At 49.3% G+C, this 70,288-nt stretch overlaps 3 protein-coding genes across 13 annotated transcripts in view; 2 read left to right on the top strand and 1 right to left on the bottom strand.

Moving 5' to 3' along the window:
• The window catches only part of phb (prohibitin), a 13,286-nt gene extending 10,349 nt beyond the window's left edge, over positions 1–2,937 (bottom strand). Inside the window, exon 1 of one of the 2 annotated variants that reach the window (XM_028819436.2) lies at positions 2,872–2,937. The gene's annotated coding sequence lies outside the window, so the exon portion shown is untranslated. Of the gene's footprint in view, positions 1–2,777 lie in introns of both variants that reach the window. The other variant, XM_028819435.2, reaches the window with a different exon arrangement.
• A 4,390-nt stretch (positions 2,938–7,327) lies between these two features.
• LOC114665061 (protein DBF4 homolog B-like) lies at positions 7,328–33,202 on the top strand. Of its 2 annotated transcripts, none has more exons than XM_051919038.1 (12): positions 7,328–7,525; positions 8,235–8,429; positions 13,634–13,813; positions 15,886–15,936; positions 17,253–17,325; positions 23,178–23,242; positions 27,989–28,031; positions 28,520–28,565; positions 29,548–29,673; positions 30,514–30,667; positions 30,853–30,980; positions 31,900–33,202. In XM_051919038.1, the coding sequence occupies exons 2-12, from the start codon at positions 8,289–8,291 to the stop codon at positions 33,005–33,007; spliced, it is 2,115 nt and encodes a 704-aa protein (XP_051774998.1). In that variant the 5' UTR covers positions 7,328–7,525; positions 8,235–8,288; the 3' UTR covers positions 33,008–33,202. The 2 variants fall into 2 exon arrangements, with proteins under 2 accessions (XP_051774998.1, XP_051774997.1); XM_051919037.1 differs by having other exon boundaries at positions 7,329–7,531; positions 8,242–8,429.
• A 2,658-nt stretch (positions 33,203–35,860) lies between these two features.
• Positions 35,861–55,284, top strand: adam11 (ADAM metallopeptidase domain 11). Of its 9 annotated transcripts, none has more exons than XM_051919033.1 (27): positions 35,862–36,236; positions 36,442–36,617; positions 37,112–37,188; positions 37,999–38,062; positions 39,799–39,881; positions 40,298–40,361; positions 41,488–41,551; positions 42,286–42,374; positions 42,657–42,731; positions 42,805–42,876; positions 43,005–43,171; positions 43,255–43,339; positions 43,625–43,715; positions 43,796–43,847; positions 44,031–44,130; positions 44,421–44,492; positions 45,286–45,378; positions 45,455–45,535; positions 45,613–45,663; positions 45,748–45,811; positions 45,895–45,994; positions 46,071–46,190; positions 46,303–46,471; positions 46,583–46,697; positions 47,733–47,823; positions 50,245–50,262; positions 53,384–53,537. In XM_051919033.1, exons 1-27 carry the CDS (start codon positions 36,179–36,181, stop codon positions 53,400–53,402), a joined length of 2,310 nt encoding a protein of 769 aa, XP_051774993.1. In that variant the 5' UTR covers positions 35,862–36,178; the 3' UTR covers positions 53,403–53,537. The 9 variants fall into 9 exon arrangements, 8 of the variants coding, with proteins under 8 accessions (XP_051774989.1, XP_051774990.1, XP_051774993.1 ...); XM_051919034.1 differs by lacking the exon at positions 53,384–53,537 and adding an exon at positions 53,053–53,208 and having other exon boundaries at positions 35,863–36,236; XM_051919029.1 differs by lacking the exon at positions 47,733–47,823 and having other exon boundaries at positions 35,861–36,236; positions 53,053–53,525.
• The last annotated feature ends 15,004 nt before the right edge of the window (positions 55,285–70,288 follow it).

The raw sequence follows: 70,288 nt of genomic DNA, 5'->3' as shown, positions 1-70,288 counted from the left end.
GTAGGCATGGAGCTGGACAGTTTGACATCTGTGGCAGAGCGACGGGCGCTGAGCAGACTCCTGTCAATCATGGAGAATCCACTGAACAGGATCATCTCCAGACAGAGGAGCAGCTTCAGCGACAGACTGCTGTCACCATCCTGCTCCACTGACAGACTGAGGAGATCGTTCCTCCACTACACTATGCGACTCTTCAATTCCACCCGGGGGGTAAACGTTAACATTATCAAAGTTATGGACTGTTATACCTACATTGTTATCACTCTGTAATTTAATATTGTTCTTTATCAGTATGCTGCTGCTGGAGTATGAATTATTAATAAAGTATCTATCTATCCATCTATTTATCATGCACTATTTGGTTCAGTTCAATTAACAATTAGGCAACTGGGTTGGAACAAAAACCTGCAACCACTGCGGCCCTCCAGGACTGACTTTGCCCACCCTGGGTTAGAATGAAAACCTGCAGCCACCCCAGGACCAGAGTTGGGGACCCCTGCTACATAGACTCTGATTGGCCAGTCTGGTAAATACGCATTTGTTTGTCTTACACTATTCATAAGGAATCAGACTGTGCTGAAGAAGTCTGAAAATCTACAAGACTACGAAGACAATCAGATGGAGGCCCATTCATGATGTGAATTTTCCACCAACATACGCTTGCCCCGTGTTCAGGTACGTGCCAGCAGTGTGGTTTGACCCACAAGTATAAACTGCTTTCTATATTGTGGCCGAGATGATGAAGTGGAAATCTGCCTTTACACTCTCTGCCACTTTCCAGGCCGAGGAGACCACCTCTCTCTCGGTAGCCATATTCAAACAGGCCACGCTGCCTCCTTCTAACACTCAAACCAAACAACAAAGAGCCAACTGCTGGCCTGTTATCAGGTTGTACTCGGCTTCGAATTTGAGCACATTATCTAGAAAAGAGCATCAAAAAATGTGTGATTTGTCTCTCCTGCCTGCTTTGGTCCTCCATACACGTTAGTGTAACTTGGGAGGGCTATAGCAGGGATTTGGGGCATTCTGTTGTGCTCTACATACAGTAATAAAGAGTGTAAAAGGGAATAGGGGCACCCTTGGACCCCAGCACAATAAAACAAACCGTTAATGAAACCTGCCGTTTAATTTCTAAGGCTTGCTAATGTTCACATTCTGCCACACCAGTCATTTCCAAGACGGATTCTTTCTTTGGAGACCACCATGTGAAGGCTCTGCAGATCACAGCAGATCAACACTTCTAACAGCTTCACCTTTTTGCTTTTCAGACAGTTTAACGGAGTCAGACACCGTATGAAAGACACAGGTGCATTATGGGATCAAAGCTAGCCTGGGGACCCCATCTGGCTTGTTTTATAACTCATTAAAAAAAAAAAAAAAGTGAAACAAAGTGCACATCAATTGAAATTAAGGCAACAAACTCTTCTCCGTTAGCATTGGTTACTACTAGAGAAAGTAGTAACTAATCCCAAGGTTTCTTCCATTTTTCCCTACAAGGTTTTTTTTGGGAGTTTTCCTTGTCTTCTTAGAGAGTCAAGGCTGGGGGGCTGTCAAGAGGCAGGGCCTGTTAGAGCCCATTGCGACACTTCTTGTGTGATTTTGGGCTACACAAAAATAAATTGTATTGTATTAGAGAAAGTGATAAGGACAAAACCGGCTGCCACCACAACTATCCAGGAACGGGGTCTGCCACCCTGGTCTTAAGTGATTAACAGCTTAAATAACGATGACAATTGGAAAAGAAGACCAAATTAGGATGTCGAAAGCCTTCAAAACGGAACTAAAAAGCAGTAAATTATCTCCATGTATGTCCCTCATAAATTGCTATATTCCAATATAATATTATAACACGTTTCAGACATGCAGACTGACATCTACAAATACACATTGGTCATTTTTAATTACGATAGGCATTCAATTTGTCAGTACGCACTTTTAGATGACCCCCCCCCCCCCCCCCAAGAAGGCTCTCCCTACCCAAAGGGACCCCCGAGCAGGACAGACCCTGGTCCCCTGCCGTTTTCATCGTTCTAACCATCATATCACGACATTTAACCCCATTATGTTACCCTCACCTGCTCCGTTGGCATTGCCCCTAGTGGTCGATGGTGTTGGGACCCTTGTTCTGAGATTTTTCGGATAAGGAAGGCAGACGTTTCGAGTGTAGGTGGTTTTTTCACGTAAGGCGCTCAGGTAGCTGTAACTCAACAATATTGACGCCAGAAAAGGGCGACATGCTGCATGTTAATTGGCACCCCAAAGTACGAACTTCACTGTATTCTGTTCGCGTGATAATCTGGACCCTGTAAACCGATTAAAAGTAGAAACGGGGTGGGACGCAGCCTGGCAGCCACGAGGAGAGGGGGCTTATCAAAAGACTGAACTTGAAACCCACTGCTCTGAATGAAGGCGGGGCACTATTGTTATTTCTTTATATCTGGCAGACGCTTACGGGAGGCCGCTTACAAGATAACGAACGAGAAGTTAGAAAAATTCACAGTGTGAGTTCAGGCCGGTTTATCGACTTGCTCAGGGACACACCGATGGGCGGTACTCTGCACTGCTCGAGCTCTAAACGGTGATCCCCCCACGAGTTCGGAGGAAGACACAGTGTTCCCAGTTGCCTCGTTACACCTGAACGGTCCGATATTGAAGGAACCCAAACGAAATAACTCACTGGCGAAGGTGGGCGCACACGCGCTATCGCCAGTAGCTAATAAACGAGCGCAAACATGACGGAACTCAACCTAATATATGACACGTCTCAAAAGACTTACCTTTACCAAAACGTGCAGCTAAATATCGACAAATTTTCCAATTTTCGGCTTTATTTGCACAAGTCTTGTATCACCCCAACACAAAACTACTTACCAGTCTGACCTCCACTACACCACGTGAACCTTCGGATCGAGTACGCATGCTCCTCCTTTGAAATCTAATTGGACAGTTCAAAGTGCTCTGGGATTTAGAGTCTTTCGGATTATGCGTTGTATTGCTGAAGCGAGTGTAAGAACTTCAAATCCCGAGCATCTTTGCACGGGTTCATTCTCGCCGCTGGAAGAGGTTCAAGGTTGTGTTCCGTAAACTGGCTGACACTTGAAGCGAATCATTTTAGAGTGATGCGCCGCCAATACGGAGCTCTTGTCTGTTCGTTATTACTTGTTCGTTAAACTTACATACTCATGCAAATTAACAGATTTACGTGACAGTTCAAGTTGAAATTGAAGTTTACTGTCACATGTAGTGAAGTTGAAGTTTACTGTCACATGTATTCAGCTCAATAAAAATCTTACCTGCATTTCTCCTCAGAACGGTAACAATTATACATAACAACAAAAACACACACACAAAAGTATGTCCAGCATACACCATATATGTATTGTATATACATACTATATACATATTCACACGAAAATATATATATATAGTGTGGGGCGGCCAGGGCCCCTCACCTGGCTGGGACACCTTCATAAAGGAAGGACTGAGGGAGAGAACATGCACAGGACATTATCTCCCCCAGAGCACTAGATGGCAACCCCCTGGGTTGCATCAGTGCCTCAGAGTCCCACAGGACTTCATGGGAGTTGGAGTTCAGCACAGCCCTGTTGGGTTCTGTGGGTGCTACCAGGGAGTGAAACAGGGACTGTGAAGCCCTACTTTGTTTGGCTTCCACCTTACCCAGAAGTGCTTCTGGGCCACACTAATGGCCCACCAGAAGTACTCCTGAGTGCAAGATAAAAGAAGCCTGCTGACACTGCTCCAGGAGCCAGAATCTGGAGGTGGGAATTCTTGGGGAAGAGTCCTCCCCATAAAAAGACCTTTGTGCTGAGAAAGAACTTGTGTCTGTCTGTGTCAAGTTTGGGAGCTGGTACACCGAACCCCCCCCACCAAGACACACACACTCATATATAAAAAAATACAGGAACACTTTGAAAACCCATCAGATCGAAATGGGAAAAAAAATCCTGCTGCCTATCTCTACTGGTATGGACTGATATGGTGATGTGTGAGGAACAAAAGGATGGCAGCCACATCATCTGATGGAAATGAAAAGGATCAACCTACAGAGAGAGGCTGAATTCAAAGACAAAGGGAACAATTGATGCGGCAGGCAGGTGAGTCCATTTGGCCGAAATGTCATTGCAGCAACTCCAAATCATCCTCAGTAGTTTTTATGAACCCCAACCCCATGTTCTTGTATGCAGGCCTGACAATGTCCTAAAGAGAAGATGGATGGTGTCCTGGGGGATCTCCTCCCAGATATGGAACAGGCCATCACTGAGGCATCGGATGGACCGAAACATAATGTCTCACCCAAATTGGTCAGACAAGCGAGTGTGGGGGCCAGTCATTGGTATCAAGTCCTTCATCCTCTTGCCACATGAGGCCTGGCATTGTTGTGCACCAGGAGGAACTAGCATAGGGTCTGATGATGGGCCCAAAGATTTCATCCCGATACCTAATGGCAGTCAAGGTGCCCACCATTGTCTCGCCTGTAGAGGTCTGTGTGTCCCTCCATGGATATGCCCTCCCTCCCTTGACTGACCATCACTGACCCCCCATCAAAGCGGTAATGCTGAACGATGTGACAGGTAGCATAACGTTCCCCATGACTTCTCCAGACATCTGTCACATGTGCTCAGGGTGAACCTGCTCTCATCTGTAAAAAAGCACAGGGCGCCAATTCTGATATTCTATGGCAAATGCCAATTGATCTCCACGGTACCCACTAGAGGACGTCGGGCCCTCAGGCCCCGCTCATGAAGTCTGTTTTCTGATTGTTTGGTCAGAGGACATTCACACCAGTGGCCGGCCTGCCTGCTGGAAGTCATTTTGTAGGCTCTACCAGTGCTCATCCTGTTCCTCATTGCCCAAAGGAGCAGATACCGGTGGGTCCTGCTGATGTGTTAAGGACATTCTATGGCTCCCCTGTCCAGCTCTCCTAGAGTAACTGCCTGCCTGTCTCCTGGAATCTCCTCCATGCCCTTGAGACTGTGCTGGGAGACACAGCAGACCTTCTGACCATGGCACATGGTATTGATGTGCCATCCTGTAAAAGTTGGACTACCTGTGCCAGCTCTGTAGGGCCCAGGCATTGCCCACCTCATGCTACCAGTAGTGACACTGACCACAGCCAAATGCAAAACGAAAAATGTTATTGGCCTCCCTCCACCTGTTAAACCATTCATTCCTGTTTTGGGGGTCTTCTCATTGTTGCCCCCGCCCTCTAGGGCCCCAAAGCAGCTGAAACTGATGAACAAGCCCCTCTGCTACTCCACTGACCAGATCAATAGCCCACAAGTGTCATTGACTTGATGCTATACTCGGATTAACGTGTTCCTTTCATTTTCTTGAGCAGTATATATATACAGTATATGTAAATGTTGATATGATGGGCAGTCGGTGGACAGCAACTGTCCCTGAATCACAAAGAAAGAGCTGAGAAAAGCCTCTGTGGTGGATGGCTAAGGTCTTCAATAACACTTTTTGCATTTCCAGGTCAGTGTCAGTTGTGTATGTCCTCAACAGAAGGCAGCAGGGTGCCAGTCACATTCAGTGCCACTTTCACCTCCCAGTGCAGTGCTTTAGATAGATAGATAGATAGATAGATAGATAGATAGATAGATAGATAGATAGATAGATAGATAGATAGATAGATAGATACTTTATTAATCCCAATGGGAAATTCAATTTATGCTCTGAAGCTCAACGGGTGCCATCCTAGGGTGTTGCGTTGACAGTGAGGATGGACTCCACTGTGCCCCCTGCAGATGTTTGCTAGAGAGATGGAGGAGTGTGACCCGTCATTAGGTGTGTAAGAAAGCAGAGGTGACAAGAAGCTGGGGTCAGCTGCATCAGTGATGGTCACTCTTTTAACTGCACCCCCTTCAATGTAGATGAGCAGATGCTTCCTGAAGCCAATGGTCGGTTCATTAGCTTTGGTGACAGTAAGGGTCTGATTGTTGTCTTAATATCACTGAATCAGCAGGATAGCCTCTTCTTCTTCCTCTTTTTGGTGACAGTCCTGTCCACACAGATCACATGGTCAGGGGTACAGGGAATAGAAAAGGGCGCTCAGTGCACTCCTGTATAAGGTTAGAGTGGAGGGTGTGATGCTACTTTTAAAAGTTCACAGTGTCTTAATGTTATATACTATATATGATAAACAAGAGAGAGGAGAGGTTGGCAGCAGGCGCTGATTACAGTGGGCTGCCACACCCAGCACACAACAAACCGCTCACTTATTGGCGCCTCTGCATAGAAGAACAGCAGCAAGGAGAACCTGTTGGGCTCACATGCGCCCCCTTCAGGGCGGCACGGTACTGTCTGCCTCACCTTGTGCCTTTTTACTGCGGTTTGATGTCCGATCAGCGAGACTAAACATGTCACACACATTCATTAAAGATATTAGCCAGATTGTGGAAAGTCAGGGTGTATAATAAACGTGTCTGTATGTCACCTTATATTGGAGACAGCGACAGGCACACGCCAATTGCAGGCATCAACCCCGTGTGTGAGGGAGAGGGCAGTCCGAGGTGAGGTGAGGTTCATCGCTGCCGCACCTCGCGTTTCTCCCCCTGTATTTGAACAGGAAATGCACAAATTCAACTATAAAAATACCAAAATTATTGGAATCATACAGAAAATAAATTTATACCACAGACCAGTGGACAAATTTATTTGATCATTATTAGTTTTTTTTTTTTTACTTTTCATGAGAGCCTCCAACTCACACTGCACCCGACCCTCCTTGGCCCCTCCCATAGGTGGTGAGCCCATGGGAAGGGGGACCCATGTTGCCTCTTCGGGCTGTGCCCGGCCGAGCCCCATGGGTGCAGGCCCGGCCACCAGGTGATCGCCATCGAGCCCCACCTCCAGGCCTGGCTCCAGTGTGGGGCCCTGGTGACCCGCGTCCGGGCAAGGGAAAACGCCGTCCAAAATTGTTTTCCATCATAGGAGGTTTGTTTAACCGCTCTTTGTCTCATCCCTCACCTAGGACCAGTTTGCCTTGGGTGGAACCTACCAGGGGCATAAAACCCCGGACAACAGAGCTCCTAGGATCATTGGGACACGCAAACCCCTCCACCACGATAAGGTGGCGGTTACGTCCCTGTTCTGCAGGTTACAGAACGTGAGCTCGTCTTCGGCTTCATCAACTCTGAACTCGATTTGCAGCAGAAGCAGGCCACGTTTTCTAATAAAGAATTATGTAATTCACTAATATAGAAATACATGAATGTTATCATGATTTAAAAACGTATATTATTTGAGAAAGCGTGACGTTCCTGTCCACTCGGTGACAACAGGTTTCACGTTCCTCTGAACATTCCGTCCGCGTTCCTCCAAAAGGCTGGCGTTTCTTTTCCGCTGCGCGCTCGTGCGGTTTGTCCCCTGCGAGCCACCGTACGGCTTTTGTGAGCGGAGTCCTCTTTGTTGGCAGCAGCAGCTGCCTTGGGCGGGAGAAAATGGAGATTTAAATTGAGGTCCTTTGAAGAAGCCTAATAACGACGCTCGTGGGCCTGAGGTAGGGGTGCTACCGGGACAGCGTACACGGGGCCGTCGAGAAATTACCGCTTCCGTTATGTTTGTGAGTGCCTGTAGTAACGTCACGCTGACCAGTCGATCTGTCAAGAAGGCGAGCGAGAAGAAGAACTCGAGGGGAGTGGGAGCGAGCTAGCTAGCGAGGCCGCCAAGTAGTTTATCGGGGAGCGAGAAAAGGAAACATCCGGTGAAGATGAACGCTTCGAGGGGGGCCTGAGCTGGCGAGCCGCTCCACCCCGACGGCAGCCCAAGCGTTTGATTAGCGACAGCGAGCAGTCGGATTCATCGGTTTAATTACCGGCGATTTATTACCGAATGAACATGGAATGTGCTCCATCCCCAAAGTACTAAATTTAAAAAAAGACGTCGTGCCTCCCTTCAGTTTAGGATTTCCAGGACCCGGCAAATCTAATAAAACACTCGGAAGAGGCTGAGCCGAATGTTGTTGTTGTTCAGTAAAACAGCCGGCGTCTTCCTAAACCTTCTTCGAATATTTCTGCGTTATGAGAGGCCCGGCGATTACTGCGTGGGTTCAAGAGACACTGGCGTGGCCTTTAGCGGAGCAGCAAATCCAACTTTGACATTCAGGCCGTTTTCGTGTTAGTGCGATGGCTGCTCAGGGCGGGTCGGCTCGGCTCTGTATTGTGTTTAATGGCGTTTCTCATGGTTTTTCTCTTCTGTTTTCTTTCTAGAAAAAAGCTGAAAGCAGAGTCTCCGAGCTCCGGCCAGAGTTTGCTGAAGTGGACATGAAGCAGACCCCGGTGAAGGACCTGGAGGCCCCGCTGCCTCTCAGTCGCCAGGTGTTTGCGGGGAGATCTTTTTATCTGGATGTGCCCAAAAGCAAGCATCTGACCCTGGTCGTGGAGGCCATTGGCAAGATGGGTGGGGTAGGTACAGCAGTGTGGCATTGAAATTTGGATTTTGGGTTCTCGGGGCTGGTCTTGGATCCCCTAGAGCTGTGTTTCTTTACCTGTGGGTCACTGGACGCCCCAGATGGGTCGATAGATTCAGTGTTAAAAATCGGCCGTGACTTTAAAGCAGGAGTGACCACCTCTGATCCGGGTGGGCCGCAGTGGCTGCAGGTTTTCCTTCCTGCCACTTTCTTAACCAGTGAGTAATTTCTCCTTTTAATTGACTTATTTTCCTTTCATTTTAATTTCATTTCATTTATGACTCTCTGAATTGAATCTTTATTCCCTTTAACTGGCAGACAAGCAAAAATGCAATGTGAAGCGAGTCGAGGCCTCAAACTCCAACCAGTTTCTTACTTCGTTAGAAGCTGTGTTGTTCATTAAACTCCTTCTTTAATTCCACGGCTTGTTGCTGCTCTCATTCTGTCTCTCCAGACATTTCCAAAACTGCTGATTTTCTTTTTTTCCTATAAATGCCATTAAAATGTTTTGTTAACCCGAGCAGATCAACATCACCGAGACCTTCGCCTTGCTTTGTTTCTAGATGTCGTGTGACGGACACAGGTTAGCTGGTCAGGTGTCGGCTCATTTGATATCCTTTTATTGTTTGGCTGCTAATTAAGGAAGAAGAAACAATGAAGGGGACTTTGTCTTAAATAGCAATTTAATTACATTTTAGGCCAGTAAGCAGATTAGCACTGGCCACTAATTAAAAAGATGATTAGAATGAGAACCTGAAGCCATCATGGCCCTCCAGGGTCAGAGTAGGACACCCCTGCTTTAAAGGATAAGCCGAGTATATTTCAAGTCAAAGTTATTATTTCGCAATTAACCAGTTTATTGGTTAGCTGCATGAATCTGCATTCTACAGTGAAGCATATTTTATAAATTATGAAAAATAACTGGCGCACTCTTGTGCTTTATAATGGAGCTGAAGGGTACCAGAATCTTAATTTGATGAAAAAACGTTTTTCAAGCTTACAATGTTAGTAAATGTTAATCTTTAGATTACACACATGTTGCGAAACTGCGGACCCCGTCGTTTTAAGAAGGGGCAGAAATCTAATTATTGTTGTGAGATCGGCCATTTTAAAAGGAGACAGCCTGTGCCCCTAACTTCACTAAGTTCGTCGTCTTCTGCAGCCGTGTGGCACACCTCTGTGCCAGGGGTGTGGATTTACTTCGGAAGGTCCCCTCCATTATTGACGAGGAGTGGTGGCTGTCTCTATTCTCTATACAACTAGACCATAATAATAATTGAGGAGGTCCTGTGATTGCTTCTATTCTTTCACTATCCAGAAGCTTTCCTTTACTTCACAGAGCTCCTGCCTGCGGCCTGTGGGTTGTTCAAGCACTCGTGTGCTTCACTCGGAGAATATTGAGAAGGCTTGAAGTGGGGTGGTGGAGTACCTGCTGTGAATGGTGGTGGCACCTCGTGTTCTGACCGCAAATGCATAGCCTGCCACCTGCACTTTAATATAATTATACTATTAACAGTGTGCTTAAAACTCTGAGGGTGACTCCTCCACGCTGTAAATTAAGAAATTGTGTCAAATTTGAACTGTATCACGAGGAGGGCCAGGCAGTCTACAAAAAAAAGAGGAGTACCAGTAATTATTCTTCATTTATTTCTTTCCAATTTAAGCATTTTGTGTAGCATGTGATTGAATGACAACATCTGAGCAGGTGCTATAGATGTCCATCCTGCTCGTCTGGAGCCTATCCCAGCAAGCATCGGACACCAGGCAGGAACAGCACTCCGACAGGGTGCCAGTCCATCGCGTTACACACACACATGGGCCAGTTTAGCAATGCCAGGTTGTCTTAAGTTTAACCAGGTTGAAGTTTGGCGAGTTCTGTATCTAGGCAGAGTGGGCTGTCATTCCTGCCTCGGAGCTCCAGGGTCTACTCCTTTTCCTGGGGCCCCTCTTTTTCATTATTGACCTCCTTCCCCTTGGTAATATCTTTTGTAAATATAACATTAGCTTGCACTGTTATGCTGATGACCTTCAGCTCTGTCTCACTAGCAAACCTACTGCTTCCTTTCCACCCTCCTCACTTATTGATTGCATAGCAGAAATCAAATCCTGGTTTTCTTCAAATTTTCTTAAATTTAATTGAGGTTCTTCTCATTGGTACAAAATCAACATTATCCAAAACGGATCATTTTTCATTTGTTATTGATAATTCCACTGTCTCCCCTTCCCCACAGGTGTCCTCCTTGACAGGACTTTATCTTTGCAGTCTCACATCAGTAACATCTGCCAGTCTGCGTATTTCCACTTGCGTAACATTAATCGTATTCGCCCCACACCACTGCTATCCTCGTTCATAGTCTTGTCACTTCTCATCTGGATTATTGCAATTCCCTTTTCTTTGGTCTTTCTCATAAATCTCCTTTATAAGCTTCAACTGGTCCAGAATTCAGCTGCCCACCCCCATCATTACTAGAACACCCTCTCTTCAACATATACAATACAATTTATTTTTGTATAGCCCAAAATCACACAGGAGTGCCGCAGTGGGCTTTAACAGGCCCTGCCTCTTGACAGCCCCCCCAGCCGTGACTCTCTAAGAAGACAAGAAAAAACTCCCAAAAACAACAACAACAGCAACATTTATTTATATAGCACATTTTCATACAAAAAGTAGCTCAAAGTGCTTAGGGAAAAATGGAAGAAACCTCAGGAATGGCAGTTCAAAGAGAGACCCCTTTCCAGGTAGGTTGGGCGTGCAGTGGGTGTCAAAAGAAGGGGGACAATACAATACAATACACAGAACAGAACAAATCCTCAATAAAAAAATTTTAGAAGTACGGAGCAGAATTTAACAGTAGATGATATCACAGAAGAAGATTTGGATATATCGCTCCCGTCCTGCAGCAGCTTCATTGGCTTCCAGTTCAGTTCTGAATTCAATTCAGAATTCTCCCACTAACTTTTAAGGCTGTCCACACCCTCGCCCCTCCATATCTGTCTGACCTCCTCCATGTTGCCATTCCCTCCCGTACCCTTCGATCCTCTTCCTCCATCCATTTGACTGCCGCCTTTGCCCATCTTGCCACAATTCAGTTGTTTTGCTCCCCAGCTCTGGAAGTCACTGCCACCTGAGCTTACAAATATTGAATCATTTTCACTTTTCAAATCTAAACTTAAAACTCATTTAAGATGTTTTTTTTCTCTTTGATTACAATTGCTGTGTCTGATTTTTAATTTTGTATTTTACTTTTGTTTATAATCTGTGTTTTTATCTATTGTTTGGTGTCCTTGAGTGTTTAGAAAGGCGCCTACAAATAAATAAAATGTATTATTATTACACGGGGTCTTCACGTTGTCTCTGTGTATTCATAGACTGATTGGCATTGGTGCCAGTGAATTGACTGGCTTGGAAACACTGCGCTCGGTTTGTTTATCACCTTATCGTCAGCAAGTTTGACTCCTCATTAATTAAGAAAAAAATGATGATTGCTTTGTGGCCCTTCGATCTGCTCTATCGCATCCTCTGCCTTTTTCATTTTTATGATTGCGTGTGTAAAATGTGCCATAGAAAAGGTGGCTTGTCTCTTTCAAAAACAAATAACGCTTATTAAAATACAATGCAGTGTAATGGGCTCAGTTCAGATGTATCGTTATGAGACTCGTGCTCTTTTCACTCCGCTCCCACTCGGTGCACATCTGGCTCTGTAGGCTGCGTAAACTAACACAGAGAATGTCATTGGCTTGGGTTGGCAGTGGCTGTCATAACACTACCCAGGCAGTGTGGCACAGTGATTAAGGCTAGGACTACAAACCCCAAGGTTGTGAGTTGTAATCCCGCCACTAACACTGTGTGACCCTTAGCAAGTCACGTGACCTGCAGGTCCGGTCAGGATGGGGAGCATGCACTGATACAGCACATTGCCACAACAGTAACATTTGCTTATTTTGCCTGTTTTCATGCAAATTGGAGCTCAAAGAGCTTTACCAAATGAATAAAAGGAAGTTCATATAAAACACAAACAAGATTAGGCAATAATATCATACAGTACGTAACAAAGAAAAAGGTAACACGATGAAACAGCTCGGGATTCCTGTTGGTAACCCCCAGGCAGACACATGGTCCAGTCCCACCCTCCAGAAATGACCATCTATCTGTAGCAGTCAGGTGTTAGGTGGGCATCCCCTTAGCCTGGTTCAGGTGCTTGGGACCTCCACAATAAAGATCCTGGAAGTCGGATCCACCCTCAGGTAATCGCGCCACATGGCCGTAGTGCCGTACCTGACGCTCCCTCACAATGCAGCAATCGCTCATTTGACACCCATGAAGGAGTCCAGCCTTCATCTCAGGTCCCCTGCATAGTGTCCATGTCTCGTAACCATATAGCAAGACAGGAAGCCCCAGGACTCTAAAGACTTGGACCTTCGTCCTTTTGTGCCACACACCCCCTCGGTGACCTCATGACCCCCCCATGCTCTCCCAGTCTGTATACGGACTTCATAGGAAGTGTCACCGGAGACTTGAATGTCACTGCTGAGGTAAGTAAACCTCTCGATGAGGTCGACACTCTCATTCACAGACAGACACACTGCAGATGGCTGTGCTCCAATTGGATAAAAAGGAACCGTAACTACTTATATCATAAAGGTTGTAAGTGGCTTTGGATAAAGGTGTCGGCCATTTAAATGTACCCATGAATGCTGTGTGTCAAATTATTTTTGGATGAGTCCTTCACCTGTTAAACGTACACTGTATTTAAATGGTGAATAGGTGCTTACTGTTCTTTAATGTGTGCCATTCAGTGGAAAGCATTGGCTGGTTTACATGAATATCCCTGCTAATAAAGGGTCATCACTGGACAAAAACAGACCAGTCCGCAAGGGTCCCAAGGCCAAGCGGTTAAGAGCCGCAGCCCAGAGGTTCTTTCTCCAGCATTCCATGAGTGGGAAACATCTGCTGGCCAGCTGACCGTAGCATCGGACTGTGATGTTTACTGTCGTCAGCTGTGTGCGGCTAATGGTTATCTCTGTTAGCATTTTTGTGTGTGTTTATCTAAATTATCAATTTTATTTTTTTTTTTATTTCTAATTATAAATCTTTTTGTACAGAATTTAGATATACAGTTTGGTACAAAAATCTGTGCTATAGAAATAATTGTTGTTTACTGAAGTCTGCACTGAACTGGTGCCATTTGTGTTTTGTAGACAATCGAGAGCTTCTTAAGCAAGGAGGTGAGCTACTTGGTGACTGCAAGCAGAGAGGCCTGCCAAGGCAGAGTAACCAAGCGAAATGAGAAGTGTCGCAGTGTTGGGGAGTGTCAACTGTCATCCCAGACCTCCAAGAAAAGCGTCCAGTCGGCGGGAAGCCAAAAGCCAGCGGATTCCGTAAGATGATTGTCTTTCATGTTGAGGACTGCAGATAATGCCCACCTTAATCTGTAACGAGTGTTCATCCTTGTGAGCAGCATTTGTATTTCTTACCTTGCGCTATTGGACAGATGATTTCCTTGACAAGGTTTCCAATCGGCTGTTTTATAGTTTAAGATTTCTGTGGGAGAAATGAGCTGCACTGTTAGTTTTGTTGAGAGCACACCATAGCTTTTTATTAAGAACTAGCCACATCACCTATCAAAGACCGATAACTGTATCAATTTAAAAATATTTGAAAATGTTTGTCTTCAGCAGGTACCATCAACGCCGTTCCTCTGAATTCTCGTGTGTCTTGACTAGCCCTCGCTGAACCTGCTTGTCAGACTCGTTCATTTTAAGACGCCTTGCTTGCCTCCTGCCCCCTTTTCTGCTTCCCATCTTTGAAGGCGACTCTCGGTGTGCCCGTTACGCACTTCCCCTTTTGAGAGCGTCACCAAAGCCAAACTGACCAATCACACCAAAGCCAAACTGCTAAATGGGATTGTCCTGTGGAACCGGAGACACGGACCTTAGTGTAAAAAACGCAGGGGGATTCTCCCACTATGTGAACACCTGAATCCCATGTTGTGAATGTCTGCACACCGGACCCCTCCGATGAAACGGCAGTATGACCCCTTGATGCCTTTAATAACAAAGTATGCCCAGCATTTCTAAAGGGTGACTTGGTTTTCAGAGTGTGTCTTTGAGTTGGACGCTTAAAGAATTTGATCAGTGAAAGTTGATAACCTCAAAGCCTGACCATGCAGGTAATGAGAATTCTAGAATGTTAAAATGTCTGCCCAAAGTTTCATAAAGTACGATTTCTTCTTTCACAACAGTGCATTTAAGGATGGTGGGTAGCACTGTGGCTCACTGGGTAGAGGTTGCCACCCGAAGGATCCACTGTCCTGGTTGCAGATTCCTTTGCCCAGGTGTCATCACCCAGCATACCCAAAGACGTGTGTGTTGTCTGAACGGCTGATTCCAGGTTGGACTGTGTGGGTGTGTGTATGAGCTGGTGTGCCCTCTAGGGCTACTGTATATCCTGCCTTGTGCCCAGTGCTTCTGGGTGAGGCTACGGCCCTGCCGAGACCCTGAATTGCAATAGGCAGGACTTAAGGATATTATTTACAGACGACACAGTATAGCAGTGAAGACAGGACAGTGTGGCTCTGAAATGAACAAAGGACAGTGCTGCTTCATGGTTCTTAGAGACTTGAGTTTGATTTCTGGCCAACTTTCTGCCTGTTGTGTCCCTCTCCTTGGCCACGTTTTTAAGTTTTGTTATCCCCATCACAGGTTCTCCTGTTGTCTCCCAAAGCCCAAAGTTGTGTACGTTTGATTATGTGGAGACTTTATATTGGCCTTGGTATGACTGAGTGTGGTCATGTGACCTTGGCTCATACAGACGAGGCTTAGCAGCAAAGCTAAGCACTTTGTCTCCCTTGTAGTTGAACATATCGATGGTCTAAACGCTTGGAGCAATTTCATTTTCACTGGAAAAAGTAGAGTCTGAGTGTTTGAATTGCTATCGAGGGCAATCACAACTTCACCCTTCACTAATCGAGCGACCAGAGCCACACTTCTGGAGTGTGACAGATTACCCCCGAGTGAAATGAAGAGGACAGCCGTACTTTAAAATTGCCTGAGGCCCTCACAAAAGTAGACCTTTGGGGGAAAACAGCATGGATCTGTCCTTTTCTGATGTGTGTATATTGCTGAGATGTAAATCAGTGATTCTCCTGAACAACACTTTTTCAGAAAAGAGATTTTTAAATGCCAGATTTTTATTTGCCAAAGGAATTGCCCATGTCCTATAGTACCACAATAAGCAATTCCTTTAAGAGCTTAATTGCGTGTGAAATGAAGCCATTATAGGCCTATAGAACGTCGTATCACACACCATTCATTAGGACTTGAGGTGAACCATAAAGCCAAATGCCCGCACCTGCTGTTCCTAAAGAGGGCGCCTTTCCTCCTGCGTGAAGCGTTCAGCATTTTGACCTTCCTGTGCTAATGTCTGTTTGACGATTGTTTTGTGTTTTCAGATGCAGACGAGTCGAGGGAGAGCATTGTTGGAGAAAGTGATCAAGAACAATGTAAGTGTAAAAAAAAAAAAAAAAAAAAAAAAAAAAGCAGAGGTAAACCCAATTTGAAGTCGGACTTTACCTATGGAAACGTACAGCAGTCCTTGTGCCAAGCAGCCACTTCTGTGTGCTGCCCAGAATACCAGTCTGCTGTTCATTATGCCAGTTCACAGCTGTCCCAGTGCCCCCTTTAAACACAACTGTACACAAGTATGTTTCGCCCCTTTGTGGATGCAATGTTTCCTTTGTGAATCTTTAAAACTTTTTTATATATAATATATAAATTGTCTAATGCAGGGGTCCTCATTCATGGTCCTGGAGGGCCACAGTGGCTGCAGGTTTTTGCCCCAACCCAATTGCTTAATAATAAGTCCTTCTTGCTCAAGTGACACTTCTGCTTCACTTTAATGGTCTCGCTCGTTAAGATTTTGAACCCTTATTGCTTATTTTAGTCTTAAAACAGCTGTATTCTGATATTAATGGCTCCTAATTAGCAATAACATGCAAATGACAAAAGAGACCAGCGTTTCTCCATTTAGCTTGTTACCACTGACACCCCTGTGTGTGTTTATCAGGCACTGTTGGGTTTAATGAAATACTTGGAAGGAAAGTGAAGGACTGAGAATTCCTCCTCAAATCCTTTGGATGATCTCCTCAGAAAGGTGAAGGAAATCTCAGATATGAGAACGAGCCGACATGGCAGAGTTAAAGCACCAACAAGACATGAAATGAAATTATTGGCAAGAATTGCTTTCTAATTAAGCAACCGGGTTAGAAGGAAAAACCCTGCAGCCACTGTGGCCCTCCAGGACTGGGACTGAGGACCCCTGGTCTAATGTTTGTCCCAAAATCCACTGAAGACTACTTGGTGTTAGCTGAATTTGCGATGTAAACTGTGTTTCATTTTTTTTTTTTATTTTTTATTTTATTTCATGTCTTCAGATTCACATTTGGATATTTTTACGTCTTTTAATGTTTCCAGTTCCCCTAATGGACTTCTCTAAAACTGAACCTGCCAGAATGCTAGGATTGCTTTTTTATTTTAATTTGCCCAAGTTTCATGTTAGCCTTGCCTTTAGCTGTCCTCGTCTCTTCACATGGATGTTTGAAGTGACGTGTGGGCATGTGAGGGGACTCCGTGTGCCTGAGAACGAGCTCCACGTGTCCAGCGACAGTGAATAGAGCTAAAGGCCGCCCTGAATGGCTCGTGGTTCTCACTTGCAGAGTTTGCGTTTGTCTAATTCAGAATGTTTTTTTTTTTTTTTTTTTTTTTTTTGAGATAAATGACAGTTTTTAGTATGATAAAAAAAAAATTCTCTTTCCTACAGATGGAGAAGGCTGATGGAGGTGGTGTTCTGGCCAACGCTCGCTCTTGGGGAGTGAAAATCCTCCATGTCAATGGTATCCTTTTCTCTGTAGTTTGAAATACAGGATTGCACAATACTGAGGAATTGTTTTCTAGCTAAGTCCGCATTCTTCATGTGCAGACAGACTCGGGATGGCCAAGCTGTTAAAGCCACAGATAGAATGTTGATGGGCAGCCCGCACTGAGAGATGGTCACAAACTTCTACTTGTTTGGTTTTGAGTTTTTGGAAAGTGGCAAGTCCTACGGCATTGGGCTGTGGTAGCCTGTAGTATGCAAGCACTCCATCTATCAAATATGGCACACTGCGTGTTGCATAACAGTTTCAACACTCGTTAATTCAGTTCAGGGTAGGGTCAGGTGGAACTCAACTGGGCAGCACAAGGTAGAAAGTAGGAGCCAGAAAAGGACGACACCAGTCGTGGTGCCCACACAGTCACAGTTTAGAATCACCAGTCCACCTTACAAAGCTCTGTGAGATGTGAAAGGGAAAACCTTGTAGACTTGGGGTGGGGGAGAACATTCAAACTCCAAGTAGATAACGCCAGATATGGGACTGGAACCCAGATGGAGGATCCATTAGACAGTGGCACTAACTACTCAGCCTCTGTGCCGTCCTTCTACACCTATCAAAATACTGCGTAGACCAAAATAATCAAGATGGATGTGTTGCAGAAGGTTGACTTTTCCTGCTTAAACTCCCTCTTTATGGAATACGATGGCAGGGGACAATGTCTCGCGTTTTAGTTTGCTTCTCTTGTAAATTTAGGAAGTGCCCTGGTGGTGTAAGCAGCACAACCAGAATGCCTGGTGCCTCCCTAAGGCTTACAACTGTTCAGTCATTTTGTGATCTCACTTAAGTAACAGGAAAAATAAAAATTCAAGTCATATGTGAAATTTAAATAACTAAGGCTTTAAGAAAGGAAAGAAAACGGCAAAAAAAAAGTATAATGACATGCAAAGGGCAACCAAAATACTTGTGTTTGTTTAAATGTGGAGAACAAATGGCCTGAGCTGATTTGTGATTCTCAGTCTGTCAATTCTAATACGGGGAAACATGGAGCATCTGTGGTAGGGCTGTAGATCAAGGGGGCTCCTGGAATTGCTGGTTGGGTCAGAGGGCTGCCGTTATGAGACCTGGACCCCCAGGATGTGTGTGAGCGTGAGCTGTGATTAGAAGCCTGTTATCTGATGATGCAGTAGCACATCAATTCCTCTGGGAGGTGAACAAGCGTTGATGCTGTGACGAAAAAGACTGAAGCCGACATCTCCAGACTGGGCTGGGAATTAACCAAGAAAAGTGGCCACAGAGAAAGTGAGGGTCTCCTTTAAATGGACAGTCTGCTTGTTTATGGCCTGACCATTTTCTTCCTCAGTGTACTTTTGTTTTAATTGGCACTGGGCTGCCCAATTGGGTGTGCCTGCTGGTTTTGTTCTGCACGGCTGATACAAGGACCTGTATTCCAGGCTGCGCTAATATGCAGCAGAATAAAGAAATTCTGAATCGCAGTAAAAAAAATGTTTAGGAATCTCAGTGCTGTGACAAAGTATTTGCCCTCTGCTTAATCACTTCATTTTACTTGATGATTGGCCTCAGACCTTTGAGCAAAGTGCAGGGGAACCTGAGTGAACACACGGTACACAGTACAGCAGTTTTTAAATTGCTATTCAACCCCACTATCACCCATGTGAAAAAGTAATTGCCCCCATAGATATGGTACTTGGTCGCAGCACCTTTAAAAGCAATAACCACAACTAAATGTTTATCATTTGAGATCAGTCTTTCTCGTGGCTTTTGACAAATTTCCGCACACTTCTTTCCAGAACTGCTTTAATTCAGAAACGTTTAAGTGTCAACTCCCCATTTTAGGTCCTGCCGCAGTATCTCAGGGTCAGGACTTTGCCTAAAACTTGGATCGTGTTTCTTTTGAGCCATTTAGTTGTTGACTTCCTTTTGTGTTTTGGATCATTGTCCTGCTGCATTAATCCCTACAAGTGTCAGACCATGAACAGATGACTGCACAGTCTTCTTAGGAATATTTAAGTAAAGTGCACAATTCATGGTTCCTTCATTCGTGGCAAGTTTTCTAGATCCCTACACCATCACACTTAGCATCCTCGTGTTCTATAGCAGGTCTGATGTTGTTCCTGATGAATGCCAGACACTGTTGTCCCCTGTGTCAAAGAGTGTGACTTTGGACTTGTCTGTCCTTAGAACATTAGTCCAAAAGACTTGGGGACCATCCCAGTATTCCTTTGCACTTATGTCCTGCCTGGATAGCAGATGTTTCTGATTTACTCCTCTACCATGGAGCTCTTTTATTTCCCTCAATTTAGGGTCCTGAATACTGACCTTACCTTAAGCCACAGAGGCCTGCAGTCCTTTAGAGGTCCTCCTGAGATCTTTTGTGACAATTTAAATGTTCTGGCAGTCATTTTGGCTGGCAACCCTGTTCCAGATGTTCTTTATGTGGAGATAGTGGCTCTCGTGGTGAGGGGCAATGCACACAGGGCTGGCAGCGTTTAGTCAGCTGAGTTGAACCATCAAATCTCTTTGACTGAGTAACTAAGGGACAATTACTTTTTCATGTGGGTAATACAGGTGGTGGGCAAGTTCATGTCTTAAATATAGTGGCACTTATACAGACAGAACATACAACACAATTTCTTTTCTTTAATATGAATTTTATCTTAAAGTCTGAAGCCATTCATTGTGACAAATATACAAAAAAACAAGCGTCTATCAGGGAGGGGTCCAATACTTTTTCACAGCACTATGGGCATGCGGTGATGGAGGTGATTGTCTTCCCCTAACGTCTACCTGTAAAATGAAGGTAAATGTAATATTGTAAGAGATTCCTTTATAGTCATCCACTCCAGGCCTGTCAGATTAGCCCAAAATTAAGATTTTAAATATTCAATAAATGTTTGAATGTGTTCAAGCCTAGAAATCCTGTGTGCTTCATTTTATTGGTTATAAGTTTATTAATTTTTCTTTTTTCTCCCCACGCATTTGTAAAGCAGGAAGTGCGTAGGACTTAAAAGACGCATGTGTGAAATCTGAAAACTGTGACATTCTGGGAAAGCAGCCCTCAAATAAAACGGCGTTCTCTGTGCCCTCAAGGTGGGACTGGGGGTCTGCTGTGCCCAAATACTCAGACATGTGCTTGTAGCTTTTGCCACCTCTGCCTTTTTTTTTTCTGCCTCACTCTGCATTTAATGTTGCATCCTAATGGCCTTTAAGTGTTTCTTCTACATTTTCATGACTCGCTTAGTGAATGACTTTATTTTCAGAAACTTACAGAATTCCAGTTTAAAAAAAAAAAAAAAAACAGTTTGACTTGTTTATCAGGAAATGATGTTAACAAACAATCCAGAGAAATATGTGAAAGCCTGGCACAGCAGGAGATGAGTTGGGCCCGATACTGCCTGAGACGTGGCGCGAAAGGACAGGCGGGAGCAGTGGGCAAAGGAATGGCAGACGGGGCAAAACTAACCCAGTTTTATTTTATTCCCCTTTACAGCTGCAGCTAAATGTAATACAGGTGACTTGACTATAATAATGGATGGTATATACTGTATCATTTAATTACGCTTTGTTGTTTTAACCAATGTGTGTCAAGTCAGCAGCTCACGCAGACAGGCCGCGTGTTAAACTGGGTGTTGATGCAGTAGCTAAATGAGCGCCGTGGCCACCAGAAAGGGCTTTAAAGTGGAAATAGGAAATCGGACGTATGGCCGTTGTTTTTCATTGTTAGTAATGATAAAGGAAATCAACTTTAACTTGCTGTTATTTGAAGTTAACTGCCGTAACATAAAACAGCAGTCAGACAGCACTTTCTGGTTCAGGAGGGAGTCAGAACAGGACCAGGCGAGAACAGCTGATTTAGGGTTCCAGACATTTATGTAAGAACCAGTAACGGCGCCTGCGCTACTATAACGATGATAACGTGCACTGAATTCACTTGACTTGAGTTTTCAGACACTTTCTTTCTCTGCACGTTTATCGCTCATTTGCTCAGAGGCTGATGCACTTGCTGTTCCTGAGCAGCTCTGATTTTCTCCACCCTAGCAGCCCACTTCTTCTCTTTTTCCATTGGCATCTTTTCACATTAAAACTGATGAAGTCAGTGTTTGAGTTGCAAATACTTAGTACGTTTTTCTTAATTTTTCACTTAAGCTGGCACTTAAGTCTTCAATCTGCCTCAAGAATGATTTAAGATATGAAGAGGTAGGGGAAGTGACGGCGAAGGTGGTAGGGAATGAGACCGGCGCCCATACCCATGCGCCACACTGCTGCCCTGCCAGCTGCTGCCGAGAGTTGATTCTACAATATAATAAAAAGGGAATAACCTTGGAGGGCAATAATCACCCCGAAAGCGGACAGTTTAGGTCACATAGTATAGGAGTACCAAATTTCAGGTCAATAATGCGATCTGAATCCTGGACAGACAAACGGACTGCCATGGTAGCATATTATTATTATTATTATATATATATATATATATATATATATATATATATATATATATATATATATATATATATATATATATATATATATATATATAAAGATGTCGTCAAAGAGTAGAGCAGCGAGGATGAACAAAAATACCAGGCCTAAAATAAAAGCAGAAGGCTGCCCGTTTTACTGATGGCGATACTAGCTGACCATTCAACGTGACAAAGCAGCTGATGTGCAAGAACAGGTCAGTAAAATGCAGCAGAATTGTGTGGCGAAGTTGGGTGAAGTAAAGCAAAGGACTGTTGACTGTTTTACATTCGCATGTCCGCGTTTGTCCTTGGGTCAAAATAAGACTATTTTTATGACACATTTCCACGATATTCCACTAGTGACGTTCAGTTGGACAGCACATCACAGAGAGGTGGCAGCTCCACTCATCGGGTTACCCTAAAATTGTACAGAAATAGTCCTGATGGGTACAGCAGGGGGTTTGCGTATGGATTTATTTGCGGCAGTAGGATCATGATTTTTATGATGACATTTTTACACATGCACCTCCTCAAAGACCAGCTGGCCCCCTTACTAATCCTTCAGCCTTCGTGTTCCCCAGCCCCACATTGATGAGGTGCTCTGTGTGCTTCAGAGACGGGCACAGAGTGATGGACGTCTCCTCTGCTGTGCTCCACGTTTGTTTTACTGTCAAACTGCAGACTGGGATTCTCAAGCAGATGTTCCAGTGAATACTCCGAGTGCACGGACTTTGAAATCATGGCTGTCGTGTTTGGCTTTGCGCAAACCTTCTGATGCTCCTCTCCACGTGAGGTTTGCTTCAGCAGCTCCCTTTTAATTGTCGGTTATGTCAAGTGAAACAGCGTTGTGTTGTTATTCCGTGTAACCTTCTGGCTCTTGTGCTTTGCCTTCCTCTTACCCTTAGCTGTCAGCGTGTAGTTCAGCTTCCCTGTTCCTAGCACAAGTGGAGAGAGCTAACATGGCCGCTCCATTTTCTGGTGTTTTGCTGTGCTGTCGGTGAGACGTGTGGTGGTATTGAGGCCAAACTTAGGGGTCATTCACCGTTCTGCCCACCATGAATGGGACTTTGTCTTTGTACAGGAGACAGTTTTTTGGACGAGTCATCGGGAGAATCCTGTCCTCCTCCCAGAGCTCTTGTGCAGTAAGAGTGAGTGACATGACTGCACACCAGAGGTGGGAGCACAGAGCGGTGACACTGGTTAAGGCCTCCGCTCTCCAGTTCATTAGAAAGGTGAAGAGCCATCGGGGTACCAGGTGGGTGCTTTGATGCTTTTGTTAATATGCAGGTGTTTATTGTGATGTTTAGTGATCCCCTTTAGGACTTTGTGCTGTAACAGCAATCACCATTTCTATGCCTGTCTTTTCAATGCTTCCTTAACCTCAAGCACCATAAGACTTACTGGAATACATCAAGAAAACTTCATTAAGTAATTCCCAAGTGAAGAAGAAGCCATCAGAGGTGATTATGTTACATTCTTCATCTTGTGTGAAATGAAAACGCTTGGAGTGGCGAGGCTGCATGCACTTTATCATTTTCTTGCTGCAAGTGAAGTATCCAGTTTTGCGTATCCCGTTGCACGGAGGTTTCCCTTTTACTGGCTGGCCTTACCTTACCTGCGGCTTGCCAACAGAAAATGCAGTCCAGCTCGGATTGCTGAGCTCGACCTGGCGGGGTCACACACACAACACACACACAGTGTCACGTAGAAGTAAAGTGGCGGGTGGTTTTGGGGTCGTCAGCTGACGGGTCTCGAGTTCTCTCCTTTGAGCTGTGACGGGTGTCTAGTGCTTGGGCCCTCTTGGTGCCCCTTGTTTTCATCTAAAGTAGGTTCATAATTGAGGCAAGGCCTTGCTTTTATTTTAAACTGTGCCCTGTCTGTGCCTATCAGGGGTGAAAGGGGTTTAGTCTCACAGGTGGCGCAGTGGTAGTGCTGCTGCTTTGCAGTAAGGAGACTGTGGAAGATTGTGGGTTCGTTTCCCAGTTCCTCCCTGTGTGGATAGCGCTTTGAGTACTGAGAAAAGCGCTATATAAATGTAATGAATTATTATTATTATCATAATAAGAATAATTCTCTCCATTTACAGTGTATGGCACTTTTCTGTCTACTCGGAGATCTTTACATAGTGAGTGGGGAACCACTTCAGCCACTGCCAGTGGGCATCGTCCATCTGGAGGAGTGCCAGTACGCTCACCACATGTTGGCTGTTATGTGGCCAAGTGGTGAGAGAGAGGGGGCCTGAATGACTAGGCCGTGGTGGCCAGTTTAGTCAGGACTTCAGGATGTACCCTGCTCCTCATGACGGATGCCAGCGCTCTTTAATGAGCACAGAGATTCAAGACCTCAATTTTTACATTTCATCTGAAGGATGGCACCATGTTTTTACAACACACTGTCCCTGTCACTTCACCTGGGGCATTGGGATCCAGACAAGACCTCGCCAACAGACACCCAAGCTTTTACTGGTCGGTCTCCTACCCAAGTACTGGCAGGGCCTGAGCAGGCTTAGCTTCAGGTGGACGGCCTCTTCTGAATTGCAGGTGCTGTGGCTGCTGGCCTTAAAGTAAAGACGTGAGTCCTTGTTAAGTGGGATGGGGTTTGCTTTTGATTTCCAAAATAACCTTTCAATTGTCCGTCTAGTTCTTCATATCGCTAAACAGGATTTCCTTTAGGACCTGTGCTCCCCCATCATGTTTTTATTGCCACTGTGGAACTTGGCGATAGGAAGTGAAAGACTAAATGCTTTCCATTAACAGAAATCAATAAAACGAAAGGCAGAGCTTGGCAAAGAAATGGAGATAGAGGCTCTGCACCGCGGCGAAAAGCAACAACCCCTCTACTGTAAGGCAGAGCGGCAGGGAATCGAATTAGTCTGCGCTAGGAGTGTAAATCCTGGTCACCGTTCAGAATTGTTAGTTAATTACAGTTAATCATTAAATAAGAGATGCACCCTTCAGAAATAAAAAAGGAAGTAATGTGAGAAATCTCGGTGAACTTTTTACACAACACATAAACGAGAAGGTCTCCCCGACTCTCACTTTCTATTACACAAGTCTGTTTGGGAGTAGCAACATGCGCGGGATATCCTACTCATGGTCAGCCTGCGAATCGTCTGGTCTGCCAACAAGAAGTGCCCCTCAGATGGCCCTGATACCCTTGCCATGGTCAGGGTGACCCAAGCCACTCGTGTCTACAGGGCAACAGTTAAGGATGTCGGCTGAGAGGCCTTCATCTGGTGTACGCGCTGGCACGTTACTGGGATGTTCGCACAGCCCAATGGTCACTTTTGGCTGGGATCCCATTGCCTGTGTTCACCTGTGCTTTCAGCTCCTGTATAATCTTTTCTTTGTTAACTATGTGTACCCGGTCTCAAAATATCTGATTTGTCGCGTGGAGGCTTTGCTGCTAACGTCTTTTACTTTATATTTCTTTTTGTGATTTCCTCACATGTCTGGTCATCCGAGTTTTTCCTCCCCAGTTCTGCTGATATTTTGGGTTGCTGCAGTGTGACCTCTCAAGTGGCGTAGAGGGAATGTCACCCCAGTTCTCTATGCCCTCTGTCACCCTTTTTATTTTAAATGCTCCCAAAATGAGGCGCGTGTGGCGTGTTTCCTCATCTCGTAAGGTGTCGACACTACTTGCAGATGTGAATCTGTCTGAGCTGTGGCTTGAGCTGCCCAATTGTCTGTTAAATGGGTGAGACTTCTCAATGTCGGCCTATCGGGTTTACAGTGCAGCGAGGCAATTCTGTTGCAATACAATTTATTTTTGTGTAGCCCAAAATCACACAGGAGTGCTGCAATGGGCTTTAACAGGCCCTGCCTCTTGACAGCCCCCCAGCCTTGACTCTCTAAGAAGACAAGGAAAAACTCCCAAAAAAACCTTGTAGGGAAAAAATGGAAGAAACCTTGGGAAAGGCAGTTCAAAGAGAGACCCCTTTCCAGGCAGGTTGGGCGTGCAGTGGGTGTCAAAAGAAGGGGGTCAATACAATACAATATAATACGCAGAACATACAGTATAAAAATAAAAATTTTAGAAGTACGGAGCAACATTTAACAGGAGATGATATCCCATAATATGATTTGGATATGTTTAGACTCCTGGAGACCTCATCCATCAAGCTGCCTCCCCCATTTGGCCATTCCACGGCTGAAACAGTGCTGGGCCAGCCAATCCGATGACAGGACCCCTCTTTCTCACGATTCCTGCGATCCTCCATCAGGGATGGCTTTACCTTAGGCAGGCAAAACAACTTGGCAGGTGGGCCGTGGCACTGAGTGCCACATTTGAGTACCGAAAAGAGAAACAGAATAGGTGAGGGTTAGTATCCAATTCTAACTGTCATGTGACTTATGTTTTAGTGCTAATGACTAACAGAGATGCAGTCTGTACAGTTAATCAGCAGCTCTAGTCGGGGTGTGCTAAACTGAAGTAGTGAGTCTTCAGCCTGAGACTGAAGGGGCATCTCTTATAGTAGCAGGCAGACCTCTCCACAGTTTAGGGGGTCCTGTAACTAAAAGCTCGACCCCCCACTGTTATTTTATTAATCTTTGAGATCATAAGCAGACCGGCATCTTGAGATCTAAATGTGCGCTGAGGTTTGTAACTCATAAGTTCAGACAAGTAAGCCGGACCTCGGCCATTTAATGCTTTATATGTTAAAAGGAGGATTTTGAAATCTGCCCTAAACTTAACTGGGAGCCAGTGTAAGGATTTAAGAACTGGAGTTATGTGTTCGTATTTTCTTGTTCTTGTAATAAGTCTTGCAGCTGCATTTTGGATTAACTGGAGGCTGTATAAAGAACAGTTTGAACATCCAGTGAACACCGCATTGCAGTAGTCAATCCTACTAGAGATAAATGCAGGAATTAATTTCTCAGAATCCTGTTTATTTAGAAAGCGCCTTAATTTCCTAACATTTTTAAGATGAAAGAAACCTGATTTGGACAACTTTGAGATGCGCGCTTTAAATGACCTGCTAGAGTCAAAGAGAACTCCTAGATTGCGGGCTGATTCAGTAGAATTAATTGGGATTCCAACACTGGAACTGTTCCCACTGCAAATGTAAACCAATTGAATGATCAAAGAGATGGTCCTGTTTAAACTCTTCATTCACGTTTAATCGTTGCCCTCCCTGTTTGCACAAGTCCCATAGGCCCCTGTGTTGAGCGCAAGAACCTTTATGAGCTGTGACTGCCAACTCCGTACTCTGCTGTTCTAACTACAGAGCTCCAGTGTGGAAAATGTGCTAACGTGACATTCTGAAAGGGCACCAAAGAAACCGATCAGCAGATTAGTCCAAGGTGTCGTCATGTGATGAACTGGACTAACCCTAAATAAGCAGGGCTAATGACCACAAACTCAAACAAACCACAAGGAACATTCAACTGTAATTCAAACAGACGTGCTCCGGGAGCAGATATGGGCCGAGTGGCTCCACGTCTGGCCAGGCTGGCAACCATGAAGGAAGCCTTCGCTTAACAAGCCGGGTTTTTCAATGAAAGTGGGAGACGCGACTCCTGTTTGCTGCAGCCATGACAGCGGAGCTCTTCTTCCATCTTCCACTGCACTTGCTCCTGCTCGGCTGGTGCTGAACCGCAATTTCAGGGTCCACGGCAGTGGAGGACATGTTAATGCAGTACCATACACTGGCATGCACACACCCGCTAACAGACGTGAGATTCGGAACTGAAGAGATTAGCGTGACCATGCAGACCGCACTACAGTCGGGAATCGGAGCACAGCATCAGAGGCCCAGGAGGCGACAACAGCCCACCAGGTAGCCATTGAAATGCTTGAGCCCTGAGGTGCACCTTGTGTTTGTAGACATAAATCAAAGTGAACTTGTGCTTCTTGATGGGTCACAAGTCATGAACACAATGAGCCTATCCTTGCAGAAGAGCGAGGGCATATGGCTGAGGTGAGTGGGCACTGGCCTCGTTACACAAGTCATGAACACAATGAGCCTATCCTTGCAGAAGAGCGAGGGCATATGGCCGAGGTGAGTGGGCACTGGCCTCGTTACTGTCTGCTGCATTGCAGCAGATGGCAGCCCACCTTTGAAACAATCCCTCTGTTTATTGCTTTAAGGCTGGCTGGCTGGCTGTCATGGTTGACCTCACCTGTGAGTAAGATCTGTACGTGGCATTGCTGTGAAGGCGGCGCTGGATCTTTTGCACTAACGGAATTTCTTTCTTGTATTTTAGAGCAAAGGCCCAACGGATCCATCAGCCAGCACACCCAGGAAAGGTCAGGTTTGCAAATCCATTTAAGCTGTTGTGTTGTCAGTGGGGATTGGGGATTGTGCCAGCAACATAAGGGTGGTACTGTACAGAGTCTGAGGAGGAGACGGACAGCTGGAAACCCACTTCAGAGACTGGCATTAAGTGAACATCACGCCATTCTGTGCCATCTCCTTGGCGCTGAGGAAGCGCTAAGCGTGTGGCCGTGACCTCCTCCAGAAGTGGAGTGGCTCAGCAGTCTGTGTGGGCACACTGCTTCCTATTGGCAGTACTTCAGTCAACCCCCTGAGATCTGCCGCCATATTTAGCAGAAGGGTGTCCGTGGGTGTAAGACACTGTGCCACACAGCGGGCTCCACCGTGGTCCCCGTGTAGCCCTGAGTGAGCCACTTACCCTGCTTGGAAATTTAAGTAAGCAGTGTGGTGCATCATGGCCAATGTGACGTACAGCGAGTGGCTCTGTCTGGTTACATCTTGATTTCCCATCTCATTCTAGCCATGACACTGAAGGAGCCCTTTGTGAAGATTGAAGACTGCAGCAGGTGAGTGACGCCATCTTGTAGTTCAGGGTACTGAGCTTTCACTTGAGCGCTGCCTGCTTCTGCTCCTCCCAAAGAGAGCACTTGGCGGTCTGCAGGATTGTGGGCAGGCCTCGGCATAAGTGGAGGAGCAGATGCCTTAAGTGATGTCATCCAGGGGTGCGCTGGGAAAACCAGCAAGCGTGAGCCTGATGGGATGTGGAACAGCTGTCCAGCTGTAGTGTGTGGTCACGCCAGAGGCCGCTGTCGGGCTTTACGCTAATGGGGGCTCAGAACCGCATCAGACTAAGCCCCACTGTTTGGAGTTTCTGCGGCCCTTCATTTTGTCAATTTTTTTGTTTTGATCTTTGAGATCACAGAGTGTGCTGCTGGCAGTCACTGAGACGTGACCACCCAGGGACCCTGGCGGAGACTTGTCACTGCAGCTGTGGCCTTACGTGACGCTGCTTTCAGCAGGACCTGTTTCCAGACAGGAGAGGGTGACAAAGTGGGAGTTGGGTTTCATCCACCCTGCCATCTGTCATAGGCGGCTTGATGGGTGGTAATTTATTAATGAGGACTTTTTGGAGGTGGTTAAAGGCTATAATTGATGTCGAGGCCAGAAGATTGGCAAAGCCACTCGGATAAGGTTTCTTCAAGACCCGCAGCCACTCGTCTGGTGGTTTGTCTTATATGTTGTTTCATGGTGGCCACTTGCCGTGAGTTAAGATTTAGACTTGGACATTTGTGAGCATTCGCAAGTCACAGTCCGCCCTCAGCTTCTCACTCCTCAGTTGCACTTTGTTTCACCGCGGCTGCCATCTGCTGGGTCCGTCTGCACTGGGTGAATGGCAGACTCGGGAGGCCACCTGTGGTGGTGGAGCCCGTTTAGTTCTTTGATGTCCTAGTACCCCCCCCCCCCCAGTATCCTAACAAGTCGGTGCCCCCATCATGTTGTTTTAAGTGTCGTCTTGGTAACTAGGACCGTTCTTCTTCTGTCCGGCAGGCGCTACAAGCCGTTACACCTCCACTTCGACAGCTTCCCTGAGGTGAAGTTTACTGGCACTACGCGGCACAGCCCCTTTGAGTCTGCGCCCATCGTGCAGCGGGAACAGGGCCCAAGAGTTCCACAGTAAGTACTTCTGATGGCACTGGGTAAGCTGAAGACAGGGTGTGGGTGTTGCATGAGAAACCAGGACCTTTCAAACAAGGAAAAGCACAGAGCTCGAGTCTGAGGGGCTTTCATTAGCCCACCGAAGTAGGACCGTTCAGCGGTGGCCAAGTGGAGTCTTGGACTGGCTGCACTCCCCTCCTGATCGATGCGAATGAAGCCATCGGCCTGATGGGCCGAGCGCTTAGCTGATCACAATGGAGCGCTTTAATGCCGTCTCTGTAGACTCTCCGCTTTGGGGGCCACCCGAGATCTATGTGTCTTCTGCTGCTCTCCTTGAGAGTGCCATCCATAAAAGACCCCCAGACACTCCATGGGGGCTTTTTGAAATGAATTGGTCATTGTGTCTGATCCTTTGGTTCATTGCTAGAATTTAATGATAGAGCGAGGAAGACTGCTGCAGATGTCACTCACCCCCAGCAGCCATCTTTTCGGTGTGTTACCATCCTAGAGGAGGTGCAGGTCCTTTACTACTTGGACCACATGCCATCTCCATAGCTTCTTTCTGGTAGCCATTCAGCACCTTAACAAACCTGCTTGGCTGTTGTAGCCACCACTTGTCCTTTCTTCCCCCATTTCAGAGATGTCATTGACACTTGTTGCTAGTTTGATCTTCTCACAGCTTCACGCAGTGTGTTTTGGTTGTTGTCTCATGTTCGTGGTGTTCAGTATTGTGTGTCGTCGTAGCATCAATGCCAAGGCTGTATGGCTGGCATGCCAGTGTTAATGTCCTCTGAATCTGAATGTAACGAGCATGGTGCACATTAAAGCCCTGCTTTAATTTAATTATCTCCCCCCCAGAGTAGAGAGCCATGGGCTGACCACCAGTGATGGCAAGCGAGAGAAGCCCGAGAGCCCAGCGGCGGGCATGCAGGTGACCACACACGGCTGTGCTAATCGGAAACGGCAAGGCTTCTGTGAATGCTGCCAGGAAACATTTTGGGACCAGCAGGAGGTGAGCCTGTGCCACCTGGGTGGCATCCAGCCATGGGGGGTGTGTATGTGTGTGCAGGGTCACATGGCTGCTTTTTGGTTTTGGTCTCGCCATGTGATAAACCAACTAGTCAGTGACTGAGCCACCTTCTCTGTGCCTGACCCCACGTTGCCCGTCTCTCAATGACATTTTGTCTTGTCTTGCAGCACCTTCTTTCAGAGAAGCACAGGAGTTTTGTTCTGGAATCTTCTCACTATGCTGTAGTGGACAGAGTGGTGCAGCAACTGTGCAGCGACTTTGAGGAGATCCCGGTACACCAGGACCAAGATGTCAGGTACAGAAATGCTTGAGAGTCTCTGACATTTGCTGGTGTGTTTTGTGACCTTCGCCCCTGCAGACAATGCCTGATGGGTGTCTTCTATTAAGCTGTCTTTATTTAACCAGATCCAGATCCCGTGCACCTCAGTAGGCACTGCCTAGGGGGCTCGGGCCACCAGTAAAGAATCAAAAGGCACAATACTTGGCCTCCTCGAATCAGCTCACAGGGTGACACTCCACATGCCTGTATTGCCATTTGACCCTCTGTATGCCATTAGAGGGGTAAATAAACCCCTGGGATTGGCTGCTGTGGCCTGCCCATCATCAAGCTGATCACCTATTGGTTTATTCTTAAATCATAAGGCTATCATTTCCTGCCTAAAAATGAGGATTTTTCAGGTCTAGAGGGCCAAAAATGGGGGAAAAAGACCCCAAAGAACTTGACATCTTACATAACAAGACATCGAGTCCAACGACATATCATATGGGGGGTTTACTTGTGCAGTGAGTCGGGATGCAGCGGACCAAAAATAAAACCTGAAGTGGTTTCAAAGCACCCATCAGTAATTCTTATGAATGCAAAAGAGAGGCCATCAGGGAGGGGCAAATACTTCTTCACAGCCCAGCAAACTGGAAATTTAAACACCACCCTTGCCATCCTGACTCCCGATCCGGGGTCTGTAGTCCTGCCCTCTGGTGTTTTTTTTTTTGTTTTTTTTTTATCCCGTTAGCCCGCTGTGAGGTGCATTCAGGGCACCACCTCCATGCCACACCTCACCAGCCTGTCCTTATTTTACTGTATATAGCGCCTTTCTGTCGCCATCCCCTGGGCTGCGCCGACTCCAAGCCAGGCGGCCCCTGCTGTGTGTACTGCTAATCGCGTTGTGGCACACACACCCGCCCACCACGTTGTCACTTGTTTGCTTTCTCTTTAGGCCTGCGAGTCCTGCTCTGGTGCCAGATGTGATCCTGGAGATGCCACCAAACAGCAGTGAGAAGGCCATTTCGGTCGCGCTGAGTGACATCGACTTACACGCCTTGATGTTTGAGGACAAAGATGAGCTCCAAGAAATGGTCACAGTCCCGCCAGAGGCCAGCTGCACAAAGTGCACTGAGAACCAGGCACAAGTTGGGGGTCTGTCAGCAGTGCCCACCTCCTGTGTGTGTTTGGACATCACCAAAGAGGTGCCCATCTCTCACCAGGAACAGCGCTTGACCACTGAAGACCCCTTGTGTGTCAATGGCACAAATAAGTCCCTACCATGGACCTTCCCAGAAGTGACAGCATCCCTGAGCCCCAATAAGAAGAAGCGCTGGCGCTCACCCAGTACCAGCCCACGTGTGTTGAAGCGGCGAAGGGTGGTCTCGCATATGAACTCTGACCCCCTCCACATGAGACTTGATGAGAGGTGTCCTTCACAGGAGATGAGCCCCATCCTGCAGGTGGCTATGCGACCTTGGAGCCAGCTGGCTGATTGGAGAACTTGCAGAGCTGTGCCTTCCAAATGCCAGTTTCCATTCAACCCGAGCCTGGCAGACCTGCCCATGGAGTGTCTCTTTAGTGCCAGTGATAGGCGGCTCAGTCTTCTGCAGCTTGACCGTGCCAAGTCTGTGGTTGGTGGGGGGACATCTGACTATGGTGATTTAGACACACGTGTGCCCTCTGCAGATCCCCTGGGAAGCACCCTGGCAGGTGTCACCACTGTAGAGAGTGGCATGGATGTGGTGTGCAGTCCGGGCACAGGCCCTTCTCACTCCTCCCTTCAGATTGAGCCCGATTTGCTGGTTCCTGGCACCTTCTCCTCTGAATCGGACTGGGACTGCGACCTAATCTCACGCTTTGGGGGGCCGACGGGCTCAACGGCATGTCACGCACTAGACGTGGACGTCCTGCAGCTGACCTGTGCCACCGTGCGAGACAGTGGCTACGACTCGCGGCTCTGCTCTGTGCTGCGGCACAACACCGAGCTGAGCTGGGCAGCCACGGGCAGCAAGGACCTGGATGCAGTGCCCTTTGGGAGGCTACAGGCCTGGCCAGTCTAGGGGGCTGGGGGCATACTGGGTTAGCATTCAGGGTGGCAGCTTTTTTATCCACTTGTGTGTCGGGTACCTTGGCACTACCCCAAGAGTGGTATAGGGGGGGCGAGCATGGTGGCTGTCCATTCATGCCTCTTTGGCGTGATGAATTGTCTGTGAAGTTGTACATACGTGGAGATTTTAATAATAAACGTCTTGTTTTTGTACCCCTTGTGCACCTTTCATTTGGTTGGGGGTCTTGAGTGTCTGATGCAGACCCCTGCACTCTGTGGTTGGACTCCTGGATGAGTTGCTGCCATTGGCACGTGGACTGTCTCAGTGGTCACATCTGCATTACAAGTGGGCTTTGCTTGCCAGTCTCCCTTTGCCGTCCATGAGGTGGGAGTTGAGTGCCCCCCCATCTGGCAGCAGCCCCCTGCTGAGACTGCGCAGGCGGCTCGTTCCCTTTATCGGCGAGCGTTTAATTAAAATGAATTTGTGTCCCCCTGGGCTCAGTGCAGCTCCGTAATTAAATTGGTGAATAGCCCTGGGACGACTCCGGGGGTCTCCTCTGCAACGTGGCCTTCATTCAGAGTGATGAGCCACGTGTATCATTATGGGGGTCTGCACTTCATGTAGCGGTCCGCTCGTGCAAGTTCCTCCATTTTGGACATTTACATTTAATTTTTGTAGGAGTTGTGAGCGTGTTTGCTTTGGCATGGGTACCACAGTGGGCACAGTGGTAGTGTTTAGACCCTGGTTCAGTTCTCCACTTGCTACAGGTGTCTAACTGGACTGGCACCCCCTCAAGGACACGTTCCTGCCTTACACCTGTGCCATCTGGCCTGTGTTGGGTCACAGTGTTGGCCCAATGTTGCTGTCCTTCACCCTCTTGAGGGCCTGGTGATGCCAGGTGCCCTGTGCCATTCTGTTAACGGTGGCTTTTATTTGCCAGTCAAAGGGTCAATCAGTCTTCACGTGCAGAGCCCAGTTGTGATGGCAAATTCAATTTGTACCGTACTCTTCAAGTGTGGGAGCAGAGTACATACGTGGCACAGATGCCAATTGCCTGACTTTGCCTTTAGTCCAAAGTGTGCCATCTCTCTAATTTCTATACTGCCATTCTCATCCATCTATCATATAGCTCCTTTTCAATCAGTTTAATGTATATAGTGCTATCTCTAATATATAGCGCCTTTCTGATGCATCAATGGAGTGTACATGGCGCTATTTCTGTCACTCTGGCCTGCATTTCTGTTATGGTGGTGACGTGTGACAGGTTAGCTGGTCGCCCAGTTAAGGATTCTGCTGTACACGTGACTGTGCTCTCTGCCTAACTTACTTATATAGTGCCATGCCTGTCGCTTCTCCTGTCGTTCTTTCCTGTCTGTTTTGCTTTGAGATGTGGTGCCCTTTATTTATTTTATTTATTTATTTTTACACACACACACTATATACTGCTATCTGCCTTTCTGTCTCTTCTATAGCGTCTTCCTTTAATATATAGCGCCTTTGCGGTTTACCTCATTTCTGTGTCATGTCTGTCTCTGCTTTATGGTGCCATTCCCTACTTGTCTTATGTTCCTGGTAATGAGGTGACATGTTGGTCACTGATTTCACTGTCCTCGGTACAAGTGACAATAGGACTATGCCCGTGGTGTGGCTGTGTATCCAGGAGCAGCTGCTGGTGCCCCCCAGTGACCCGTCAACGCTTTAGAACCCCTGAGGTCTGCCGCTGGACTTTATTGACCTTCCATGCTGATTGATGCGTGGCATTAGCCAGCCCAGTCCATAGATGGCAGTGTGACAGGGGAAAGTCCATTTAGGGTTCACTGACTTCAGAGGGCCACGCTGGACAATGTCAGGAGCTCAGAAGTGCTGAGGTGTGGCCTGCTTTAGGGTCACAAGTGCTGCTGTCAGTGGCTTTGACTTCGCTTGTACTTTAATGGGGAGTGAGAAGCAGATGGCCATTTGTGTTTGTCCTCCGTGTGGCTCATTGTCCTCTCTGACTGCCAGCCCTGTTCATGTTATGTCCTTCTGCTTAGCACTCAGTGCTGGTACCTGGAGGTCAAGCAGGTTGGGCATGTGAGAGCCAGGAGGATGGAGAAGCAGAACTGGCCCTGATGTTGGTTCTATATAACGCCTTTCAAGGATGGCGGTGGCAGAAGCTGTGCAGAGAATGGGGATGACTTGGGCCTCTGTCTGCACACTAAGGGTGGGCTGAGCTGGTCTTAACCTACACCCCCAAAAAAAACAGAAAATGGCAGCAAAAATAGCCAACTGCAGTGTGCCTCAGCAGAGAATCCCTGGTGGTCCTGATAGACAGCAGCTGATGACTGAGGAGACCCCAGGCATTGCCAGGACATGAGTACACAGTGGCGGAGTGGTCTATCTGGGCTTCTCCTATGCTGTAGGTACCACTGGAGCCACTGAGAAAGTCCACTGGCATGACATGGAGGCCAGTCTGGAATTCTGGAGGATCCCAAACCAAAACAAATCCCAAAGCGGCATTTTACAAGTTCAAAGATGAAGACCACCAGCCATAGTGGTCCACTGCGTGTGGGGGTATTGAGCTGATATTCCGATCAGTGTGTGTGGCGGGGGCTGAGTGCACTGGCCCACCGCCTTTGGGGACATGGACCTGGTCTGCCCACCTTCTGTTAATTGGGACGTGCGCAGCGCTTTTGTCCACCGTTTCAGCGTTTAAAGCGCACGGACACGCAGGCCACCATCTGCTGGCGCGCTGTGGTACGAGTACGAGGGCGCGCGAATGTGCGCGCTCCCGTGGTGGCCTAAAGGGAAAGTCGAGCGGCAGACCCGCACGTGCCAGCATCGGAGTGACCTGCCGCCCTGCGCGAACACCGCCGTCCACTCTGACGGGTGACCGTGGAGCCGAAGGAGGGGAGGGAGGGGGCGTGGCTCTTACATCCTCACGCGTCTCTCTCTCTCTCTCTCTCGCTCGCTTGCACACTCGCGCGCTCCCTCCGAATCTCCGCAGACGCAGGACTGACAGCCCGCATCGGACCGCCGGCAGCCCCCCGCGAGCAGCCAGCTCTCCCCGTTCCCTCCTTGAACTTTGCCGGCGTGTTTTATTTATGAGCTCCCCTCCCTCCCCCTCGGCACAGGGGGGCACCGAGTGGCGTTGAGCGGTCTGCAGGAGTGCGCGAGGAGCGGAGCGGCGGCGACTATGAGGACAGCATGATCGCAGTGCGGTGGGTGCTTTTTGCTGCAGCGAGCTCCGGCGTGACGCTTTCAGGTAAGACGGCATCCTCTCCTCCTCCTCCTCCTCCTCCTCCTGGTCCTCTTCTTCTTCCTCCTCCTCCGATGCGAGGGTCGCCGGTGCTCCCCGAGCTTTTTATTTATTTATTTATTATTTATTTATTTTTTTTGCTGCATCGGCGCGATTTGCGCGGCGCGGGGGGAGACGTGGGGGCGATCGATGGCACTCCGTGCTCCGCCAGCCTCGTCTGTTCTGTCTTTTCCGTTTTCAGGACTCGGCGGCCCCGCCACGTCGGAAGTGGGGGTTGGCGGGGAGGTCACTCGGCCCCGACGGCTGCTGCGGCACGGGCACACGGATGACGAGGTGCCGCACGGCCGGCTGGACACCAGGGTCGGGGCGCAGGGCCCGGGGACGCCGGTAAGTGGCGCGCATTGCGGAATGGGAGGAGCGCGAATGGATGAAAGATGGGGGGGTGGGGGAACAGGGTATGTACCCCTTCCCACCCGTTTGCCGTCTGTGCCCACCTTCGTCAATTGTCCTGAGGGTGCCAAGGTGGGCACCGAAGCGAGTCTCTGGGCTCTTGGTGGCATGTCCTCCCACGGCAGGGTGTCATTTTCACCTGGAGGTGCTGCTGTCTGCACCCGTGCTCAGTTACACCTGGGCCCCCCCAGTGTGCTCCCCGAGCCCCCGCCTCTTCCGGCTTATTTTATTTATAGGCTCCACGTTAGTTCTGCCCTATTTCTTCCAAGTTTACTCGGGTGGCTGCTGAGACCTGAAGGTGGGCACAGGGGCACATGCTGCCTGCCCTCCACAAGCTCCTTTCTTGGCCCTCTTTTGAGTGGGTGCTGACGAGGGGCTCCGTCTGTATGTGTGTCTTGGCTGCCCCCTCACTTGCCTTCTTTCTCTTCCAGCCGATTCATGTGGCACAGGCCAGCTTCCTCGTCAACGCCTTTGGCCAGTCCTTCATATTGGACCTCGAGTTAAACCAGTAAGTACCAGGGGGTGAGATGGCATTGTGCTGTGATTTGGTGACGCTGGGGGCACAGACAGGACGAGGGGTGAAGAGAGAGCAGGCCATGAGTGTCCGCTTTGCTCCGTGTCAGCCTAATTGTGCCCACCTTACTCCTGTGTGTCTGTTGGTAGGCCCCTCTTATCTGCTTTGACCTCCTGGGTGGTCCATTTAACATTGCCCCTCAGACGTCCTTTATGCTTTTATAGCACCCCTCATCTTTGCAAACACACAAAGCCACCCTAGCACTGGCACAAACGTGCCCATCCAAAGAGAGTCGTCCATAATTCAGGTTCTGAATGTGCCAACCCCTTAGGAATCCAGAGAGGTCGAGGAACCAGAAACAAGAAAAAACAGAATTTCAGCACCCAGATTTTGGATGATCTGTGACATTAGGGACGTAAACTAAAGGGGCAGAGTGCCAAGGCCATCAGTGCTGACCCACTGTAAAGCCATAAGACAGCACCAGTCTGACCAAAATGACAGTGATGCCAAGTCTCAGCATAGGACATTAATAAGGTAACAAGAATGCTGAAGGCTCTGCCACCTGGCAGTCTTAAACAGACCTGCATCTCGAGGTCACAGTGCCCAACCTGGGCAGGTGGCATTAATGAGGGTATTAGGGTTGAGGCACCGCTTAACATATTGCATGCATGCAGACACAGGTGACTTATCTCAGCTGGTGCTGGTGTCAGCGGTGGGATGATGCAGCAGGGGAGGGGTGGGGATGGTGGGTGGCATGGTGTCTGTGGCTGCTTTGTGACCTTTCATGCTTTGTCTTCTTAACAGCCACCTGCTGTCCTCCAAATACATAGAGAGGCACTTCGAGGGCACCCAAGCTGTGCAAACGGAGGTGAGGCCCGGTATGTGGGCATGCATGTGGCACGGTCAGCTGACATGGCATGCTGCTGGCCTTGACGTCGGCCATTGTCTCACTAACATTGTAGGCCCAATGCCAAGGCGGGCTTCACTTTCTGTTTGGCTGTCTGGATTGGGTTACGCCTCCCTGTGTGGAAACCCAAGAGGGCTCTCAGCTGGCACCCTAAGGTGCCCATAGGTAACGTGACTCTACAGATGTGTAGATGACACAGTGGACTGAGCAGATGGGTTGTGAGCGCTATCTGGTGCCAGTTCTGCCAGTCCTACCTCCTTAAGTGTTTTCATGGCATTTATCAGTGAGGGCAATTTTGTGTCCATTGTGCTGCCAGTTAACAGATGGGCACCCACTATGGGGGCTTGGAGGTCAGCTAGGCATCATAGTCTGCCTTTTTGACCCATCTGGTTGCGCCAGTCACTGACAGTGCTCTGAAGCAGGTATCTCTACAAACTGAATACATGAAATAAATGAAGGCTGGAGACCTTAGATGCTGGCATGAAAGTAATGGATGCTACAGCAGGTCACTAGATGCCCTCATGTGTCATGGTGTGTGCCAGACTGGCGCTTATGCCTGTGGGCACCAGGGCAGGAGTAAGCTATGCTGTTCTTGGCTTTGGGTTCCCCCTCCACTGAACTTCATCTATGTGCATCAAATCTGTTCTCTGTTGCCATGGAGACTAGACCTGCCCACTAGTGGTATTACCTGTCAGTCAACAAGGTGCCACTCAAACTGTGATGCTGAATGGTGCCAGTCTGCCCACAAGATCAATGTGACCGCCCCCACTCCAAATCTTTATGTTGTCTTTGATCTGTCACCCTTCAGTGTCACTCTGTGAGGACTGGGCCACCCCATATGACACTTTTGCTTGTCAGGTTCCAATGAGTAGGACGTGTGCTGACAATGGTGCCCACCTGTTGTGACATTGCTGAGCACTTGGATACACAGGACTTGTGGTGACAAGGCACTACAATTAGATCAATTGTGTAAGACCTTCGCTGATCAGGTGGCACTGTGCCCACTACATAGCTGTAGCCTAGACGGTGCCCACCTCTGTCCGAATGCTCAAATTTTATACCCTGTTTTTGGGCACAGCTGGCATATTACTCAGTTTTGGTACCCCAGCTTAGCTGCTCTGCTGATGCTGCATGCCAGTCTTTATGCCCGGGGGCACTGTATTTCAGTCTCTGCACACTAGTTGTGCTTCTCTCCAGTGTTCAGTGGCTTCTACACCTCAGCCATGTGGCACAGTGCACTACTGGTCAGTAGCTTCTTCTTGCTGGAGGTCATGCCATGCTGGTGCCACCACAGCCCAGTGAGACTGTCAATAGCAATTACTGTAATGTGGCCATCCAACCATTTCACCCATTGGTTTGCACAGAATCCAATGGGTGTGTCCTAAAACACCCGCTAGGATGGTACCCAGACCTGAATAAGCTGCAGAAAATGTCTGAGGCATGAGCACTGGCATCCTGCCATCTTCATAGAACCCCATGGCGATAAGTAGCTCATTTTTTTGAGAGTCATATCTCAGAGAGACCAATGCCAGCTCTCACAGGCACATGAGGTCATGTAGTTCTGGGTAGGCAGGTGGTCGCTCTCAGATGCCCACTCTGTAGCCATCGTCTCCTCTTTTGACTATTTGGTGCTGGCAGTTTGTTACCTGGCACAGTCTCATTCCTTGCCCACATGACTCTGTTCCTTTCTGTTTTAGGGGGGCGAGCACTGCTACTACCATGGTGAAGTCCGGAAGGCCATTGGCTCCTTTGTGGCTTTGTCCACATGCCAAGGCTTGCAGTGAGTATCCTAATCCAGCTGGCACCCTGAAGCTGGTGCCTCTTAGTTCTCCATGTCCTCTTGAGGCTGGTACTGAAATTTAGTTAAACAAGGTGGTGGAAATTGGCATCAGTGCACCAAGGAGGACCTCCAAATGACTGAGCACCAAGGCCTGGGGGGTTATTGAGCTTCACAAGGCTGGCACCATAGTGCCAAGGTAGTTGCATTTTTGCAGAATTACATTTTTGTGCTAAGTTACCCAGCTAGGGGTGGGTGAGGGTGTGACTGATGTTACATTCAAAGAAAGAAGAATGGCACAGGACACTTCCGCCATCCTTCTTACTTTGAATGCCAGTCAAATGCAGGGTACATTCTTATGCCATACTCAGGCTTGGTCATCACAGGTGGTCTAAGTCTCTCTTTCTTTTTCTTCACAGTGGAGTTTTCTCTGATGGCAATGTCACCTACATCATTCAGCCAACACCTGGCAGCAGTGAACAGGTAGGCCATGCCAGCCTGGCACAAGTACATTACCCCAGGGTTTAGCATAGGTCAGGTAGCCCATGTGGTGCCACTTATTCAGAGAGGCTTCAAGTGTTAGTGGTACCCACTGTGTAGCATGTAACACCAGCAGCTCAGTCTTACCTGGTGCCCACTGACCACCTGTCAGTCATTCAGCACATGTGGTGTCTATGTGGTGGGCATCTCCCTGTGGTACTGTGGACAGTGGGCAGCCTAGCCTCCTCCTGCTGATCGATGGCTTGGCGTCAGCTCTCCTGCATCTTCTCGCGTTTCATTGATTTTTTTGGCCCAATTAACACTGCTGTGCTTTCCCAGTGCGGGCACCCGCTCCTTGGCGGCATTCTTTACAACCATCTTCAAATATTCAGCCCTTGTAATGCAATTCAGGGGTTGCCGTGGGGGCGTCCGGCAGATTGAATATCCAGCTAATCCACTCAGCGGGCAGCGGATAGAGTGACGCGTGTAGCTGGGCTTGCGTCTGCCATCTGCTGGAGAGTGCCCGCTTCATGAGGTTGGGGTTAGGTAATGCTGTCTGTGCCAGGGCCCAAAGGCACCTTTTGGTGCATTTGGGAGCAATGCCCACCTTAATTGGAGTGCCTTCTCTGGATTACAGTTCTGCATGTGCTGGCATGCCTGCTGTGAAAACTGTTCTTTCAAGGGTGGCACTGTGAGCTGTAGACAGCTGTGCCAGGTGTGGAGGATGATGGTCCTGCCTTTTGGGGCAATGCCATGGGCAGCCAAGCAGGGTGTCAGACTAGCAGCCAGGAGACGGGCATTCATCACTGCCATCCAGAGAACATCAACACAGAGGCGCGCCAGTCACCTGATCTCTTGGTGCCGGCGACTGCTCCTTGCCTTTCGGCCCCTCTGGCCCCAGCAAGGCCCCCCAGCTTGTAAGTGGAGCCACGCAGACTGCAACAGGAGCTGTGGTGGTGGGTGGGGCGGCGGTTATGAATACGCCGGGGGTCCGGTTTCAAAGCATTTCTCACGGGACTAGCAGGTACCTGGCGTAGCTTCATGCCAGCCTCTCTGTCCTGGGCTGCCAAGTTGGGGCTCCTGAACGCTGCCAGTCTACCCACACTCACCTCTCTCTTGTTTTCTGCAGGATGCCGATCTCCATGTGATATACCAGACCCCCGGCCTCCTGCGTCTGAGCCCTCCGTGTCCAGGTGAGTTGGGGCACCAGGGGGCAGTCATCCAGTTTGTGGTGTCCTTTGTTACCGTGCCATTTTACCCCACCCCCTTGCTTCAACAAAACTCCACCCCTCAGACCTTCCAACGCCAGTTGTGCCCATCTTCTCACCCCACCCACCCTCACCCAACAGACCCAGACCCCTCCAACCCATCCTCAGGAGCTCTCAGAGTCAGAAATGTCTGTCTCCATGTTGGCCCCCCAGGCCTAGATAGACCCCACCTCCTGACCCTTGAACTTAGCCAGGCTCCTCCCTTTCTCCACTCTGTGCCCTCAGGCTCACGAGGGTCACTCTTCATCTTGTGCCCCCACTCACTTCACCAGGGTCTCAAAGCAGCAGTACAGCCCACCTGCTCAGCCCCAGACTCTTTTAGGACCCTCCCCTCAGTCCCCCAAGACTTCGGTAGACTCGTCCTCACTCCTCCAGACACAGACCTCCAGATCCTCCGACTTGTGGTGCCCACATCACAAGGCCTTTGTTTTTGGGGGGCACTGCCCAATGTCTTTGTCTTCACCTTGTCATTGGCGTCCGATTTCTGGGCTACTCCATGTCCATTTAGTCCGGACCCCCAGTGGTGATTCTTTCTTTCTTTCTTTTTCTGTGTAATGCCTTTCTTAGTGGGTCCTGGCCAAAACACATGTCTAAGTAGGCATGAACCCTCCTGCCCACACTCCCCATGCCCATGTCTCACTTCTGTTTCTCACCCGCAGACTGCCCCGATGATGATGATGATGATGAGGGTCTCCTGTCGGATGCTAGAGATTTGTCTAACGAGCCGCAGCGGAGGTCCAAGAGGCAGGTAAGCCCCCATTTTCACTTTCTTGTGCTGTGCTTGTGCCACCCTTCAGGAATTGCCCACATCAAATGTTAGTGCCATGGACCTGGAGAACCCACTTCACAGCAATGCCAGACTGGGTATGCCAGTGTGGACTGCTCAAGGCTGATATGGGCACCAATATAATGACGGGCAGCCACATGTGAGCCCACCAAATGCGCTCAGTCTTCATTTTAAGGACCCTAGTAGGGCTGCCAGGTTGGCCAGTGCCCGCAGTAATTTGGCTGTATCTGCTGTCCCCTGTAGGTGAGCCGTGTGCAGCACACCGTTCAAAGTGAGACCAAGTACATTGAGCTGATGGTGGTGAATGATCGGCGGCTGGTAGGTGAGGGGCTGGCACTGGAGGGGTGGTTGGGTGGTCCTGGGACCTTCTCACACTACTCTCCTCCCACAGTTTGAACAGTTTCGACTGAGCAGTGTCTTGACCAGAAATTTTGCCAAGGCTGTGGTGAACCTGGCCGATATGGTAAGGGTGCAATAAAAGAAAGATGGCGTTATGTCACTGCCCACTTTGGGAGGGCACTCTGGGAAGGGTTGGCGCGTGCACGGCTCCACCCTGCCTCACCCTTGTGCCCGATTCCTCTTCTTGTCCAGATATACAAAGAACAGCTCAACACCAGGATTGTCCTCGTTGCCATGGAGACATGGGCATCAGGGGATCTGGTGCCCATTGCCGATAACCCCCTAGTAACTCTGCAGGACTTCATGAAGTACAGAGTGGACAGCATCAAGGAGCACAGTGACGCCGTCCACCTGTTCTCGTGAGTATAGCGTGTTGCAGCCAGTGGAGTGCCAGTGACAGCCTGGCACCGGTCAGTCCTGAGTGACCATCCGTATCTTACAGGGGGAAGACCTTCCGGAGCAGCCGTAGTGGCACGGCCTACATTGGTGGCATCTGCTCGCTCAGCCGAGGTGGAGGCGTCAATGAGGTTTGTACCCCGCCGAGCTGCTCCACAAAGCTGGGTGTCATTGCTGTGCCTGCCCACTAGGGTTCAAAGTAGAGGGGGTCAACGGTCAGCAGCCCTGGCCAGTGGAGGCACACCCCGCTCTGCTGGACAATGGGTTGTGTCTCCCCCTGCTGGCAGGGCCGATGACTGCAGCTTAGCAAGAAGCTGGAGAATTTGGGCACTCGCGCTGCCCTCCTGGGTGTTTATTGTGAAAGGCACTATATAGCTGTAGGGGGCTAACCACGTGTCCTCTCCATGTGTGTGCAGTATGGGAACGTGGGCTCCATGGCCATCACGCTGTCACAGAGCCTGGGCCAGAACATTGGCATGATGTGGAACAAGCAGCGGAGTGCAGCAGGTAAGGTGGCAATAGTGGGTGCTGCATGGCACATCAGGGTGACTCAATGGCTGGGTAACATGTCCATCTCTCTTTTTAAGGGGAGTGCAAGTGTCCGGACTCCTGGCTGGGCTGCATAATGGAGGACACTGGGTAAGGACGGGCATGCGGTGCCCATTGGGCGGACACACCCTGCTGCTCTTGGCCCATCTGTGCTGGATGATTCCTGGGACATTTGGCTTTCAGATGACCTTGAGACCAGCAGGGAGCGCTGTGATGGTGCCCTCTGTCAACGTCCCATGTCCACTCGTCACAGCTCTGCCTCTCCCACCACAGGTACTACCTGCCCAAGAAGTTCTCCCGCTGCAGCATCGACGAGTACAGCCGCTTCCTGCAGGACGGTGGGGGCAGCTGCCTCTTCAACAAGCCCCTCAAGGTGCGTCCAGCGCTGACTGACCGGCCAGGCCGGGGGCAAGACCTCTGGCCTCTGCGTGGGTTACTTAAAGGGTCTATAGAAGGACAGGGCACCACGAGGGGCCTTCACTTCTTTGCTTTTCTCTGTAACTAGAGTGCCATCTGATGGTTCTGAGTGGATATGCAGCACATTTGAGATGCAGGACCAGAGTTGCTGGTTGGCACTGCCAACTGGCAAGCAGTGATTGGGCCTGCTAACATGAATGGAGGGGGTTTCAGGCTTTGCCCACATGGACATTTTTGTCATTTCAGCTCCTGGACCCCCCAGAGTGTGGCAATGGCTTTGTTGAGACTGGAGAAGAGTGTGACTGTGGCTCACCCATGGTAAGCTATTCATCGTGCAGAGGGTGGCATGCAGTCAGACTGGTGAGACTGGCACCAGCCTCATTTAGTCAGATAATTGAACCTGGCATTGATTTTTTTTTTAATTTATCAGAATGACAAGCTTGGTACTCAATGCATTTGGCATTGGCATCACTTTTCAGGTGGGTAAGCCTGGCACTGGACTTGCTTGACTGGTTTGGCATTTTTAGGTACTGACTTGTGCGAGAGACTGGCATTGAACTCAGTTGTCAGATTTGGAATCCTGATTCTGGACTTGTTTGTTATGTTGGTGAGCCTGGCATTGAACTCACTTCTCAGATTTGCAAGTCTGGCACTGACCTCATTGGTCAGATTGATTAGCCTGGCATTGGACTCACTTGTCAGACTGGCATAGAATTAATTTTGTCAGATGCTCCCCCTGGCCCTGGGCTTGCTTTTTGGGTTGAGGGGTCTTGGCGCTGGTCCTGTTCAGCAGACTGTCCAGCCTGGCACTGGACACATTGGTCAGATTAAGGCCTGGATTTGCTCAACAGGCTGCCAAGCCTGGCATTGAACCCAATTTTCAGATTGCTAAGCCTGGTACTGGAAATGCTTATTAGACTGGGAAATGTGGCACTGGACTCGCCTGGCAGATTGGCAAACCTAAAACTATACTTGCTTACCAGGTTGGTGAGCCTGGCACTGAACACTTTGGTCAGGCAGAAACTTCTGCTACAGACTTTGCCCGACAGTCTTGTGAGCCTGGCACTGAATATACCTGCTGACTACTCACCAATTCTCTTTTGCCCTGCAGGAGTGTGCCAGGAGCGGTGGATTGTGCTGTAAGAAGTGCACCCTCACTCATGATGCCATGTGCAGCAATGGGCTGTGCTGCCAGGGCTGTAAGGTAGGCCTTGGGGTCTCCTGTCTGGGCTGTTTCTGGGTACAGGTGCCCACGCTGACTATGTTTTGTGCCCCTGCAGTACGAGCCCCGGGGTGTGGTGTGCCGAGAGGCGGTCAACGACTGCGACGTCCCAGAATCGTGCACCGGAGATTCCAGCCAGGTGAGGTGCCCGTCCGGCCGTGGGCATGGCTCATCAGTGTGGCCGCAGCACTAACCCCATCTGTCATTTTGTTTCAGTGTCCTGCCAATGTGCACAAGCTAGATGGCTACGGGTGTGAAGCTGGCCAGGTAAAAGTGTCTGCATATTTTGTGCCCAGATGGGTGCCCCATTTGAGCTGATGCCCATAAGGCAGCATGTAATTTTTGTTTTAGGGTCGCTGTTACAATGGGCAGTGCAAGACTCGAGATGGGCAATGCCGCAGCCTGTGGGGGCACAGTGAGTACCCAACTGAGCACTCGTGGTACCCGATGAGTCAGAAGGGCAGCGCCAGTCACCTATTGTTTGCTGCTTTTCCCAAGGCTCCGCTGACCGCATCTGCTATGAGAAGCTGAACACGGAAGGGACAGAGAAGGGCAACTGTGGCCGAGAGGGCGACACCTGGGTGCAGTGCAACAAGCAGTAAGTGCTGGCCAGCTGGGCACTGTGAGCGATGGCACCATGACATACCAGCTTGATCACTCTCTCTGCCCTGCAGGGACGTGCTGTGTGGATTCCTCTTCTGCAACAACATCAGCGGGGCGCCACGGTACGGGGACCTGAGCGGGGATGTCACCAGCGTCACCATCTACCACCAGAACAAGTACCTGGACTGCAGGTATGGGCGAGGCGGGCACTTACCCCATGGCCCACGGGGCCTGCATATAAAGGAGGGGGGGTTCTCCTGTGCCAAGTGCTGGCACTCATCCAATCTCATATCACATGTGTAGGGGTGGACATGCCATGCTGGACGATGGGACTGACCTGGGTTACGTAGATGATGGCACGCTCTGCGGCCCCAACATGATGTGCTTGGACCACCGCTGCCTGCCGCTGTCCTCCTTCAACCTGAGCACTTGCCCTGGCAGCATGGATGGCCGCATCTGTTCTGAGCATGGGGTGAGTGGGCACACGGTCATGATCCTGGTGCTGCCAGTCTGAGTGCCTCCCTCCAACTTGTGGTCTCTTGCTGCCCTGCTCGGCTCTAACCCACTGTCTGTTACCTCTCAGGTGTGCAGCAACGAGGTGAAGTGCATCTGTGACCGGGACTGGACTGGCACCGACTGCAGCGTCTACGACCCGATCCCTAAGCCCAAGCTGCCCGGAGAGCCCGAGAAGTACAAGGGTTTGTAACACACCTGCCACTCTCGCCGCCATTCAACAGGCATGGGCCCTGCCCGCCGAGCATCTCCATAAAGGGGCTTGCATCAACCCTGGGCAGCTCACATTCTGATGCCACTGAGACCCCCATCACTGAGCTCAAGACTCTGACAAAGTCCATAGAATTTTCTTGGGTCTCGTCAAGGAAACGGAGGAGCCAAATCCCCAGTGCCATCCCAGATCACCTGGCTCTGTCCCCTTAGATGCCACCCCAGTCCCCTCTCCCTGTATGCAACCTCAACCCCACAGTATAGCCAGGGCACCAATTTCTTTAGGACCCTGGACTGACCCCTCTCTGTCCCCCAGGACCCACCCCATCAGCCCCTGCTCCTCAGATCCCAAGTCCCAGTGCCCCGTAGAGTCAGCCATTCTCTCCGTGTGCCCACTCAGTGTCTTTACACCCTTAAGTCCCCCTAGCCCCGTCTCATTCCAAGTGCTGCCCCCATAAGACCCCCATTTGACTCACTGTCCCAGTGTCTATTCAGTTCAGCCATTGTTGCCAGAGCTCAATGCCCTTGTTTCTGCCAGTCTCCCCATGTGCCCCTCAATGTCCTAGTCCAGCTAGTGTCCTCACCAACCCGAGTGCCCTCCCAGCCTCCTGCCATTTTGTACCCATGTCCCAAATCTCCAGTGTGAGCCCCCTGCACCGCTCAGAGCCAGAGCCCCAGTGCCCACTCAGTTGAGCCAGCTGCCCGACCCTGGTATCCATGTGGCAGCCTGGCAGACGGTGCCCGGGTCGCACGAGGTTGCACCAATGTGTTCTGCTTGTCTTTTGCAGTCGCCCGCTGCCACTTGTTTGTGCCACTTGCATAGGCGAGCGCGAGGGGCCAAGAGCCGAGCGGAGGGAGTTGGCGGCTGAGAGGACGAAGTAATGAAGCCCCCGTCGTGGTCGTCTCCTTGTGCCCCGCTGCCGCCCGGCGCCCACTGATTCTGTTCGGTGTTTCTGATGTGTGTCTCGTGGTCTTGTTCTCCCCCCCCCCACTCCCCCTCCCCTGTACAGGTCCTAGTGGCACCAATATAATTATAGGGTCCATCGCAGGCGCCATCCTGCTGGCAGCAATAGTCCTAGGGGGAACAGGCTGGGGATTTAAGTAAGCATCACGCATGTGCCCGTCTTCTGTCTGCTTCTCCTCTGTCGGCGCCCACACGAGCAATTCTAGGACGTTGCACCACCTTCTGCGCTGGGGTTCTCAACCTTTATGGCTTCAGGGACTGGGCTGGCACCATGGGAGGCCACTGTCGAGCCTACTCTGGCAGTGAGGGGTGTGTGCCCATTAACTCAGCTGGTGCCCCAATGCTGGTCACTTCAGTAACATAGGTAGCCACTTCATTGACATGGTTAAAGCAGCATGAGGGTCGTTACTGGGCTGGAGGACATGGTGGTGGCCAGGGCTGGGCGACCGGGCACCACCTACACACCCATGTTAGGGGGGGTGACCAGCATTATATGGGTTAAGTGATTCTGTTGGCATCTCCACCAGGGAACTGGGGGTCAAGGGTCAGTCTGAAAGGGAAAGCTGCAAATGCAAAGGAAAAGCATGTGGCCAGCGGTCAGTCACCCTGGTGGGCCACGTCAGGTCCGTAGAGGGCAGCTGAAGTCCAGCAGACCACTAAGTCAGTAGTGGTCACTACGTCAGTATTAGGTGGGCCTCCACACCAGACTGGTCGGTAGGTCTTGGTCTGGATGGACACCATTAGACTAGACTGGTCAGCATCCCCCAGCCTGCCCCTGTACTGGACCCTCGTCTGCTCACCTGGCACCTCAAGCTTGAGTAAAGCTGCCCAGCAATGCTGCTTAGTCCCTTCACTGCCCGTCAGCAGAAAGCTGGCAAAGATGGGCTCTCGTGACCAGCAGGACGCTGTGGTTTCCTACACACACACACTCCTATGGGGTCATCAGTGCTTATGCGGGTGGGCGCTGGCCACAAGTGGCTGACTCCAGGTTGTGCAGCTCCACCTGGACCTGCCAGCCCACGTGCCCGCCTGCCCAGTCCGTGACGCCGGAGGCCGCCGTGGAAGGTGGTTTGGCCTGCCCGCGTTGGATTAGCTAGCCGAGGGCCACTTTGTGCCTGCTCACCGTGCTGCTCTCCAGCTGCATGCTCTCTGGGGGAGTGGACCGCATGCTTGGATGTGCACGGCTGTGTGACCTTTGTGGCATGTGACCGCAGGTGGGCCGCATCGTGGACAGGCAGAAGCCCACCTGCTTCTCAGCCAGACATCCTTCAGCAGCTTGGCATGTGGCTGTAAGTGACGGTGGTCTGCTGGCCTGAGAACCGCGGCGTGTCCACCTTGGCCTGTCCCCCTCTTCACCCATTATGTTTGACCCCAGTGGAATACCAGGTGGCACCAGCTTGACTGAATTTGTCTTTTGAAGGGGAGGGGGACGGTGGTCTGCCAGGGTCTCAAAATGGCCATTGTGACATCCTCCTCCCAGCGAGGCCTGCTTATCTTTGTAGACTCCAGATAAGACCACCCTGCTCCTCTGGACACACATGCAGATGGTATGGTGACCGCCGCTGTGGCCCAAGGATGCCCAGGCTAAACATACGCACAGTCACGTTGATGACCCCCGGTGTCCTCTATCCTCCTCACTTGTTCTCCCACCCTGGTGACCACCTATGTATCCCACTGAGATCCGGCCTGCATCGACATCCGGAGGCCATTGTGTTCAGGTCCTGTGTGACCCCCTGGGTTTACATACTGGGGATGGTTCTGGGGGGTCCCACCTGCCCTGGTGACCACCTGTGTTTCCCACCATGACCTACCCTGCACACATGTAGAGACCTTTGGTGATCAACAGTGTGGCCTCGTTTGGTCACGTGTTCAGACAATCTGGTGCCCTCCTGTGCTTTCCACCGCGGCCTGGCCTGGCATACCCTTACCTGTTGGTGTAGTGCAGGGTTACCTGTCTGCCACGCAGGTATCGACCTTTGCTGGTTGTCCACGTGGCCCAGCCTGTGGTCGGGCCCACCCCTGTATCCCCTTAAGGCCTGTCCTGCATACCCTTGGTGTGGCCCAGCCTGCTCACGTGTCCAGATGTTGTGGTGCCCACCTGTGTATCCCAGTGAGGCTCATGCTGGTCCTCTGCATGCTTCTATATGATCAGACGTGACGAGCTGTCCGGCCACTGGTGTCCATACAGGCCTCAGAACATTCCAGGTCCGCGTCAGTGGGCACACCAGGGGACATCGGCTCTGGTTCTGTCCTTCAGCCTCCTTGCTGAGAGCTCGACCTTTCTGTCTGTTCTTATGGCTTTCTGATGTGATGCCACCCCAGATGCGTATGCCCCATGCAGTGGAGCGGGCACGTGTGTGGACTCCTCCAAGACCCCCCGGTCCAAACCTGAGGCCTGTATAGACGCTCTACGGACGGTGGGCTTGCTGCATGCCCGCACGCGGTGTAGAACCTGGATGAGTGTCTGTGTGTGGAGGTACGGGGGGCGCCCTCCCTCTTAACTGATTGATTGTCTTCTTTCTTTTGTCCTTTTTCCTTCCCTGCCTGCGTGGATAAAGAAACATCCGAAGAGGAAGGTACGACTCGGCCCAGCAGGGCATGATGTAGTTGTTGGTCCGTCATACTCATCCTCACTCCCGTCGGTGTCATCACCTTCCCAGCATGCCTCCATCCCGCCCCAGCCGTGGCCAGCTGCACCAGTTGGGTACCTCTCAGCCCCTGCAATGATGAAGCGTGCTTGGCAGAGATTGGCATGCAGTAGCAGCATATCACCACTGTGTGGTGCCCTTGTCTTAATAACAGAAGGCAATAAAAAGAACATCTCATTCAGAAAGGCACTTAGTCCAAATCACGGAGGGGGGCTAATGGGGGGCTACCCTAGCAGCACTGGGTGCAAAGCAGGAAAAGACCTGGTTGGGGCCCCAGTCTGATGTGTGGACAATGGATATAAATAGTGTGGGGTCTCAGCCTATTGCTGCAGGACAGTGTGGGGTCTCTGTGTATTTTGTCGGACTTTGTGGGGTCCCACTTTATTCCTGCAGGACAACTTGGGGTCCCTGCTTATTTCTGCAGGACAGTGTGGGGTCTCTGTGTATTTTGTCGGACTTTGTGGGTTCCACATTTATTCCTGCAGCACACTCTGTGGTCCCAGCTTATTTCTGTAGACCATTGTGGGGTCCGGCTCCGCTTTTGAACCCTGGCCCTTTATGAGATGTGGTGCGCTGAAACTGCCTGTCCTGCCCTACTCGACTGGTGTTTGCTTGTCCCCGAGTCCCAGCATGCACGTCACCTCAACCCATTTAGGCCCACTTGACCTCTCATGCCCCAAAGTGGCAGACACAGCTTTCAAAGCCCACTGGCTCCTGCCCAGCTGTGGCATCTCAGACAATCACATAAGCCAACTGCCATGGCAGGAGGAGTGGCGAGTGGCTGCCACCTGTGAAGCAGTGTGCCTGAGGGGCTGTGAGTCGCTCATAGAAGAGAAGCCATCCACACTTCCATCCATCATCTGACCACCCAGCCACTTGTGCCCTTTGGGTCCTGCTGCATCCGTCCATCACAGCCACTCACCCTCAGTCCCAGTGAAATGCTCTTTCATGCTGTTAAGGTGCCAGCCCCCAGTCTGACAGAGCATTGCTGAAGAGTGGACCTTCTGTTTTCAGAGCATCATGCCAGGGACAGATCAGTGGCACAGGAGGTGCCAGCCCCTCTCGCTGGGCACGATCACTTCTACTGCTGGCCTGGTTCAGTGGACAGGGCCTGGCCGTGGCTGCCAAATGCTGTAATTGGGCCCATTCCACCGATGCAGGAGCAGATGAGTGACCAGCTCAGAATGGCCACCCTGGCCATACCAAGTACAAGTCCAGTCCTCTTACATGTGCCATCCTTGGCGATGTTCAATCTTTCAAACCCTCTGCCTGCTAGCCACGCTCTCTCTGGTCTTCCCAACTCTGACTCTGCCTGCCGTGACTGCCTGCCCTCCTGTATGCCATGGCCTGTGCCTGCTGTCGACCGGGCGTAGGACTGCCACTCGTAATGCCTGCTACTTAGATTTGACTTGCGCATGCTCCTGATTCTGCCTGCCAGCTCTTCATTCTCCGCTCCATTCTCTGACCAATTAGACACACCACAAGCCCCCAGGGCAGACGGAGCCCTTTCAGGCCATCCTCGTTGTCCTGTCCGTCTGCTGCCCATGACCCTGTAATGTGTCTCACCTCTCTATATAAATGTAATGAATTATTATTATTATTATCTGCCTGATAGCCACACCTCCTCTGATGGGACACACCCCCTACCTTGTCCGTCACCAGCCAATTCACTTCACCTTTCTTCCCTCGTTGGTACTCCAACCCCCCATTTGCTATTTAAGCAGGCCTACTTGCCCTGCCTTACCAAATTAGCACGCCCTCGTCTTCTGATGCATCTCTCACATACCTGCATACAAGTCAGGTAGCCACGCCCACTTTGCTATACCACACCCCCTATATGCAACTCAAGCAGCCCACTTCATGCCACTTTTCTGCCAGATAGCCATGCCCTGTGATAGACCTCACCCCCTTTCTTCATTCTCATTTTCCAGATAGCCACGCCCCTCTGAGAGGCCCCACCCCATTTCTTGAGTCTCTGCCTGCCTGATGACCACGACCCTATGAGACGCCCCACCCCGTTTTTTCAGTCACTGCCTGCCTGTCCCGCTTGTCTGCCTGATGGCTCCGCCCCCTCGGCCCTGTCCTGTACATTTTCTTGATAGCCACGCCCCCTCCAAGAGGCCCCAAACTGTTACTTCAGTCTCTGCCTGCCTGTCCCACTTGCCTGCCTGATAACCACACCCCTATGAGAAGTCCCACCCCGTTTTTTTAGTCACTGCCTGCCTGTCCGGGTCATCTGCCTGATAGCCACGCCCCCTCTGAGAGGTCCCACCCCGTTTCTTCAGTCACTGCCTGCCTGTCCGGATCATCTGCCTGATAGCCACGCCCCCTGTGAGAGGTCCCACCCCATTTCTTGAGTCTCTGCCTGCCTGTTCCGCTCCTCTGCCTGATAACCACGCCCCTATGAGAGGTCCCACCCTGTTTTTTTAGTCCCTGCCTGCCTGTCCGTGTCATCTGCCTGATAGCCACGCCCCTTCTGAGAGGTCCCACCCCATTTCTTGAGTCTCTGCCTGCCTGTCTGGGTCATCTGCCTGATAACCACGCCCCTATGAGACGCCCCACCCCGTTTTTTCAGTCACTGCCTGCCTGTCCCGCTCGTCTGCCTGATGGCTCCGCCCCCTCGGCCCTGCCCCGCCCCGGCCTGCCTGCTCGCTCGCTCGCCCTGCACGCCCAGTTGTGTGCCCTCTCTTGAGATGCCCTCTCCGTTTTCTTTTCCAGATCTGGAGGAGCGTAGCCCTGCCACCCGATGCGCACCGCCCGCTCCGCCCCGTCTCCCTTGCCTAGATGAGTTTCACAGCAGTCTGTCCCTCCAGCCGTTAGAAACCCTGTGGAGCACAACAGGGGGACACGTGCACTCCCAGGTGTTGCCAGTAGGGTGCGCTTGCACCCCGAGTAGCTCAGCAGATTTTTCAATCTTTTTTTTTTTCTTCTTCTTCCCCTGTTGGACTTCCCTCAGACCAGAGTGGGCTGGCAGAGGCAGTTGGGGGCAGCAGCTCGGGTGGGGAGCATTTTAGGAGGCTTCTTTCAGCTTTGCTTCTGCCCCTCATAGGACATCTCTGCAGGAATGAGCAGACCGTGTGGAGGGCTGCACTCTGGATGACGGGGACAGTCTGCACTCCTTGTCGAGGCTCCTGGAGCTGTGAGAGATGGCAGAAGACATTTGAGCGCCCGCCTGCCCGCCGGGAGGCCCCTTCACTCTTTTTTTTGTTAGTCTGAACTCTCTTCTAAGACCGAGGACACGCTGCTACTCCATACTTTCCCACTCGCCCCTTTCAGCCACGGCCAGCGCAGCAGCACCGAGGGGCAGCGTTCTATGGTGTGCCACCCGCGCAGGCTGTCAGGGGCAGAGGATTACATTCCATCAGGTTTGTTCAGAGGTGACTGCCAGCCCTGCGGAGGAGCCACTTCCAGGGCCAATCCAGATGACCAAACACAGAGATACTGCCACCCCTCGCCCACCCGTACCCCCCCCCCCCCCCCCCGGAAAGAGAGAGAGGAGCACTGGTCCCCTCAGTCCACACAGGCTATCCCGTGCAGAACAGCAGGGGGTGCCCCAGCCGTCCAAAGCCCCATCGAGCTATCTGATGGGGGCGATGCTGGGTGTGCCTGACACAACTTGGCCTTTGCAGCCGTCTTTCCTTCTCGGACCCTGTGTGTCTGCTGGCATGCGCTGGCGCTGCCTTACTGCAGACGAACAGAGTCTCAAAACTGCCCGTGGGTTCATGCCTCAGCCTGCCCGCCCTCTGCACTGAAGTACCAATGTGCTTGCTAATGTGCCCAAAACGATCAATAGAAAGAGATGGGAGGGTGGCAATTTGTAGGCTGGCAAAGGATCATGGGTAAGGGCAAATATGCAAATATGGGCAGCTGCTCCTCCCTGCCTTCCTGTGTGTGGATTGGCATTGAGCCAAGCGGGTTGGCGTCGTGTGAGGATTACTGCCCACTGGAGCAGTGCTAGCCGCTGTCCAGGCCCCCTGGCACTGAGTGTACATAGCAGACATATAAGACGTGTATACGATATATATATATATATATAAGTAAGTAAATAAATAAATATATATAGGGAGCGAGAGAGTGCGGACTCGACACGTGGCGACCTGCAGCGGCCCTCACGGCCACGGACCTCGGGGGCGCCGCTGGGACTTCATCGGCTCCTTCGTCGTCATCAGGCTCTAAATCTCCCCTGCCAGCCGGAGCGGGCACACCTGCGCTTGCTCTCGTCTCGAGGTCCTCCACCCAGCCGGACCCTCTCAAGCCCACCGGCAGGCGGAGCGTGTGATTTAAAACGGGGATGGAGTCGCACTCGGATTCCATAGGGCTGGCCCCCCACCAGTGCAGAATCTCAGGAATTTGAATTGTGATGTTCTCAAAAGGCGCTATATGAAGAGCAGCACTTACGGGGACGTGAGCCCTAAGCCGTGGGTGGGCCGTGGGTGGGTGACACCCCGACGAGCAGACCATTCGCTCGCGTCTCCGTGAAATCCACACAGAGGACAAAGCAAAGTGCGGCCCACCCTGCCGCTATTCTCAGGGCCTCCGGACCCCCTGAATTAAATCCTTAGGACCGAACTCCCTGGCGTGCCCCTTGGGGGTCTGGCCGCTGTCTCGCTCGACGAGCACCTATGAGCACAACCGCTTTGTTTTGTACGCGCGTGTAAATACGGCGGGCCAGCCGCTCCGACCTGTACATTTGTTTCTAGGCCCGCGTCTCCGTGTAAATAGCGCAGGGAATCCGGCGGATTGACTACGTCGGGAAGAAGGGGGCTTGTGGGGACTGCATGACCCTCGCTTGACCCGCCGTCTCCCTCAGGCATCGGACTGGCCAGCTTTGTACTGCATCACCAGAGGACGCCCGTCGACCGCCATTTGTAAAGCCATGTGTTAACCGAGTCGTGGATAGAACTACTGCTGAATGTAGAATAAAGCTGAGAATATATACACCTGCCAGGCGCTGGGACCCGTGTCTGTCTTTATTACCCGCAGAGCGCGCCAACCTGAGGCGCCCAAACGTCCCGGCCGCTGGAATGGCGCTGTCAGAAAGTATCTGCCCCCGTCCTGATATCTTCTCAGTTGGCCCCCTTGACACGATGAATGGCCTCAGACCTTCGGACAAAATGCAACGCCAGACAAAGGGAGCCCGAGGGGGGAGTTAAACAAGACCCCCTGTCGCCCCTGTGAAAAAGTCAGTGCCCCCATCGTTTCACTGCTCGGTTGCAGCAATAAGGGCATCCAAATGCTCCCTGTCACTTGATGGTGGGCTGCAGAGCGCCAGCCGCTCCTTTGAGGTCCTCTCTGCTGGCTTCAAGTCAGGACCATGGCGAGACCCCTGTAAAGCCTCGGAGACCCTCACTTGAAAACTTACATTGGTGTTTGGGCTCCTCGCCTTCAGCAAATTAACATTCGGCGATATCTTTAAAGTGGTCACCTCCAGATATTTGTAAAGCACTTAAAGATAATGTCTTCAGAGACAGCAAAAAATGAGCAGGAGATATCTGGAAGTGCATTGGAGGCGAAATCAGAGAAGTCCTCACATCATCTGAAGACCTCCAGAAATACTTAAAGGGCCCTTCAAGTGAGTTAGAGAAGCCAAGAAATCGTCAGGCGTCTCTCTAGAGGTCTCTCCAGGTGGCGCTCTGACCCACCATTCAGGTCAGGACGGATGGATGCCCGGCCTCCTAAAGAATATTCTGGCAAAGTTCACAATTGCAGGGTCCTCCAATAACGGCAAGTCCTTCAGGGCTCCCATGCCCCATCACTACTACTACTACTACTACTTCTTCTTCTTCTTCTTCAGCCTCTTGTTACTACGACAGCCCTGTGGATCACCCTGGTGTTTCTTTGAACTCAGGTTCCTCTTGGATAGCAGGGGTGCCCACGTTGCCCCTCTGTCTCTTTTGTGTCATGCAGTCCTGAGCTTAGCAGAGGCCTGCAGTTCCTTGGATGTGACGTCCTCAGTGAGTTGTTGCTCTGCTCCTGGAGTCATCTTTGGCCGGCTGGCCCGTTCTGAATGTTCTCCATGAGGAGGTGAAAGCTCTCACCCTGGACTGGGGCCTTAGGAATGGCGGGTCATCCTTTGTTTCCTGATTGGAAACTTTCAACAGCTTGGATTTCATTTTCTTCATCTTGTGTCCTTGTGGTGATGGTTTTACTGTCGTGGTGAGGGTCAGTATATGGGGGTCTAATGATTGGTTCACTTTGAGCCAATAAGGGGGCAGTAGAGGCGTCACATAACTTTATTACTTCAGTATATTAAACAGCAGTTTAGAAATGGCGGCCTGCGCTTCCTCAGGTTCCTGTCACCTGCTATGACATTTTCTCTAAAGCCATTCATTGTGACAAATTTTCATAAATGTGAGCTATCAGGACGGGGGCCAATACTTTTTCACAGCGCTTTGTCAATAAAGTGTGGGTCTACCTTCATGGGGGTGGAGGGTTAAAGCCAAAAGTCCATGAGATCTGAGTGGGCCTGGAAAGCCAAGGTCTGACCACATAAGACCACCAGAGCACCAGACATGCCACCGGTGTCCACCAGACCTCCGCAGTAGAGCTGCAGGACCCAAGCGGCGAGGACAGAGCCAAACACCAAGGGGTTATGAAGACTTGACAGGGAGCCCACCGAGACCTGAGCACTTTGAGACCCCAAAGCATGACAAAAGTAAAACTGCCAGGCGCTCCGACACGAGAGCTCCAGCTGCTGAACACCAGGAGTCACCAGCAGAACATCAGATGTGACATGAAGTGACATGAAGTACGAAGATGCCGAGGTCTGACCTATTAGACCCCCAGGGGCCCGGCTGCAGGATGCTGAGGTCTGATTGGCTCAAGCACAGCAGGAGGACACCGAGGGCTGGCCAGGTGAGCTTGTCTAAGGTGTCCTTGTCACTGAGACCTGGCCACCATAATCCTCTTGGACATTCAGGGCAGCAGGGTAACCAAGAATGGGGGACTTAGGGACTGTCCTCAGTTTGGTTGTCACACTACCATGTGGAGCTCAGAACAATCCCAAAGTTCACATCTGATCACCCCTTAAAGTCCACGCTCTCTCAGTGTGATCCGTCACTTGGCACCCGAGAATGCTGACGGGGTCCAGAAGTGGCCCACCTGCCCACCCACTGGACTGGTCATTTAACACTCGCTGCTCCATATCTGCCACTTGCTCTGCTCATGATGAGTCGAGCTCTCCTGGCTTTCTGCTTCAGACGGAAGTCAGCCTTGGGCGGTGGCATCAAAATGGCAACTTGGGCTGGCAGAGCAGGACAAGGAGGACCGGGACGTCCAACCTGTGCCTCGTTGGAATTCGCCGACTCCACAATGAAGGTCTCCTTGTAAGTGGCCTAATGTGCCAGCATTAATGTTTAATGTTGTCACTCCTCCACATATGCAGTAGGCTGTGTGGCTGAATGAAAGTGCAACACGCCACGCCATGCCATGCCACACCACAAACCAAAGAGCCGAGTGGGGCGCGAATGTTACAGGGACACACCACTGGGTGACACGTATAGGAGTCCCCAAGGCCGACGGCTCTGCTGGTCCTAACGCTGCCTGTGACGGGTGGCAGACATCGGGGAGCGAGACCCCTCAGACCCTCTCAGCTGTCCTCTCCACGTGCCGCCCAAACCACCCAGCAGTGCGGTACATCGGGACGATCTCCACAGCTCCGCTGTCAGGTGGTAAGAGTGTTGTGACACCGGAGAGGCGTAGGCTCAGACAGACCACCCAAGACAAAGACCCTCTCGATGGGCCATCGGCCGAAGGTCTCCTGTGCCCAGCCTGATGGTGTTAGACGCGCACTGATGGGGGCCTCCGTGTCATAACGTCCAGACCGGTGACTCCTTCAGAGTGACATTTACAAATCGAGGAACTCCGAAGAGTCGCTCAGTCCCTCTTCAATTGGCACATGCGCCCTCACGACTGGTTAGGTTTCATATCTCATTGGCGCAGATCTGGATAAGAAAGAGAAAGAGAGAGAGAGAGAGAGAGAGAGAGAGAGAGAGAGAGAGAGCTGAGCGTGCGCATTTGCTCCTCCCCCTCCACGTGACGTGTTCGATTCCACAATTGAAACTCATTCAATACAAATGACAGTACAGAGAAGTGTATAAAAAACGGAATTCAATTTTGACCTTAATTGAAATATTTAGTTCTTTTTAAAAGCTTTTAATTCTGATGCTTTAATCAATTTTAATACTTGACTTAACTGTCCAACAAAAGGATAACAAGAAAAGCAAAAGAATATTTAAGGTCAACATTTATTTTTCAAATATTCGATTGTTTTTTTCTTAGTCTGATCTCATTTTTTATAAAATTAAAAACCGTTTATGCTCTTACCTTTATTTGTAAATGAAGTCCATGCGCCTACCCTTCTCCACGAAAATCTCCGTCACTTTCCTGTAAATGTCCAGCTTATTTTCCTTTAGTTTTAAAAGTCTTAATCTTCCATTTTGCAGTCAATCGGAACAAAAAATAAAAACAAACGGCCCGCTGCAGTGCACGTGACTTTCTGATGTCGCTAACTTATCGGCGCCTGCACCTGTTGAGCTCACATGCGCCCCCTTCAGGGCGCCGCGGTACTGTCTGCCTCACGCTGTGCCTTTTCACTGCGGTTTTGTGTCTGATCAGTAAGACTAAATCTGTCACACACATTCATTAAAGATATTAGCCAGACTAGAAAGTCAGGGTGTGTAATAAACGTGTCTGCAAAGCTCATCCAGAGAGACAGCGACAGGCACGCGCCAATCAACCCCGTCAGTGTGTGCGGGAGAGCGCAGTCCGAGGTTCGGTTGTCTCGTCGCTGCCGCTCGCTTTTCTCCGCTGTATTTGATCAGGAAATGCGCACATTAAGCGATTCTGACTATAAAAATGATCACAATTATTGGATTCACACAGAAAACAAACGTATAGCACAGAGCAGTGGACACATTTTGTTATCATTATTAGTTTTTGTACTTTTCATGATGACAGGTGAGGCCTTGTCTCCCCAGTCTCCCCCGTCTCCCCTGACCGCACGTCCCTGGTCCTGACTGTGGTTACTCAGAGGAGTGCGGAGGCCCAGCAGGGAGCGTCGCCTCACAAAGCACCGAGGTTGACCACGGAGCTAAAATCATCCTTGGTGTTCAGGCGACAGCGTCCCGCGTGGAAGGCACAGGACAGGGGTGTCCAACTCCCTCCGGTCCTGGTGGGCGCAGAGGCCCACAAGTTTTTATTCTAACCGTTTTCTTAATTAGTGAGTCATTTTTGCTGCTGATTCACTTGCCTTCGCTTTAATCGACGGAGTTGTTTCATTTTCCTTAATGAGACCCAAAACGAGGCGCCACACGACCAGCTAACCTGGAAATAAAGAAAGTGTCATGTCGGTCTGCTCAGGCCACCAAAACATCTTGATGGTGGTCTTATAAAAATGAGGACATCAACAGCCTGCTGCGGCAGAACGAGAGCACAAAGAAGTCCTGATATTCAGTGACGGCTTCTCATTGAGAAATTGGCTGGAGTTTGACGTTTCAGTTTAGCTGCTCATCTGTCAGCTCCTTTCTGTTTAATGAAGAAACAAATCAACTCAGAGGACCGAATCCTTAAAAACAGGACCATTGAAAGGAAGGGGAAAGGAGTTAAAGAGCAGTGAAAACTGATGAAGAAGATGGTTAGAATGAAAACCTGAAGCCACCGCGGTCCACCAGGACGTGAGGGAGTTGGACACCCCTGGTATTGGGCAGGGATTTTCAACCTGTGGTGCACCCCCTAAGGAGTGGGGTGTGGACACATGCATGTCAAGTGGGCCAATAGAGTCCCGCTGCAGTCAGGACAGTATTAGGCCTCGGACAGATTGGGCGACCTGTCAGCCGCGTCTCTTTTGACTCCACCCACTTTCCACGCCCCCACAGTTATGCTAAATGTCTTATTATAGTAATGGTGGCGAACTGACTGTGTGTGCAAAAAAACATTTATTATTAATAAAAAAACAATATAACCAGGATAAAGTGTCGTGCCAATGTAATAAACGTCTGTTCGTACCTGCTGTGAGGTCGCGAGCCGCCATCCCCAGTGGGCACACAGAGCCGCTTGGCTCACAGAGAAGGTCTCAGCCGGGCGACTCAGACGACTGCTCTATAGATTGTGGGTTCGCTTCCCGGTTAGCACTTTGAGTACTGAGGAAAGTGCTACAGAAATTGAATGAATTATTATTATTATTATTATTATTTATACTTCTGAGGGCGAGCGCGGAAACTCCGCCACCATTAATGCACCGCTACTAGAGATATTAACATGGTGTCCACCAGTAATAACACAGAGAGGACCACTAAGACAGGACTCTAAGGAGCGCGGATCTTACATAATCGGACCGTTTACACAAATTCTCTGATTTATTCAATCCGAGTTGTTACTCGCACATCGTTTATTCTTCTTCGTCTTCTTCCTTAGCATTTCCCTTTTGTCTGTGGGGTCGTCCTTCTGATTACCAGTGCAGACCCCCAGAGCCGCATATAACCGACGTATTAAAAAGTGCGGTCTCGTGAATGAAGACCCGGCAAACGCAGCTCTTCGAGAAAACACAAAATGGGGAGAGTTTCTAATATAAGACACCAACTGCAGAACTGAGAGACCACCTCGATAGTTTAGAAGATTAATAAAAGCTGAATCCACATCTGAGTGCAGGATCGTCGTCATGAGGGGCGTCACTTCACAAGGGAGGGGCTTCAGAAGGGGGCGTCAATGTGAGGACCTCACAGAGCAGGGGTGTCAAACTGCGGGCCGCACCGGCTGCTGGTTTTCATTCTCACCCTTTTCTTAATCAGTTTTCACTGCTAATTATCTTCTTTTCCCTCCATTTTAATAGCCCTGTCAGTCCTCTGAATGTATTCCTTTCTTCATGAAATGGCAGCCAAACAGAAATGAGACGTGAAACGAGCCGACAGATGAGCAGCTAAACTGGGATTTCAAACTCCAGCCAGTCTCTTAATGAGAAGCCCATTCTCGCTGTTAATTAAGCCCGTTATTTAATTTCATGGCTTGTTGCTCCTCTCATTCTGCCACAGCAGACATTTCCAAAACTGTTGATTTTTCTGTTTTTTTCTGTCATATGGTGGCTTGTTTTGTGTCTCATTATTTTTTGGCTACTAATTAAGGAAAAAGAGACAATTAAGGGGCCTGAGTCAAGTTAATTAAAACTAAAGTGCCTTGCGCATGGGGAAGGCGCTATATAAATAAAATGTGTTATTATTATTATTATTATTAAAGCAAAAGAAGTAAATTAGCAGTAAAAACGGCTCACTAATGAAGGAGATGGTTAGAATGAAAACCTGCAGGCAATGCGGCCCCCCAGGACCGGAGTTCGACACCCGTGTCACAGAGTCTGAAGTGCTCGGATCTGTCCGAGGCCTAAAACTGTTCTGACTGCAGCGGGACGCTTCTCAACTGAGGCGCAAAGTTTGATTGAATATTCTGATTCGTCTCTTAAAGTCACTAATTCAATATTCGGCCTCTAGGGGGCAACCTCACAACAATCACCGTGTCTGATTTGTGATCGCTGCTGGTGACAATTTGTTGGTGCGCACCGCTCCTAGCAAAGGACAAATCCGCAGAGGGCTCAAAAGTTCACAGTTAAAAATGAAACGGCGGCTGACCGCAAGAAAAAACAAGATGGCAACGGAGATACCACAAATGTAACGGACAGCATCAAAGCAACCGAATCACCGCGTGAGCCGACGATGACGAGCCGTCCACATCACATGCAGCGCTGGCATCGGAACGGAGAAAGCACGCAGTCAGAAGTGCGAGTAAGCGAAGGAACTGTGAGGAACGGCACCTGAAATACAGCAAGGGTTTACTAGCGAACAACGTCCACAATGTGCTCTGAGGAACCCGTGAAATGAACAGGACACCTGGGCACGGAGCACCCAAACCTCAAAGGCAGAGTCCGGGTGGGCAAGCCAGAGACAACCCGCCGCACCAGTTAAGGCACCGACGGCTTCATCTGAAGTGGCACATTTGATCGCTAAAGCGAAAAAGCCATCGGTACGATCGCAGAGACTCCGATTCGTCCAGCAGCCATCTTTACACGGAGATACGTTTGCCAGTGATATTGAGAAAATCCCACCGTCCGAGAAGCGAGCGCCGCTCACGTTTACTGACAGTGGCGGACAATTTAAGACGAGCTGTGTCCGGCATTGAACCCCAAACTCCTAACATCCCACTGAATAAAGTTAGTCCTTGGCTTAAATCTTCACTTATTTGGACTTTCAGAAAGGTGCCACCTGAGAGGGTGGGCATCAAACTACAAGAAGTGGCAGTTCAGGGTGTGGGGTGTAGGTGGGTGTGGAATTGACTCAGACACTGGAAGCAGAGGGCGATGGGGCGAATTGGGTGATGTTAAGAGTGGTGACCAGCAGGGGGCAGTGCAGGGCCGCTGCTGTTTTACTATTTATAATCTAGGGGGCTTGGCTCGCCAACCCCACAACCACGCCAGCCACTTCGCGTCTCTGCCACACGTGTTTGTGGATTTCACTTTCCCCACACAACACATCTTTTATTTCTCGCGGATACGCCTCTTCATTGGCCACACGAATTAGACGACCAACAAGTCCCCGACGTAAACCTTAAAGCCTGATATCTCCATACTTCTGTCATATCACCTCTGTCCATATATTCCATTTCTTTTCGCTGTTATTTCACCGAGTAATAATTTCTGTTTAATAATAATAATAATTCATCCATCCATCCATCCATTTTCCAACCCGCTGAATCTGAAAACAGGGTCACGAGGGTCTGCTGGAGCCAATCCCAGCCAACACAGGGCACAAGGCAGGAACCAATCCCTGGCAGGGTGCCAACCCACATTACATTTCTATAGCGCTTTTCTCAGTACTCAAAGCACAATCCACACAACGAGGAACCGGGAAGCAAACCCACGATCTTCAACAATCTCCTTACTGGAGAGCAGCAGCACCACCACTGCGCCACCTGTTTGTTTGTGCTAATGTGATCTTTACAATCCGTTTTTGAGGTTTTTAAATTTTAGTACTTCCATTACCCCTAACCTGCTCTGCAAGTGTACCGCGGTGACGTCTTTGGACCGCTTTACGATGTTCTACTTTGTCTTCTACTCTTTGTCTTTTATTTCTGGCCCCCAGGCGTAAAAATCTCTTGGCACAAAGTCTTGTCTCACAGGACATGAAAGTGTCTTTCTGAAAAGTCTCGTCTTGTCTTTCTTCCCAAGATTTTTTATTATAATAGAGAGATAATTTAGATAGGAATACAAGAACAAGCTGGAGAAGTTTACAGATGATACCAAGAGAGCTGGATTAGCAGATCATTTGGAATCCATGATATCATCACAGAGGGACTTGGACAGCAGACAGGGCAGCTTGGGCAGATTTGAAATTTAATGTCAGTAAATGTAAAGAAATAGATAGATAGATAGATAGATAGATAGATAGATAGATAGATAGATAGATAGATAGATAGATAGATAGATAGATAGATAGATAGATAGATAGATAGATAGATAGATAGATAGATAGAATGAAAGGCACTATATGATAGATAGATAGATAGATAGATAGATAGATAGATAGATAGATAGATAGATAGATAGATAGATAGATAGAATGAAAGGCACTATATGATAGATAGATAGATAGATAGATAGATAGATAGATAGATAGATAGATAGATAGATAGATAGATAGATAGATAGATAGATAGATAGATAGATATGAAAGGCACTAGATGATAGATAGATAGATAGATAGATAGATAGATAGATAGATAGATAGATAGATAGATAGAGATATGAAAGGCACTATATGATAGATAGATAGATAGATAGATAGATAGATAGATAGATAGATAGATATGAAAGGCACTATATGATAGATAGATAGATAGATAGATAGATAGATAGATAGATAGATAGATAGATAGATAGATAGATATGAAAGGCACTATATGATAGATAGATAGATAGATAGATAGATAGATAGATAGATAGATAGATAGATAGATAGATAGAGATATGAAAGGCACTATATAATAGATAGATAGATAGATAGATAGATAGATAGATAGATAGATAGATAGATAGATAGATAGATAGTGTAGTAAGCAGGATTAGATAGATAGATAGATAGATAGATAGATAGATAGATAGATAGATAGATAGATAGATAGATAGATAGATAGATAGAGATATGAAAGGCACTATATAATAGATAGATAGATAGATAGATAGATAGATAGATAGATAGATAGATAGATAGATAGATAGATAGATAGATAGATACTTTATTAATTCCAAAGGGAAATTCACAATGAATGACACATAGGAAGGAAAAATGTGAGGTTTGAATACACAATGGGGGTCGTAAAATCGAGAGTCCACCTTATGAGAAGGACGTAGGAGTCGTTGAGGACTCGATGCTATCGACTGCCAGACGTTGTGCAGAAAGTTTTAACATATAAAGCCTTAAATGGCTGAGGTCCGGCTTACTTGTCTGAACTTATCATGACTTACAAACCTGAGCGCACATTAAGATCTCAAGATGCTGGTCTGCTTAGGATTCCAAGGATTAATAAAATAACAGACGGAGGTCGAGCTTTTAGTTACAGGACCCCCCTAAACGGTGGAGTGGTCTGCCTGCTACTACAAGAGATGCCCCTTCAGTCTCACGACTCAGCACACCCTGACTAGAGCTGCTGATTAACTGCACAGACTGTCTTTAGCACTAAAACAGAAGTAATAAGATTGTTAGAATCTGTTACTATTCTGTCTCTCTTTATGGTACTCAAATGTGGCACTTGGTGCCACTGCCCACCTTCCTGGCACTTGGTGCCACTGCCCACCTGCCAAGGTGTTTTGGCTGCCTAAGGTAAACTCATCTCTGATGGAGGATCGCAGGAATCATCGGGTAGAGGGGTCCTTTCATCGGATTGGCTGGCCCAGCTGTGGAATGGCCAATAGGGGGAGGCAGCTTGATGGCCGAGGTCTCCAGGACCCAGTTGTTCAAAAGTAATCCAATGGGATTTGGGATAACAGATTGGATTGAATCTTGAAAATGTGTTGTTTAAAGGGAAAAGAGGGATTCTGGAATCAGATCAGATCTCAGTTTTAATCAGGATCAAACAGTCTTTTGTGTTGTTGAAAAGTTTGTGTATGAATTGAGACCCATTTGATCCCATAAATCAGGATAATCCTGATCCCAACACAGAGGTGGATTCAGTGTGGATTTCTGGCACACAATAAAATAAAACTAGAAAATTGATCAAAAAGCTCTGTTTGCAGGTGATGTATACATCTATTTATATTTTGTACAATTGTTGAACTAGGACAGTGACAATGTAAATAAAGTAGGCAATAAGACATGAAGCCTTTTGGTACAGTCCAAGGAAAAAAATCCCTGTGAAATATGAGAACTCAAACAAAATCTCAAAGCTCAACAAGCTCTACTGTCCGTTGTATTTTAATGAAAATGATAATTACTGTTACTCAAGTCATCAGTCAGAAGTCATGTCTTACAATTACATCCCTGATCACACGTCCAGTTTGGCCCTCATTTGGAGCGAACATTGGAGGTTGCTCTGGTTGCACTTCATCAGGCTCAGGTCCATCATATATGTCATCAAGAGGAACATTACGCCTGGTGGCCATGTTATACAAGACAATACAGGCTGGTATTATATTGCATTCAGGACTCCATTTTAGTGCTCAATTGCGCATCTTGTGCAGAGTTGAAGCCTACCTGCTCAGGTGTGTTTGCAACTAGAAAAGTGGTCATCAGCCATGGTAGGAGTGGAGAAGCACTGTCTCCTAATATTATTGGACTGTATAGTGCGCTCTCCCTCGGGATACGTGCATCATGGACAGACCCAGGCCACTTGATGAGGTCAGCGTTGGCCACAAGTTGGACACTGATGCTGTGCCTCCCTTTTCGGTTCACATGCTGCCACTCCCTTTCATGAGGCACTTGAATGCCCACATGAGTACAATCAATAACACCAATAGTATTAGGGATGTTCCCCAAAAGAAAGAAACTTTGCTTCCTTTGCACCATCTGGTCATCCTTGGGAATGGCTTTTCTGTTTCTTCCAAGTAACACACATGATGGCTACTTGGCTACTGGTATTTGTGGTCCACCTGTTGTTCTTTACATAGCCAGTAGGCTACACTGTGGGTTCCATTGAAAGCACCAGTAAACCGGATTTGGTAATCCTGAATATTCTGTATCTGGATAACAGTGACCCAATCTAGTGTGGCTTTGAAAAACCAGCATGAAAGTAAAATGAATGAGCAGATCCTGGATAGCAAAAGAAGGGATTTCCAAATCCAAATCGTTTTCATCCCAATTAAATAGTTTAAACAAGTGGGCCCAGGACTCTCTGAACAAATCCAAATCCTATTATGGGATGTCATCTCCTGTTAAACTCTGCTCTATTGTTTTGAGGGTGACTTGTGTTCTCTTCTGTGTATTTTATTTTATTGACCCCCCCCCCCCCCTTTTTGACACCCAGCCTACCTGGTGAGGGTCTCTCTTTGAATTCCCTTTCCCAGGTTTCTTCCGTTTTTTTCCCTACTAGGATGTTTTTTTTGGGGAGTTTTTCCTCGTCTTCTCAGAGAGTCAAGAGGCATTGCCCGTTAAAGTCCACTGTGGCCCTCCTTGTGTGACTTCGGGCTACACAACAATAAAATTGTATTGTATTGTGTTCAGAGGCCATTAAGAGGGCTCACAGAGTGTCAGGTTATATAGCGCCTTGATGTGTGGAGTACAAGTCACAGGAGGTGACGCTCAAGTCTTTATAACACACTGGTGAGGCCTCATCTGGAATTCTGGGGGCAGTTTGGGTCTCCATAAAGACATAGCAGCACTAGAGAAGGTCCAGAGAAGAGCAAGTGGGCTGATTATGGGGGACTACAGGGGGTGAGTTAGGAGTGAAGATTAAAAGAGCTGAGCCTGAAGGAGATGAAGAGGAGACCTGAGTGACTGAAGTGTTTAACATGATGAAGAGGAGTTAGTCCAGTGGATCGAGACAGTGACTTTAAAATGAGGTCATCAAGAACACGGGGACACAGCTGGAAACTTGTGAAGGTGAATTTCACACAAACATCAGGAAGTTTTTACACTGAGAACGACAGACACTTGGACTAAGCGACCAGGTAGAGTGGTGCACAGGAGGACTTGAGGGGCCTTCAGAACTCGACTTGATGTCATTTTAGAAGAGTGAAGTGGACAGGACTGGCGAGCTTTGCTGGGCCTGCTCTCGTCCAGGTGGTCCTAATCTTCTAAATCAGATGATGAATGTGATGCTTCATGACGTGTCCGTATCGTGGACAGCTGATATTATTATGATGTCTGCATCCTGATGTCTCTTTTGTGTGGTTGATGGGAAGGGGGGCTCAAGTCCAAAGTACACACTAAGGGGTTGGGGTGCATTTTCAGAAAGATGGGACACCCCTGGTATAGGGGATGGTGCCATCAGTGGAGCGGCTCGGGCGGTGCAGTGGGTCCAAAGGGGTGGGGAGGATGGAGCCGATGTGTCTTTTGACCCCCCGCATGAAGCTCTTCATCACGATGTTGGTCGGTAAGACACGTCACCGCTGGCTTCTTCGGCACTGGAATAATAATGGCTCTGTTTGTGAAGCACGTGGGGGGCACAGCCTCTGTCAGGGAGCTCTTAAAGGTCTCCGTGAGGACTTTAGCCAGTTGGTCAGCACTGTCCCCATACGCGTGCGCGCACACACACACAAGAATGTGGATTGACTCTGGAAAGGGTCCACCTTACATCGGGGGGGGTCCAGACAGAGCGCCTGTCCCCTGGTGGAGAGTGTTGTTCTGAGCTTCGAGGCGGCCATAGATGTTACTGAGCATGTCAGGGAGGCGAGCATCCATGCTGTGGACCTGAGGTGAGATTTTATAACCCGCGAAGGCCCTGATGCCCTGTCACAGGCGGGCACTTAGGATCCTTTGAGTCTCACAAGCTGTTGTTCATCTTCTGTGTGTGCTGATGGACTGGAAGAGCCCCCTCGTCTCCTGATCTGGTGGCAGCGTCTCAGCGGAGCACATGGCTTCTGGCTGGCACTTGTAGTGACAGTCACCTCCTCCATGTGCTTTCCTACAGGAGGCGCCCAACCACAGGGCCAGCAGACGCCCTGAAGGTGATATGCTGGGCACAGGTGGCGACCTCCTTGAACATACTGGCCAGACTCCGGTGGCTCTTTGTGCTGGCCTGGATCATTTCAGCGGTGAGCTGTGTGACACACGGGTGGTCTGAGAATGCCAAATGCCATGTGAGAATCTTTAATGTTTGTGTAGGAAAAGGCTGAGCATCTTCTCTGCCCTGGTGGCAAAGTTCACATGCTGGTAAAGCTTTGATGCTTCAGTTTTTAAGTTGGCATGGTTGAAATCGCCAACAATGATAAAACAGCTGTCAGGTGGGCCGTTTCCTGCTGACTGATGATGCCATGCAGCTCTCATAGTGCCTCACTGGCACTCACGCTGGGGTTGAGGGCACAGCAACAATGGCAGATAAAATGGCCAATGTGTCACCACTAAGAACTCGAGCTGAGGTGAGCAGTAAGTGGCGACTGCCATAGCATCAACACGCCCAGAGGCAGCGATGTCTCCACGTGCTAAACGCTTGTGCCAAGGCTGTAGGGGGGCATGGTGAGGGCAGGGAATTCTATACAGACAATCAGATGACGTCAAATAAAGAAATAATAGTGGCAGAAGAATGGCCCGACATGCTGTGTGCAACCCCACCTGTGCATCCATAGAGACTCCCTTGAAAGGGGGGCCACAAAGCAGCAGGTGGGCACAGGGCAGGGCAGGTAAGAGCAGGTCGAGCCTATGGGCCCAGCTGACCCTGAAGCGGGCACAGCATTGGTGAGTAGCGTCTTCCACAAGTGACGACATGAGATGAGCTGCAAGGCTGGCACCAGACATGACGGACTCAGGCCTCCTCAGACATCTGCTGGAGTAGCTGGTATGAAGTCACAGGGCCGTGAAAAAGTATTTGCCCCTTTTCTGATTTCCTCTCTTTTTGCTAATTCACTTGTTTCTGCAATCTCCAAATAAATTGAGTAGAATACAAAAGACAACCCGAGCGGACACACAGCTCTGAAATGTCACCTGATTTATGGAAGGAAAAAAAACAACAATTTATCAGCAATGTGAAAAAGTCATTGCCCCCTTAGTCACTCAGCCACAGCAGAGTACTACATATAAATGAAACCAGATGCCCCCCAGCTTGATGGCTGACAGCCCCACTGGGTCTAAACATCACTTCAATAAAACCTTTCCGGCAATGTGAAGTTGGCTAAATGGTCTCCACAAGCACCGCACCACCCAAGAAAGAAAGTTAGTGAAAAAGCAATCAGTCAGGAAAGGGTTACAAAGCCCTCTCTAAAACCCCGAGACTCCATCATCTCCAACTGGAGAAAACCTGGAGGGGCGGGAAATCTGCCCGGGATTGGCCAGCTCAGACAACAAGAACGAATCAGAAACTCATCTGGGAAGTCGCAGCAGAACCAGACAGACTTCTAAGGAGCTGCAGGCCTCCCTCAGCTCAGTTCATGGCAGAGTTCTTAACAATCACGGGGCGAAAATGGCACCCAGGAGAGAGCTGCAAGGTGAAGACCTCTGCTAGATAAGCAGAACATAAAGGCTCACCCAACATTTGCCAAAAAGCACCCTGATCACCCCAAAAGGTTTTGGGATAATATCCTGTGGATGTTTTTGGGGCACAAGTACGGTGGCCTCTGGTGTAAAGCTAACACAGCTTTCCTCAATTAGAACATCAAGTCCACCATCAGACATGCAGGCGGCAGTGTGACGGTGTGGGGGTGCTGTGCTGCTTCTGGGCCTGGGAGAGTTGCCATAACTGAGGTAAGCAGAATTTAGAAAGTACTGAAGGAGAACATCCGGCCATCAGTATGTGATCTGAAGTTCAAGAGCAAGACCACCTCTGAATA

This window comes from Erpetoichthys calabaricus, chromosome 14, assembly GCF_900747795.2.
Source record: "Erpetoichthys calabaricus chromosome 14, fErpCal1.3, whole genome shotgun sequence".
Taxonomy (NCBI): domain Eukaryota; kingdom Metazoa; phylum Chordata; class Cladistia; order Polypteriformes; family Polypteridae; genus Erpetoichthys; species Erpetoichthys calabaricus.
This window is presented reverse-complemented; position numbering and strand designations above follow the sequence as displayed.

Coding starts and splice junctions, on each gene's coding strand:
- adam11 (XM_051919029.1), top strand. CDS start 36,179: ATGATCGCAGTGCGGTGGGTGCTTTTTGCTGCAGCGAGCTCCGGCGTG. Junction 43,172..43,254: donor GACGCCGTCCACCTGTTCTC/GTGAGTATAGCG, acceptor CGTATCTTACAG/GGGGAAGACCTTCCGGAGCA. Junction 45,536..45,612: donor GCACCGGAGATTCCAGCCAG/GTGAGGTGCCCG, acceptor ATTTTGTTTCAG/TGTCCTGCCAATGTGCACAA.
- LOC114665061 (XM_051919038.1), top strand. CDS start 8,289: ATGAAGCAGACCCCGGTGAAGGACCTGGAGGCCCCGCTGCCTCTCAGT. Junction 29,674..30,513: donor CAGGGCCCAAGAGTTCCACA/GTAAGTACTTCT, acceptor TCTCCCCCCCAG/AGTAGAGAGCCATGGGCTGA. Junction 30,981..31,899: donor CACCAGGACCAAGATGTCAG/GTACAGAAATGC, acceptor CTTTCTCTTTAG/GCCTGCGAGTCCTGCTCTGG.